The sequence below is a fragment of the Schistocerca piceifrons genome, chromosome 11 (assembly GCF_021461385.2).
Source record: "Schistocerca piceifrons isolate TAMUIC-IGC-003096 chromosome 11, iqSchPice1.1, whole genome shotgun sequence".
NCBI classification, from domain to species: domain Eukaryota; kingdom Metazoa; phylum Arthropoda; class Insecta; order Orthoptera; family Acrididae; genus Schistocerca; species Schistocerca piceifrons.
The window spans coordinates 124915600-124987688 of NC_060148.1; positions in this window are offsets into that span (position 1 = coordinate 124915600).

Here is a 72089-nt window from a genome sequence, read left to right on the forward strand (position 1 = left end):
TGGTAGAGTTTTGTCAGGACTGGCTCTCCCAAGGTTATCAGTAGTTCTAATGGAATGTTGTGTACTTCTTGTTTCGACTCTCCCTGAAACTCTGTACAACCTCTGGTTCTTTCAGTTTATCCAGGTCCCATCTCCTTAAATTCCCACCTTTTTGCAGTTTCTTCAGTTTTAATCTACAGTTCATACCCAATAGATTGTGGTCAGAGGCTACATCTGTCCCTGGAAATGTCTTACAATTTAAAACCTTGTTCCTAAATCTCTGTCTTACTATTATATAATCTATCTGATACCTTTTAGTATCTCCAGGGTTCTTCCATGTATACAACCTTCTTTCATGATTCTTGAACCAAGTGTTAGCTATGATTAAGTTATGCTCTGTGCAAAATTCTACAAGGTGGCTTCCTCTTTCATTTCTTAGCCCCAATCCATTTTCACCTACTACATTTCCTTCTCTTCCTTTTCCTATTGTCGAATTCCAGTCACCAATGACTATTCAATTTTCGTCTCCATTCACTACCTGAATAATTTCTTACATCTCATCATACATTTAATCAATTTCTTCATCATCTGCAGAGCTAGTTGGCATATATACTTGTACTACTGTAGTAGGCATGGGCTTCGTGTCTATCTTGGCCACAATAATGAGTTCATTATGCTGTTTGTAGTAGCTTACCTGCACTCCTATTTTCCTATTCATTACTGAAGCTACTCCTGCATTACCCCTATTTGATTTTGTATTTATGATCCTGTATTTGCCTGACCAAAAGTCTTGTTCCTCCTGCCACCAAAGTTCACTAATTCCCACTATATCTAACTTTAACCTATCCATTTCCCTTTTTAAATTTTCTAACCTACCTGCCCGATTAAGGGATCTGACATTCCATGCTCCGATCCGTAGAACGCCAGTTTTCTTTCTCCTGATAACGACGTCCTCCTGAGTAGTCCCCACCTGGAGATCCGAATAGTGGGCTATTTTACCTCCGGAATATTTTACCCAAAAGGACGCCATCATCATTTAATCATACAGTAAAGCTGCATGCCCTTGGGAAAAATTACTGCTGTAGTTTCCCCTTGCTTTCAGCCGTTCGCAGTACCAGAACAGCAAGGCCACTTTGGTTAGTGTTACAAGGTCAGATCTGTCAATCACGCAGACTGTTGCCCCTGCAACTATTGAAACGGCTGCTGCCCCTCTTCAGGAACCACACGTTCGTCTGGCCTCTCAACAGATACCTCTCCATTGTGGTTGCACCTACGGTACAGCTATCTGTATCGTTGAGGCATGCAAGCCTCCCCACCAACAGCAAGGTCCATGGTTTTTGGGGGGGGATTTCAGTTACTGCTCTTAAAATATCTTGGCAGGCTGTTCTACCACTTGTGTTTATTCATAAGTTTTTGTTTGTCTGAAGTAATGGTATTGTGATCAGGTATCTTATTACACATATTTGATTAATCTTAATGGTACACGGAAAATAAAAAGTAACTGTGGAAGTAAATACGTCTTTTTATGTTTTCTTGTATCATGTCCTGACATGAGGTCCTTCCTACACAAGATTATACCTACTTAACCCAGTCCTTTTTTTGTAGCTCTTTGTCTTGGGTACGCATAACAAAATATTTATACTGCATAGCACATTCGTGGACGTACATCTGGTGCAAGCGTTGCTGCTCTCATTTACAACAGCAGTGTTCTGTTACTGTGTGTACTAAACCAAAGAAATACTATTATTACAACATGCTACCATTTTGTCAAAAGGAAGGAATTATGTTTGAACCAAGAGCTCTAATGCTTATCCCCGAATTAATTAACATTTTGGTGATTAACACAACCTGAATTCAATATTATTCATCTGTGATAGATAATTTTAATCCAGAAAGTTACGCATATGCAGTGAAAGGTATCATGTACTTTTTATAATATTCTATTTAGCCTTCATCAGCATAACACTATTTAGCCAAGGTTTCCTGTACTTGGAATGTGTTAATTGTTTACGGATTCATCGCCTCAACAAATTCATTGTTTTAGTATGTAGACTACTCCATAATTTCATTGTAAGATGTGCACATTAACACTTTGACTGTACAGTATAAAATTTGGTATTGCAGTTTTGGGCAACCTGTTTTTCCAGTTGGAAAGGAAGTTGCTTACAAAATGCTTGTTTTAGTGGGCACTCCTCTCATTCTTAGTTGTATGGGTAGCCACATTTTATGTTTAGTGCATCATTAGGAAGCTTTTCATCATCATTAGGGACTCTACAGTTCCATGGTGAAAAGCTAAACACACTATGTAACATTCCTGACCTGGTTATATTGCTGGTATTCTTTTATACTGCTAAACTTTTGAAGTATCATTATCTGAAAGTGGTTGAAGATGTAGTCTAGTTCAGTGATGGGCATGATATCATTGATTTAAACTTGTCATTACTTCACATTTCTTAGTGCCAAAACACACAATGATGAAGATTAACTTTTTGTATAGCTATTTTTATAGTTCAAATAGACCAAGTCAGCTACTACAATTGATGAACTCTAAACAGTGATGGGTTCTTTCCATGGCAAAGTCGTCATCATAGTCTACAAAAAAGTAAACCTTCAGAAAATAGCATTTGAAAGAACTAAGTCACTGAAACTTTACTAACACTTTAACACAGAGAAGTTATGTGGATGACTACAGACAGATTTTTCAAACAAGTTCATTAAATAATCACACTGAGTGACTGTAACAGTAAGATCTGCTCATATTAGTGACTTTGACATTGAAATGTGGAGTACATATGGATTTTTACATTGAGATATTAAGATGAAAATAGCTAATCGTGACTCTGCCATGGAGAAGTTACTGTAACAATTACTAGAACCTAAATTCCTATTGCTATATTAAGAGAACATTTCTGAAATTAGTGGCAATGACAATATTGGGAAGCAACTAATAATTTGGTTTATCTGAAAAGTTTGGTGGATTATTTTACTCATATCATGCACACTGCCATGGGAATTTACCAAGCCTCTTGTAAATTAAACAGGATAGTAGTTTCCTCCATTTCTTAATTGTCAAATTACTCTGATAACCAAAGCTATTTTCTAGTTCAGAAAAATTACAGCAAGAAAATTATAACTACATCTATGATTTAATAAACATACTTAAAGGTCCAAATAATAATATTATTTTCTGGGTGCGGAAATTTAATTATGAATGACATTTTAGTTAATTAATTTTCATAAATAATAAAATGTTTACTGATAGATTGAAATGAGGGCTTTCAAATAATTGATGTCATTCTGGAAATAAACAATTGTTAGCTCACAATATGTTCTTGAGCATATGGCTTCTGAATAAAGCAAATTACAGATTTCTCTTAAAAGAACACATACAATGTTTACATTAGCAGAACTCAGTTAAACTGACAGATAATGAATTTTACTGAAACATCACTTAAATAGCAATTTTGGTGCTTTGTGTAAATGTGGTACATCTACAACCAGCAGAATATAAAAAAATAAATAAGAAAGTTATCTAAGGAGTAGATTTATAGCAAATGCAGTTACTCCAACTTTCCAAGTTTCAAGTTCCTCATCTCTACAATGGAAGTATGTATTATACTGTCCCAACCTAAAAAAAGTGAGTCTACAGTTCTCAAATCCAAAATGGTGCATGCATGTCAATCAGTGTTTCTGAAGTTACTGTTGATTGCTTTAGCACTGCAGATAAATCTAGCTACATTATGAAAACCTACCAAATTTGGGATAGCTTTAACCCAGCACACAGCTGCAAGCTCATGAAGGGAACATGGCATTAAAAAAATGCTGTAAAATAATAATAGAGTACTTGTGTACGTAGTACACAGAGCTACAAAAGCAAACTTAAGAGTGTGGCATACAAGGGCAGTCAAATACGAAAAAGATGGAAAAATGTAAGTAAACTACTCATTAATACTGAAGTACTTGCCATAGTTGTTAACACATTTATTCCACTGTAATTGCCTTACAATGGTCAATGCCTTTGTGGAAAAATGTTGCCAGACACACACCTCTTTATCTGAAGCAAAGGGACAGCCATGAATGCCTTTCTTCAGCACTTTAAAAATATGGAAATCACATGGAGAGAGATTGGGACTTTATTGAGAATATGTGTTTCCCAGCAAAACTTCTACAACCTACTCTATACAGTCTTGGCAGGCATTTTACTGGCAGGTTGCTTAAACTATGATGCAGAGTTTTGTCTGGGAAGCTTTCACACAACCTCCATACAGTCCCAATCTTTCCTTATGTGATTTCCATATTTTTGGAGCCCTAAATAAACATTCTTGGTCATTCGTTTCGTTCACACCAAGAGTTCATACAACACCACAAACATTTTTCCATGAAGCGATTGACCATCTAGTCTCACAGGGGCATAAATGTATTCACAGCTATGGTGATCACTTTTGAAATACTTAACAGTTAACTTACTTTTTTCTATCAATCTTGTTTTATGGAGCTTTCCCCTTCGTGTATTCTTTCTGAAGTTTTGCATCAGTGTAACCAAATACATTACAACAAAAAAAGATGAATGTGACAGGGTTCAGATCCCATACAGAGCCAATCACAAAATATTTTGATTTCATTCATCACTTTCAAATTATTGTTTAATTCTGGTATGTTAACGCAATGCTAAATCTATAGTGGCAGATCCATGATTAGGCTGGGATTTCCTAATTAACGTATAGTAAGATAGAATTTTGCATGTGGGCAGTGCAAACCTTCCCCTCTGACTCCAACCCCTCCCATCCCCCTCCCCCCCTCCACCTCACAAAAATTCATAAGACCTATTTTGTTTATCAGTTTATTTGAGTGGCAATGGCAGTGTGTGTAAACACAAACACACATACCTGACCTAAGCGTCTGGCTGCCAAGGCCAGAATGTGAGCAGCAGTGCAAGATGCTAAAAGTCTTCCCTTGGCAGCCAGAGACTGTGGCCGCGTCTGCGAATGTTGTGTTTGTGTGTTGTGTTGTGTGCTGTTTAAATCTAATGAAGACCTGTTTAGCCAAAAGCTGTGTTTGACAGTCTTTTTGTTGTGCCTATCTGCGAATCAGCAACTCCACTATATGGTGGGTAGCAACTATCCTTTTCATAAAACTGTCGAACATATATCTTCATTTTTCATTGCTGTGACAAGACGAAGCAATCCAGGTACAGTTACTGGCACCACTATACTAAACCAAAAAACTGCTTTGGTTCTTATAACCAGTGCTCGATTTGTAATGGTATGCCATACTGATACCTCCGACAAGTCACAGTACTGGTACCTCTTCTTTTTTATAAATCAAGCACTGGTCATAACTGTTACTACTTCAACTTGTTTTATTCGAGATCATGTCACATTCAGAAGGTCAAACCAAACTGAACATATCTAGAAGAAACTGTTGTAAATAAGTGTTCATTTTCATAGCCCATTATGTACTCTCACAGACTGATCAATCTGAAGTTACAAGCAGAGGAGAGGTGATTCGTGGAATGAATCAAAGAAAAAGAACTGAACACATGCCATATAAGAAGCTGTGTATCACTGGCCGAATGTGCTACAATTACCTCATTATACCTTATTTTAAACATATACACAGTGAATCTTTGATGAGGCTCAAGTTGCACTCCGGCACAAATTTTCACATGTCACTAATATACCTAATACATATGATGTCTAATAGTTCACAGTAAGCAAACAAATTTTGAATATTATAACAACATTCCATGCAGAACCAATCACAACACAGATTCATGATTCTGTAATTACTTTCTGTGGGTGGGGATGGGAGCAGGGAATGTGAACAACACATGTATAAGATGGGAGAATACAACATATGTAAAAGACATACCGGTAACTCCTTTTGCAATAAACAAATTTATTTTACTGCTGTTGTTTTTAACATGTCATACTAAAAAATCACATTCACTGCAACAGTAACTCCAACACAAGAGATACACATGTCATCCACGTCAATAAACATTTTATGACATGGGTTTTCACAGTGGAATGTAAACCATTTCATTTTCTTAAAGTGTATCTATGATACTACTACAGACAGTGATATAAAATTATTAATATATTACCACACACATTAATTTGACACAGATGGTAAAATAAAAATAATGATCTTGGGTACTGGCTGTTGCCTATCCCTAGTAGCCATCCCTGAAAATATAGGGTGGTGGCAGAGAACGTTTGGTTGTGCAATCCTGTAGTCACTCTGTTGTGGTACTGGATTTGCAATGCATTTCTGAAAATACGTAAAAGATATATTGAATGAATTATTGCATATTTTAAGATAGAACCTGGCAGTAACGGAAAGAACAAACGTACGTAGAATAACATCATTAGATGTCAAATTAGAATAACATCAATAAATGTCAAATAAGAAAAGAATTATGTATGTACTGATCAGCAATATGAATTTTGTATGTAGAATACACCACTCTGTGGCCAATTAGGTCCAAATCATTTTCATAAAACTCCCACATTTAACTACATATTAAGTTGTTAAATGGTGGCACATTTAATCAGCTAATCTGATCATGTATTGCATTCACATGGCAACTGGACAGCTGAAGATAGTGATGCTACGGATTTACCGACACTCATTATATAGGTACGTGTTCAAGGCATTAAGCATTCTAGTATCACCTTCACATTATATACATTTACTAACATTTCTTGACATAAATAAACCATCACAATTTCAAAAGAATAGAAATTTATTCTATTCATTCATCATATTCTGTACATCCCACCAAGAAGGTGAAAAAGAATAGAAATTTCTTCTACTCTACCGCCAAGGAGGTGAACCTACAGGGAGTAAGTGAAGGTAAACATTAACAAAAGACAACCAAACATTGCTTAAGCTGTACACTATATTAACAAGAAAATATCACAATACTGCTTAATGCTAGTTCTTTTTATGCCAGTTAAATGTGTTCTAGAGAATTAGAAGGAAAGCTGCTGCTACTTCAGTTACATTAGGTACCTTCAGGATGGCTTATAAGAAACTTGATATTTAGTTCATTAATCAAGTATTTTTTAGAAAAAAACAGTAACCTACATATGTAATTACGTAGGACAGTTTACAACACACTACCTGCCATCCATCTAAAGAAGGAATGAAATCCTTGCACTAAGATAATCAATGGAAGGAGTCACTACTGATGTATTTTTTAAATTTTCCTTTGAATTTCCTAAGATAACTAATTTCTTGTTGTATGTTAGATGGGAGCTTCTCAAATATCTTCATACCATAATACATAACTTTGTTAAATCTTAGTTAAGGATGCAAAGTTTACACAAAAGTTATATTTCTGTCTTGTATTGATAGTGCAGATCAAATTTCAGCATGAACTGATTTTTTCACAATCACACTATGCCTTGATTAAAGTAACTGTGATTGTGGCAGTGACTAAGAGTCAGCCAACTGCTGTTCTTTCTTGACGCCTATGTGCCCACTATAATGACTGATTTTTAGGCACCACACAGCTTTCTCAGCTGCAGTACAATGCACAGGAAGGCGAGAGCCAACTGTTGTTCTATCCACCATCCCCACTGATGTACTTCCCATTGCTGCTGACAATGACAACAATAAAAGTAATCTGAATGTAAGTTTTGCCCTATTTGCATTGCATGTGCAGCTCTTGCTCATTCCATGTGGAATGATGTAAATAAAGAATGACCCTTCACCACCATAGCTGTCTGCCAGCCATGAGGTTATTTTAATCAAAATTTAGAAGAAAACATAACAATTGTTTATCACTAAGTCTGCCAAAGATTCACAAAAGCGTTCAACAATAACCACAAAAGTTTTCTTATATAATTCACTAATATAATCTGAGAGGGAACGACAGAAGCGTCCGATCCCACGCGTCGGTTTGACCCGTGACGTACGGGTGTTGTCGTGTGTGACGTCATGACGGCGTGGAGTTTGCCGTGTGAGTGTGGCGTGTTTGTAGATGTCGTCGTGTTGTGGTTTGTTGTGCTCTCTTGTGGTGTGTTCAGGGTTTTCGTTTGTGTGGTGTAATGGGTTCAGTTTGGTTTTGCTCATTATCCAGAATTGTTCAAGTGTCGGCTGTGTTTGTAGTGGAACTCGTTTTAGTGAGTGTGAAGCTTAATTTGGTGTTGTTCATTGTAGATCGTGTGGTAATTTTAGTAAAATTAATCGGTTGTTGTTTTTTGTTCAGGAATGGATGTGAAGGATGCGACTACAACAGTAGTAAGTTGCATACAACACAGCTATGAAACTAAATCTGCCGTTTATAACGTTCACGAGTACAACACTACACGTGCAGCTTTAGTACATACAGTCCAAATAGATCCTATACATTTATAATCTATGGGAAAATACGATATTCTAGCCACAATCATTTTAACCGATCAGCCTGTTTGCATCCCAGAATCCGAATGTACATTACATTTCCTGTTTTCTCTCCAACAACTTTGTGTTCCGCTTTTCGTCTCTTAGAACTCACAATACCACAAAGCCCATTACTATCTACAATCTACTTGCCTAGATTTCCAAAGCTGAGCGCCGGCGACGAAAGAAAAGCTTACTGTCATTTCAATACTGGAGCGAGGGAAGGCGAAAGTACGCTTGGAATTTCATACAAAAAACTAAACTATCATGCAATCATTAAATCGATGAAAGTTACAGATTGGGCGGACAAGGAAGATAAACACGAAAATAAAAGTAAGGTGGGTGTTTTACTGTAAACTCGATATAGGTTTAAAACTAAGTTTCCGACTTCTTCGAAAGTCGAAGTTTGGAAATACTACCAGTCTACACGATTTGACCTTTAGCTTGAGGAGTTGCTTGTTGGGAATTACTGGGGGAAACAGGGATATATACAAATACGTCAGGCCCCATAAAGCAGTAGCAAGCCATACTTAAGTTGTTAACAGGAATATTGGAAGTAGAAGATATATTTCACGTATAGTAAGGCACTGAAGAGATACCGACACACATATTACGCTTGTTACATAGGGACGGAATATACAATCCGTACCCTGCAAAAATTGTTTTTTTGTTTTTTACTTTATTGTTATTTTGACACCTGAACAATCAGGTAGGCTGGCAGCAGCACAATACGCCGCTCTTCAGCCGAAGAGAGTACAATGAGATAGACAGAGAAGAGACATCACAGAAAAACGACGGGAAAAAACAGTACACACATGAACATAAAAACACAAGAAGCCGTTCACACTCGATGACAATCCACACGACGAACTGTTGACACGAGGCACAAACACTGAAGAAGACGATGGCACTGGTGAACGATGGAGTGTGACGGTGAAACACTGAACACTAGATATGACGGCACACACGATACACTGACGGCGGTGATTTCCGGCGCGCGAATGTCCACTGAGCGTGTGCGAGTCCGGGGACCTGCCAATAGAGGAGGAGGAGGAGGAAGGGGAGTGGGAGAGCGAGATGGGATAGCAGAGATGCCACAGGCAGGGGAGAAAGGGGGGAGGGAGGAAGGGGGAAAGGAAGCCTGGGGGAAGAGGGGTGGTGGGAGGGGACAGGGGAAAAGGAAAGAGAAGGGAAGGGAAGAGAAGAGAAGGGAGGGAGGGCGCCGAAAGGAAAGGACACCAGGAGAGGGTGGCGGAGCAGGGTCAAAGTTGATAGGAGGGGTAGATGGAGGGGACGAGGACATCATCAGGGAGAGGGAGCTGGCGGAAGCCACCTTGGGAGAGGGTAAGGAGGGTGGAGACATGGAGACCGGGTGGGACATGGGAATAAAGGCGCAGCAGCGGGCGGGGGTGGAAGAGGAGCGGGGAGACGAGCGGGTGAGGAGGGTCGAGTTTACGGGAGGTGTACAGGATCCATATCCTTTCAAGGAAAAGGAGGAGGTGGGGAAAGGGATGAGATCATACAGGATCCGCGTGGGGGAGGGGAGACGGATGCGATAGGCGAGGCGGAGAGCATGGCGTTCAAGGATTTGGAGGGATTTATAAAAGGTTGGGGGGGCGGAGATCCAGGCTGGATGGGCATAACAAAGGATAGGGCGGATGAGGGATTTATAGGTGTGGAGGATTGTGGAGGGGTCCAGACCCCATGTACGGCCGGAAAGGAGCTTGAGGAGACGGAGGCGGGAATGCGCCTTGGCTTGGATTGTCTGGAGATGGGGAGTCCAGGAGAGGCGACAGTCGAGGGTGACGCCAAGGTACTGAAGGGTGGGAGTGAGGGCGATGGGACGGCCATAGACGGTGAGATAGAAATCAAGGAGGCGGAAGGAAGGGGTGGTTTTGCCTACAATGATCGCCTGGGTTTTGGAAGGATTGACCTTGAGCAACCACTGGTTGCACCAAGCGGTGAACCGGTCAAGATGGGATTGGAGAAGGCGTTGGGAGCGCTGTAGGGTGGGGGCAAGGGCAAGGAAGGCGGTGTCATCGGCAAACTGGAGAAGGTGGACGGGGGGTGACGGCGGCGGCATGTCCGCCGTGTACAACAGGTACAGAAGGGGGGAGAGGACAGAGCCTTGGGGCACACCGGCGGAGGGGGAAAAGGTGTAGGAATCGGTGTTATGGATGGTGACATAGGAAGGACGGCGGGAGAGAAAGGAGCCGATCAGACGGACGTAGTTAATGGGAAGGTCGAAGGTTTGGAGCTTGAAGAGGAGACCGGAATGCCATACGCGGTCATATGCACGTTTGAGGTCCAGGGAGATGAAGATTGTGGAGCGATGGGAATTAAGCTGTTCAGAAAGGAGATGAGTGAGGTGAAGGAGAAGGTCGTCAGAAGAGAAGGACGGCCGAAAGCCACACTGGGTAACGGGAAGGAGGCGGTGCCGGCGGAGATGCTGGTGGATGCGTCAGGTGAGGATAGATTCCAGGACCTTGCTGAAGACCGAGATAAGGCAGATGGGACGGTAGGAGGAGACGGCGGACGGCGGTTTGCCAGGTTTAAGGAACATGAGGATACGGGAGGTTTTCCACAGGTCGGGGTCATAACCGGTGGACAGGACTACATTGTAGAGCCTGGCCAGGGTGGAGAGGAAAGAGACAGGAGCTTCACGAAGGTGATGGTAGGTGACATGATCGTGACCAGGAGCGGTGTTGCGTTTGGTGCGGAGTGTAGCAATGAGATCTTGTGTAGTGATAGGGGCATTGAGTTCCGTGTGTGCAATGTTGTCCAAGTACTGGAAACCCGGGGCGAGGGGAGGGACGGAGGTGTCAGTTCGATCGCGGACATCCGGGAAGAGGGAGTAATCGAACTGGGGATCATCGGGGATGGAAAAGACATCGGAGAGGTAGGAGGCAAAGTGATTGGCCTTACTAAGGGTGTCAGGGAAAGGGTGATCATCATGGAGAAGAGGATAATAGGGGGAGGGTCTAGTTCCGGTAAGGCGACGGAAGGCCGACCAGAACTTGGACGAGTTGATTGGCAAGGTAGCATTTAAACGGGTGCATGTCTGTCGCCAATCCCGGCGTTTCTTAGCCGCGAGCAAATTACGAATGTGTCGCTGGAGTTGCCGGTGGCGTCGTAGTGTGTTCGGGTCATGCGTGCGGAGGAAAGCACGGTAGAGACGACGGGATTCACTGAGGAGAAGAACGGCCTGTGGGGGTAGGGTAGGACGGTGGGGGTGGATGGCGACAGTAGGGACGTGGGCCACCACGGCCTCAGACAAGGTCTGCTGGAGAAAGGAGGCGGCTTGGGTGACATCGTCTGGGTGGTGGTAGGTGAAGGGGTGGCTATCGACCTGGGTGGAAAGGGTATCCGGGTAGGCATTCCAGTCGGCACGGGAATAGTCGTGGACATACTTAGGGGGAGGGTCAGTACGAGGGTCGGGGCGAGGGCGACGACCGTCTGAAACGGTGAGGTGGACAGGGAGATGGTCCCTACCAATAGGCTCCAGGACATCCACCGTTATGCGGCCAAGGAGGTTGGGGGAGGAGAGGATAACATCAGGAGTGGAGTTGGATACGGGATGGGTGTGCTGGGGGATGGGGATGAGGTCGCCTTGAAGGGAGGAGAGGAACCGATGCCACCGCTGTAACTGGGCGGCGGAACGACTATGCATGTTGAGGTCGGCGGCGATCACGTAGGAGGAGAAGGTATGGTCAATGTGGGAGAGGAAGTCGAAGGGAATAGGGGCGTTAGGGCGGACATAGATGGTGGCGCAGGTAACGGTAAGGCCGGGGAAGAAGAGACTAAGGATCAGGTGTTCGGTGGGGTCAGGAAGGAGAGGTTGGAGCCGAACAGGGATCTGGCGGTGGTGACCAATGGCCACGCCGCCACGTGCAACTGGGAGGGGATTATCGGAGCGGTGGAGGAGATAGGGGGATGTGTGGATGGAGTGGTGGGGTTGGAGGAAGGTTTCATTGAGGAGGAAGGCATCCACACGGTGGGTAGCAAGGGTGTGCAGGAAGAGGTTCTTGTTGGCGGAAGGCAGCGGATGTTGTTGAAAAGGATACAGTGCTGTCGCACCATGACAGGGATTTAGACGAGGGTGTCAAGACGGGAGAAGGTGAAATGGGCCTGGTTGTTGGAATAGGTGGCGTACATTTTGAGGTGAAAAATGGAACGGGCAGCGAGGGAGATCTGTTGGAGGGTGTGGGGGCGCTGAAAGGGATGAACATTCTGTAGGACGATGGTGAGGAACCTGATGATGTCCTCAGCTGTGGCAGGGGGACAAAGGGAATTGCCAGGAGGGGTGGGGGCGTCCAGAGGACGGACAGGTACGGTGAGTTCAGGAGTGGTTGGAGGGGGTCGGGCTTAACACTTTTGGGAGTAGGTGGGATGGGGGAGATTGCAGGTACTACAGGAGGGAGGGGATTGGAGGTTAGGGCACTGCCGGAGGAAGTGCGCTTGCCGACAATGCGGGTAGGTGGGGGCCTCGCGGCACTCAGCTGTGGGGTGCGCATTATAGCGCAGACACCACTGGCAGCCCAGGGATTGAGGAGGGGAATGGGAGGGGTCGACCTTGTACCGCTGGTGGAAGAGGAGGGCACCCTCCTTCAGGAGACGGTCAATGGTGGGGGCGTCCTCAGAGAAAACCCGCATGAGGCGGGTGGGGCCGGCCGAGTTGAAAATGCGGTGGACCGCCCGCACCTCCAGCGTGGGATGGGCCTTGAGCTCCGCCAACACCTCCTCCTCTGTGATTGACGGACTGAGCTGCGTGATCACGGCGGTGAGGGTCGGCGGGCGTCGCGGGGGTTGGGGTTGGCAGGTACGAGATGGAGAAGGAGCAGGGGTAAGGGAGGCGTTGGGACCAAAACGGGAGATGGGGAGACGGGAGAGGATGTCAGTATGGAGGGTTGGGCTGGGGGAGGAGATGAGAACAGAATCCCGTCTGGGAGTAAGGAGAGAGATGGGGGCACCAGGGAAATGTTGGCGGAGGAGGAGGGAGAGGTTCCGGGCCTCGAGAAAGGAAGGATTGGGACGGGACAGGAGATACTTGTATAGACCGGGGGGAGGAGGAGGAGGAGGAGGAGGAGGTGGGAGCAGGGCCAGGCGGGGAGACATCCATGGCACCCTGGGGGGGGGGGGGGAAGGAGGTCGGAGCGGGGCCTTTTTGGGAGCAGAGGAGGTGGGGGTGCCACTAGGGCGTTTGACGGCGGCAGAAGGGCGGGTGGTGACATGAGGGACGGGAGCGATTGGGAGGTGGCGGGAAGGGACAGGTCCCGGCGTGGACGCAGCATTCGGCGCCGGAGATGGTGACGGTGACGGTGACGGTGAAGGCGACGGTGACTGCGACAATGATGACGGTGGTGGCGGTGATGGCGAAGGCGACGGGGAGATCTGGGCGTGGACAGTGGCTCGACGGGCCACCACCCTAGCCGGAGCTGCAGTGACAGGCTGGGGGAGTGGGGGGAAAGGATCAGAACGAGATGAAGAAGGGGGAGAGGAGGCGACAAACAGCGAGGGCGAAGGGAGACTGAGGAGAGGTGGGATGGAAGGAGGGGGGTGGGATTGGGCACACCAAGTTATAGTAGTGGAAGCAGCGGAAGGGGAGGTATAGACGATGGCGGTGGTGGTAGTGGTGGCGGTGGTGGTGGGGGCGGACATGACGACAGGAAGAAAAAACGCACAGCACTAAAAGGAAAAGACACAAACTGGGAACAGGCGAAGACGCAGACGGACGAAGACCAGGGTCGGACGACCAGGGCGGACGGCGACGGCGACGGCGGCGGCGAGCACCGGCTGGCGGCGATGGCGGCGGCGAGCACCGGCTGGCGGCGACGGCGGCGGCGGCGAGCACCGGCTGGCAGCGACGGCGACGGCGGCGGGCGGCGGCGAGCACCGGCGGGCGGCGGCGGCGGCGAACAGACGGACGGACAGCAGGCGGCGGCGAACAGACGAACGGATGGACAGCAGGCAGCAGCGGAGACGGACAGCGAGCAGGCAGGTGGACGGACGGACGGACGGACGGACGAACAGCTACAACAGTAAGCGGCGGGCGGGCAGACAGACAGACAGACAGACAGACGGACGGACAGACACAACCGTCAAAGACGGAGATTACAACCTGAGAGTAGCCCAAGCGTTGCAACCTGACGTCGTCGACTGAGGGGATCCAACCCTCTGAATGCTGCAAAAATTGTGTTCAAGCTAAGTATTCATAGCAACTAGCAGCTTTTTTTTTCTTTTTTTTCTTTATTGTTATTTTCAAACCCGTACAAACAGGCAGGCTGTCAGCAGCATGGTACGCCGCTCTTGAGCCGTAGAGGAGATAAAGAAAGAACAGAAAGAATACACAAATGTGACATAACGGTGGGTAATAAAACAGTAGACACATAAAGACAAACACGGAGCCGTTCACACTCGACGATGATTCACTACAAACTGTTGTCACGACGCACTAACACTGAAGATGGCGATGGCACAGGTGTACGATGGAGTATGACGGGAACACTGAACACGAAACATGACGGCACTCACGAGACACTGATGGCGATGATCTCCGGCGCGCGAATGTCCACTCAGCGTGTACGAGTCCGGGGACCTGCCAAGAGAGGAGGTGGAGGAGGAGGAGGAGGAAGGGGAAATGGGAGACGGGAGAGCAGAGATGCCATGGGCAAAGGAGAGAGGGGGAGGGAAGCCCGGAGGGGAGAGTAGGAGGGAGGGGGGAAGGAAAGAGAAGGGAAGGGAAGGGGGGGAGGGAGGGTGCCTAAATGAAAGGACACAGGAGATGGGGGGGAGGATCAAAGTTGATAGGAGGGGTAGATGCAGGGGAGGAGGACGCAACTACCTGAACAACCAGGTAGGCTGGCAGCAGCACAATACGCCGCTCTTCAGCCGAAGAGAGTACATGGAGATAAACAAAGAAGAGACATTACATAGAAAAACGGCGGGAAAAAAGAGGAGACACAAGAATATAAAAGCACAAGAAGCCGTTCACACTTGATGACAATCCACACTATGAACTGGAGACCCGACGCACAAACACTGAAGAAGACGATGTCACTGGTGAACAATGGAGCGTGACGGCGAAACTGAACACTAAACATGACGGCACACACGATACACTGATGGCGGTGATCTCCGGCGCGCGAATGTCCACTGAGCGTGTGCGAGTCCGGGGACCTGCCAAGAGGGCAACAGGGATGAGGAGGGGGAGAGGGGAGGAAAAGAGAATGCCACGGTTTAGGAGACGGGGACAGGAGGATAGGGACAGGGGAGGGGAGGCCCAGGGGACGAGGGACGAGAAAAGGAGGAGGGAGGGAAAAGGGAGAGAAGGGAGGGACGGTGCCCAGAGGAGTAAGTACAGGAGGAGGTTGGGAGGATCAAAGTTGGTAGGAGGGGTAGATGGTGGGGAGGAGGGCATCATCAGGGAGAGGGAGCTGGCGGAAGCCACCTTGGGAGAGGGTAAGGAGGGTGGAGAGATGGAGACCGGGCGGGATGTGGGAATACAGGCACGGCAGCGGGCGGGGGTGGGAGAGGAGCGGGGAGACGAGTGGGTGAGGAGGATCAAGTTTACGGGAGGTGTACAGGATCCGTATCCTTTCAAGGAAAAGGAGGAGGTGGGGGAAGGGGATGAGATCATACAGGATCCGTGTGGGGGAGGGGAGACGGATGCGGTAGGCGAGGCGGAGAGCATGGCATTCCAGGATTTGGAGGGATTTATAAAAGGTAGGGGGAGCGGAGATCCAAGCTGGATGGGCATAACAAAGGATAGGGCGGATGAGGGATTTATAGGTATGGAGGATGGTGGAGGGGTCCAGACCCCACGTACGGCCGGAAAGGAGCTTGAGGAGACGGAGGCGGGAACGTGCCTTGGCTTGGATTGTCTGGAGATGGGGAGTCCAGGAGAGGCGATGGTCGAGGGTGACGCCAAGGTACTTAAGGGTGGGAGTGAGAGCGATGAGACGGCCATAGACGGTGAGATAGAAATCAAGGAGGCGGAAGGAAGGGGTGGTTTTGCCTACAATGATCGCCTGGGTTTTGGAAGGATTGACCTTGAGCAACCACTGGTTGCACCAAGCGGTGAACCGGTCAAGATGGGATTGGAGAAGGCGTTGAGAGCGTTGCAGGGTGGGGGCAAGGGCAAGGAAGGCGGTGTCATCGGCAAACTGGAGAAGGTGGATGGGGGGTGACGGCGGTGGCATGTCCGCCGTGTATAACAAGTACAGAAGGGGGGACAGGACGGAGCCTTGGGGCACACCGGCGGAGGGGAAAAAGGTGTAGGAATCGGTGTTATGGATGGTGACATAGGAAGGACGGCGGGAGAGAAAGGAGCCGATCAGACGGACGTAGTTAATGGGAAGGGCGAAGGTTTGGGGCTTGAAGAGGAGACCGGAATGCCATACGCGGTCATAAGCGCGTTCGAGGTCAAGAGAGAGGAAGATTGCGGAGCGACGGGAATTGAGCTGGTCGGAAAGGAGATGAGTGAGGTGAAGGAGAAGATCGTCGGAAGAGAAGGACGGGCGAAAGCCTCACTGGGTAATGGGAAGGAGACGGTGCTGGCGGAGATGCTGGTGGATGCGGCGGGTGAGGATAGATTCCAGGACCTTGCTGAAGACTGAGGTAAGGCTGATGGGACGGTAGGAGGAGACGGCGGACGGCGGTTTGCCTGGTTTAAGGAACATGAGGATATGAGAGGTTTTCCACAGGTCGGGGTAGTAACCGGTGGACAGGACTACATTGTAGAGCCTGGCCAGGGTGGAGAGAAAAGAGACAGGAGCTTCACGAAGGTGACGGTAGGTGACATGATCGTGACCAGGAGCGGTGTTGCGTTTTGTGCGGAGTGTAGCAATGAGATCCTGTGTAGTGATAGGAGTATTGAGGTCCGTGTGTGCAATGTTGTCCAAGTACTGGAAACCAGGAGCGAGGGGAGGGACAGAGGTGTCAGTTCGATCGCGGATATCTGGGAAGAGGGAGTAGTCGAACTGGGGATCATCGGGGATGGAAAACACATCGGACAGGAAGGAGGCAAAGTGGTTGGCCTTACTAAGGGCGTCAGGGAAGGGGTGATCATCATGGAGAAGAGGATAGTAGGGGGAGGGCTTAGTGCCGGTAAGGCGACGGAAGGCGGACCAGTACTTGGACGAGTTTATAGGGAGGGTAGCATTTAAACGGGTGCATGTCTGTCGCCAGTCCCGGCGTTTCTTAGCCACGAGCAAATTACGAATGTGTCGCTGGAGTTGCCGGTGGCGTCGTAGTGTGTCCGGGTCATGCGTGCGGAGGAAGGCACGGTAGAGACGACGGGATTCACGAAGGAGGAGGACGGCCTGTGGGGGTAAGGTAGGACGGTGGGGGTGGATGGCAACAGTAGGGACGTGGGCCTCCACGGCCTCAGACAAGGTCTGCTGGAGAAAGGAGGCGGCACGGGTGACATCATCGGGAAGGCGATAGGTGAGAGGGTGGCTATCGACCTGGGTGGAGAGGGCATCCCAGTAGGCATTCCAGTTGGCACGGCAATAGTCATGGATGTACTTAGGGGGAGGGTCAGTACGAGGGTCAGGGTGGGGGCGACGACCGTCTGAAATGGTGAGGAGGACAGGGAGATGGTCGCTACCAAGAGGCTCCAGGACATCCACCGTAATGCGACCAAGGAGGTTGGGGGAAGAGAGAAGAACATCGGGAGTGGAGTTGGATTTGGGTCGGGTGTGCTGGGGGATGGGGATGAGGTCGCCTTGAAGGGAGGAGAGGAACCGATGCCACCGCCGTAACTGGGCAGCGGAGCGACTATGGATGTTGAGGTCGGCGGCGATCACGTAGGAGGAGAAGGTACTGTCGATGTGGGATAGGAAGTCGAAAGGAAGAGGGTGTCAAGACGGGAGAAGGTGAAATGGGCCTGGTTGTTGGAATAGGTGGCGTACATTTTAAGGTGAAAAATGGAACGGGCGGTGAGGGAGATTTGTTGGAGGGTGTGGGGCGCTGAAAGGGATGAACATTCTGGAGGACAATGGTGTGGAACCTGATGATGTCCTCAGCGGTGGGTGGGGGACGAAGGGAATTGCCAGGAGGGGTGGGGGCGTCCAGAGGACGGACAGGGACGTTGAGTTCAGGAGTGATTGGAGGGGGTCGGGCTTTACACTTTTGGGAACAGGTGGGATGAGGGAGATTGCAGGTATTACAGGAGGGAGGGGATTGGAGGTTAGGGCACTGCCGGAGGAAGTGCCCTTGCCGACAATGCGGGCAGGTGGGGGCCTCGCGGCACTCAGCTGTGGGGTGCGCTTTATAGCGCAGACACCTCTGGCAGCGCAGGGATTGAGGAGGGGAACGGGAGGGGTCGACCTTGTACCGCTGGTGGAAGAGGAGGGCACCCTCCTTCAGGAGACGGTCAATGGAGGGGGCGTGCTCAGAAAAAACCCGCATAAGGCAGGTGGGGCCGGCAGCGTTATGTAGGCGCCGAACCGCACGCACCTCCAAATGGGGATGCGCCTTGAGCTCCGCCAACACCTCCTCCTCCGTGATCACTGGACTAAGCGGAGTGATCATGGTGGTGAGAGTTGGCGGGCGACGCGGGGGTTGGGGTTGGCGGATAGGAGATGGAGAAGGAGCAGGGGTAAGGGAGGCGTTGGGACCAAAACGGGAGATGGGGAGACGGGAGAGGATGTCAGTATGGAGGGTTGGGCTGGGGGAGGAGATGAGAACAGAATCCCGTCTGGGAGTAAGGAGAGAGATGGGGGCACCAGGGAAATGTTGGCGGAGGAGGAGGGAGAGGTTCCGGGCCTCGAGAAAGGAAGGATCGGGACGGGACAGGAGATACTTGTATAGACCGGGGGGGGGAGGAGGAGAAGGAGGAGGAGGAGGTGGGAGCAGGGCCAGGCGGGGAGACATCCATGGCTCCCTGGGGGGGGGGAAGGAGGTCGGGGCGGGGCCTTTTTGGGAGCGGAGGAGGTGGGGGTGGCACTAGGGCGTTTGACGGCGGCAGAAGGGCGGGTGGTGACATGAGGGACGGGAGCGATTGGGAGGTGGCGGGAAGGGACAGGTCCCGGCATGGACGCAGCAGTCGGCGCCGGAGACGGTGACGGTGAAGGCGACGGTGACTGCGACGATGATGACGGCGGTGGCGGTGATGGCGAAGGCGACGGGGAGATCTGGGAGTGGACAGTGGTCCGACGGGCCACCACCCTAGCCGGAGCTGCAGTAACAGGCTGGGGGAGTGGGGGGAAAGGATCAGAACGAGATGAAGAAGGGGGAGAGGAGGCGACAAACAGCGAGGGCGAAGGGAGAGTGAGGAGAGGTGGGATGGAAGGAGGGGGGTGGGATTGGGCACACCAAGTTATAGTAGTGGAAGCAGCGGAAGGGGAGGTATAGACGATGGCGGTGGTGGTAGTGGTGGCGGTGGTGGTGGGGGCGGACATGATGACAGGAAGAAAAAACGCACAGCACTAAAAGGAAAAGACACAAACTGGGAACAGGCGAAGACGCAGACGGACGAAGACCAGGGCTGGACGACCAGGGCGGACGACGACGGCGACGGCGGCGGCGAGCACCGGCTGGCGGCGACGGCGGCGGCGAGCACCGGCAGGCGGCGACGGCGGCGGCGGTGGCGAGGACCGGAAGGCGGCAGCTGCGGCGGCGGCGAGCGTCGGCAGGCACTACGGACGGCAAGCTGACGACACGGCAGGGAACCGGCGGTGATCTTCCACGTCGAAGGTGCACCCTGAGAGTAGCCCAGGCAGTGAAACTCTTCCATGACGAAGAGAGGGAATCCACCCCTGGAATGGCAACTAGCAGCTTTTTTTTTTTTTTTACTTTATTGTAATTTGGAAACCTGAAACAACCAGGTAGGCTGGCAGCAGCACAATACGCCGCTCTTCAGCCGAAGAGAGTACATGGAGATAAACAAAGAAGAGACATTACATAGTAAAACGGCGGGAAAAAAACAGGAGACACAAGAATATAAAAGCACAAGAAGCCGTTCACACTTGATGACAATTCACACTATGAACTGGAGACCCGACGCACAAACACTGAAGAAGACGATGTCACTGGTGAACAATGGAGCTTGACGGCGAAACTGAACACTAAACATGACGGCACACACGATACACTGATGGCGGTGATCTCCGGCGCGCGAATGTCCACTGAGCGTGTGCGAGTCCGGGGACCTGCCAAGAGGGCAACAGGGATGAGGAGGGGGAGAGGGAAGGAAAAGAGGATGCCACATTTTAGGAGACGGGGACAGGAGGATAGGGACAGGGGAGGGGGGGCCCGGGGGACGAGGGACGAGAAAAGGAGGAGGGAGGGAAAAGGGAGAGAAGGGAGGGAGGGTGCCCTGAGGAGCAAGCACAGGAGGAGGGCGGGAGGATCAAAGTTGGTAGGAGGGGTAGATGGAGGGGAGGAGGGCATCATCAGGGAGAGGGAGCTGGCGGAAGCCACCTTGGGAGAGGGTAAGGAGGGTGGAGAGATGGAGACCGGGTGGGACATGGGAGTACAGGCGCGGCAGCGGGTGGGGTTGGGAGAGGATTGGGGAGACGAGCGGGTGAGGTGGATCGAGTTTACGGGAGGTGTATAGGATTCGTATCCTTTCGAGGAAAATGCGGCGGACTGCCCGCACCTCCAGGGTGGGATGGGCCTTCAGCTCCGCCAGCACCTCCTCCTCCGTGATCAACGGGCTAAGCCGAGTGATCACGGCGGCGAGGGTCGGCGGGCGACGCGGGGCTTGGGGTTGGCGGGTAGGAGATGGGGAGGGAGCAGGGGTGAGGGAGGCGTGAGGACCAAAACGGGTGATGGGGAGGCGGGAGAGGATGTTGGGCTGGGGGAGGAGATAAGGACAGAATCCCGTCTGGGAGTAAGGAGAGAGATGGGGGCGCCAGGGAAATGTTGGCGGAGGAGGAGGGAGAGATTCCGGGCCTCGAGGAAGGAAGGATGGGGGCGGGACAGGAGATATTTGTAGAGACCGGGTGGGGAGGAGGAGTAGGAGGGAGCGGGGCCTGGTGGGGAGACGTCCATGGCATTTTGTGGTGGGGATGGGGGGCGGGGTAGAGCCTTTTTAGGAGCAGAGGAAGTGGAGGCGCCACTAGGGCGTTTGACAGCGGCAGATGGGCGGGTGGTGATATGAGGGACGGGAACGATGGGGAGGTGGTGGGAAGGGACAGGTCCCGGCACGGACGCAGCAGTCGGCGCCGGAGATAGTGACTGTGACGGTGCAGGCGAATGTGTCAGTGATGGTGATGGCGATGGCGACGATGATGACGGAGGTAGCGGTGGCGGTGGCGGCGGTGATGGCGATGGCGACGGGGAGAGCTGGGCGTGGGCAGTGGCCCGACGGGCCACCACCCTAGCCGGAGCTGCAGTGACAGGCTGGGGGAGTGGGGGGAAAGGATCAGAACGAGAGGAAGAAGCGGGAGAGGGGGCGACAAAGAGCGAGGGCGAAGGGATAGAGAGGAGGGGAGGGATGGAAGGAGGGGGGTGGGACTGGGCACACCAAGTGATAGTGGTGGAGGCGGCGGAAGGGGACGTATACACGATGGCGGTGGTGGTAGTAGTGACGGTGGTGGTGGGGGCGGACATGACGACAAGAAGAAGAAAGAAAAAACACAGCATTAAAAGGACAGGACACACAGTGGGAGACGGCGACGGCGACGGCGACGGCGACGGTGACGGCGAGAGGCAGGGACGCTGCTGCCGCGGACAGGGCCGGGGTGGCGGCGGCGGCTGCTGCTGCTGCTGCTGCTGCTGCTGGCTGGACTGCTGCTGGCTGGACTGCTGCTGCCACCGGAGGGCTGGCTGGCTGGCTGGCTGGCTGGCTGGCTGCGGGCCCACTGCTGCAGGCCGGGACCGGGAACTGCTGCTGCTGCTGCTGCTGCTGCTGCTGCTGGCTGGCTGGCTGGCTGGCTGGCTGGCTGGCGGGCACCTGGAACACCTAGCACTTCGATGAGCGCGAAAAGTGCACTATCGAAGGGCGGTAACCTTACGGTGTACCGCCGGAGATGTCCGGCAACTAGCAGCTTTTTTTTTTTTACTTTATTGTTATTTTAAAACCTGTACAACTCAGGTAGGCTGGCAGCGGCACACTACGCCGCTCTTCAGCCATAGCGTTTTACAAGAGTATAAAACATGGTGAATGACAATGAACAAAGTGACGGGCAAAAGAGAGAGGTCACAGAGACATAAAAAAAAAACACGGAGTCGTTCACATGTGATGATAACAACACTGAAAAGACGTTGGCACGGCGCACAAAACACTGATGAGTCCGACGGCACAAGTGAACATAGTAGAGGGACGGCGGACACCAAAAACACTATACGACGTCACACACACGAGACACAAAAGGCGACGACCTAAGGCGCGCGAATGTTCACTATACGTGTGCGAGTCCGGGGACCTGCCAAGAGAGGAGGAGGAGGAAGGGGAGTGGGAGAGCGAGAGGGGAGAGCAGAGATGCCACAGGCAGGGGAGATAGGGGGGAGGGAGGAAGGGGGAGAGGAAGCCCGGGGAAAAAGGGGGAAGGGAGGGGACAGGGAGATGGAAAAAGAAGGGAAGAGAAGAGAAGGGAGGGAGGGTGCCGAAAGGAAAGGACACGGGAAGTGGGGGGCGGGGCAGGGTCAAAGTTGATAGGAGGGGTAGATGGAGGGAACGAGTACATCATCAGGGAGAGGGAGCTGGCGGAAGCCACCTTGGGAGAGGGTATGGAGGGTGGAGAGATGGAGACCGGGTGGGACGTGGGAATAGAGGCGCGGCAGCGGGCGGGGGTGGGAGAGGATCGGGGAAATGAGCGGGTGAGGAGGATCAAGTTTACGTGAGGTGTACAGGATACGTATCCTTTCAAGGAAAAGGAGGAGGTGGGGGAAGGGGATGAGATCATACAGGATCCGCGTGGGGGAAGGGAGACGGATGCGATAGGCAAGGCGGAGAGCATGGCGTTCAAGGATTTGGAGGGATTTATAGAAGGTAGGGGGGCGGAGATCCAGGCTGGATGGGCGTAACAAAGGATAGGGCGGATGAGGAATTTATAGGTGTGGAGGATTGTGGAGGGGTCCAGACCCCACGTGCGGCCGGAAAGGAGCTTGAGGAGACGGAGTCAGGAACGTGCCTTGGCTTGGATTGTCTGGAGATGGGGAGTCCAGGAGAGGCGACGGTCGAGGGTGACGCCAAGGTACTTAAGGGTGGGAGTGAGGGCGATAGGACGGCCATAGACGGTGAGATAGAAATCAAGGAGGCTGAAGGAAGGGGTGGTTTTGCCTACAATGATCGCCTGGGTTTTGGAGGGATTGACCTTGAGCAACCACTGGTTGCACCAAGCGGTGAACCGGTCAAGATGGGATTGGAGAAGGTGTTGGGAGCGTCGCAGGGTGGGGGCAAGGGCAAGGAAGGCGGTGTCATCGGCAAACTGGAGAAGGTGGACGGGGGGTGACGGCGGCGGCATGTCCGCCGTGTACAACAAGTACAGAAGAGGGGAGAGGACGGAGCCTTGGGGCACACCGGCGGAGGGGAAAAAGGTGTAGGAATCGGTGTTATGGATGGTGACATAGGAAGGACGGCGGGAGAGAAAGGAACCGATCAGACGGACATAGTTAATGGGAAGGGCAAAGGTTTGGAGCTTGAAGAGGAGACCGGAATGCCAGACGCGGTCATAAGCGCGTTCGAGGTCAAGTGAGAGGAAGATGGCGGAGCGACGGGAATTAAGCTGTTCGGAAAGGAGATGAGTGAGGTGAAGGAGAAGATCGTCGGAAGAGAAGGATGGCCGAAAGCCACACTGGGTGACGGGAAGGAGGCGGTGCTGGCGGAGATGCTGGTGGATGCGGCGGGTGAGGATAGATTCTAGGACCTTGCTGAAGACCGAGGTAAGGCTGATGGGACGGTAGGAGTAGACGGCGGATGGCGGTTTGCCAGGTTTAAGGAACATGAGGATACGGGAGGTTTTCCACAGGTCGGGGTAGTAACCGGTGGACAGGACTACATTGTAGAGCCTGGCCAGGGTGGAGAGGAAAGAGACAGGAGCTTCACGAAGGTGACGGTAGGTGGCACGATCGTGACCAGGAGCGGTGTTGCGTTTTGTGCGGAGTGTATCAATGAGATCCTGTGTAGTGATAGGGGCATTGAGTTCCGTGTGTGTAATGTTGTCCAAGTACTGGAAGCCAGGAGCGAGGAGAGGGGAAGAGGTGTCAGTTCGATCGCGGATATCTGGGAAGAGGGAGTAATCGAACTGGGGATCATCGGGGACGGAAAATACATCGGAGAGGTAGGAGGCGAAGTGATTGGCCTTACTAAGGGTGTCAGGGAAAGGGTGATCATCATGGAGAAGAGGATAATAGGGGGAGGGTGTAGTTCCGGTAAGGCGACGGAAGGCCGACCAGAACTTGGACGAGTTGATTGGTAGGGTTGCATTTAAACGGGTGCATGTCTGTCGCCAGTCCCGGCGTTTCTTAGTCACGAGCAAGTTACGAACGTGTCGCTGGAGTTGCCGGTGGCGTCGTAGTGTGTCCGGGTCACGCGTGCGGAGGAAGGCACGGTAGAGACGACGGGATTCACGGAGGAGGAGAACGGCCTGTGGGGGTAAGGTAGGATGGTGGGGGTGGATGGCGACAGTAGGAACGTGGGCCTCCTCGGCGTCAGACAAGGTCCGCTGGAGAAAGGAGGCGGCATGGGTGACATCGTCAGGGTGGTGGTAGGTGAGAGGGTGGCTATCGACCTGGGTAGAAAGGGTATCCCGGTAGGCATTCCAGTCGGCTCGGGAATAGTCGTCGACAGACTTAGGGGGAGGGTCAGTACGAGGGTCGGGGCGAGGGCGACGACCGTCTGAAACGGTGAGGAGGACAGGGAGATGGTCCCTACCAATAGGCTCCAGGACATCCACCGTTATGCGGCCAAGGAGGTTGGGGGAGGAGAGGATAACATCAGGAGTGGAGTTGGATTCAGGACGGGTATGCCGGGGGATGGGGACGAGGTCACCTTGAAGGGTGGAGAGGAACCGATGCCATCGCCGTAACTGGGCAGCGGAACGACTATGGATGTTGAGGTCGGCGGCGATCACGTAGGAGGAAAATGTACGATCGACGTGGGAGAGGAAGTCGAAGGGAATAGGAGCGTTGGGGCGGACATAGATGGTGGCGCAGGTAACGGTAAGGCCGGGGAAGAAGAGACTAAGGATCAGGTGTTCGGTGGGGTCGGGAAGGAGAGGTTGGAGCCGAACGGGGATCCGACGGTGGTGACCAATGGCAATTCCGCCACGCGCAATCGGGAGGGGATTATCGGAGCGGTGGAGGAGGTACGGCGAAGTGTGAATGGTGTGGTGGGGTTGGAGGAAGGTTTCATTAAGGAGGAAGGCATCCACGCGGTGGGTGGCAAGGGTGTGCATGAAGAGGTTCCTGTTGGCGGGCAGGGAGCGGATGTTGTTGAGAAGGATACGTTGCTGTCGCGCCATGATAGGGATTTAGACGAGGGTGTCGAGTCGGGAGAAGGTGAAATGGGCCTGGTTGTTGGAGTAGGTGGCGTACATCTTGAGTTGGAAGATGGAACGGGCAGCGAGGGAGATCTGTTGGAGGGTGTGTGGGCGCTGAAAGGGATGAACATTCTGGAGGACGATGGTAAGGAACCTGATGATGTCCTCAGCAGTGGGGGGGGGACGAAGGGAATTGCCAGGAGGGGTGGGGGCATCCAGGGGACGGACAGGTACGGTGAGTTCAGGAGTGGTGGGAGGGGGTCGGGCTTTACACTTTTGGGAGTAGGTGGGGTGGGGGAGGCTGCAGGTATTACGGGAGGGAGGGGATTGGAGGTTGGGGCATTGCCGGAGGAAGTGTGCTTGCCGACAATGCGGGCAGGTGGGGGCCTCGCGGCACTCTGCTGTTAGATGTGCATTGTAGCGCAGACATCTCTGGCAGCGCAGGGATTGAGGGGGGGAACGGGAGGGGTCGACCTTGTACCGCTGATTGAAGAGGAGGGCACCCTCCTTCAGGAGACGGTCAATGGAGGGGGCATCCTCAGAGAAAACCCGCATAAGGCGGGTGGGGCCGGTCACGTTGAAAATGCGGCAGACTGCCCGCACCTCCAGGGTGGGATGGGCCTTCAGCTCCGCCAGCACCTCCTCCTCCGTGATCGACGGGCTAAGCCGAGTGATCACGGCGGTGAGGGTCGGCGGGCGACGCGGGGGTTGGGGTTGGCGGGTAGGAGATGGGGAGGGAGCAGGGGTGAGGGAGGCGTGAGGACCAAAACGGGTGATGGGGAGGCGGGAGAGGATGTCAGTATGGAGGGTTGGGCTGGGGGAGGAGATAAGAACAGAATCCCGTCTGGGAGTACGGAGAGAGATGGGGGCGCCAGGGAAATGTTGGCGGAGGAGGAGGGAGAGATTCCGGGCCTCGAGGAAGGAAGGATCGGGACGGGACAGGATATATTTGTAGAGACCGGTAGGGGGGGAGGAGGAGGAGGAGGGAGCGGGGCCTGGTGGGGAGACGTCCATGGCATTTTGGGATGGGGACGGGGGGCGGGGTGGAGCCTTTTTAGGAGCAGAGGAAGTGGAGGCGCCACTAGGGCGTTTGACAGCGGCAGATGGGTGGGTGGTGATATGAGGGACGGGAACGAAGCGGAGGTGGTGGGAAGGGACAGGTCCTGGCACGGACGCAGCAGTCGGCGCCGGAGATAGTGACTGTGACGGTGCAGGCGAATGTGTCAGTGATGGTGATGGCGATGGCGATGGCGACGATGATGACGGAGGTGGCGGTGGCGGTGGCGGCGGTGATGGCGATGGCGATGGCGATGGCGATGGCGACGGGGAGAGCTGGGCGTGGGCAGTGGCCCGACGGGCCACCACCCTAGCCGGAGCTGCAGTGACAGGCTGGGGGAGTGGGGGGAAAGGATCAGAACGAGAGGAAGAAGGGGGAGAGGGGGCGACAAAGAGCGAGGGCGAAGGGATAGAGAGGAGGGGAGGGATGGAAGGAGGGGGGTGGGACTGGGCACACCAAGTGATAGTGGTGGAGGCGGCGGAAGGGGACGTATACACGATGGCAGTGGTGGTAGTAGTGACGGTGGTGGTGGGGGCGGACGTGACGACAAGAAGAAGAAGATGAAGAAGAAGAAGAAGAAAGAAACAACACAGCACTAAAAGGACAGGACACACACTGGGAGACGACGACGGCGAGAGGCAGGGACGCTGCTGCCGCGTACGGGGCCGTGGCGGCGGCGGCGGCGGCGGCGGCGGCGGCTGCTGCTGCTGCTGCTGCTGCTGCTGCCGCCACCACTGGAGGGCTGGCTGGCTACAGGACCACTGCTGCAGGCCGGGACCGGGACCGGGAACTACTACTACTACTACTACTACTACTACTGCTGCTGCTACTGCTGCTACTGGAATCCCTAGCACTTCAATTAGCGCGAAAATGGCACTATCGAAGGGCGGTAACCTCGCGGTGTACCGCCGGAGATGGCAACTAGCAGCAGAAAGTTGCCATATCTAAATAATACCTTACCAAGAAATTTTGTGGGTATGAAATATATTCTTCACAGACAAACCCAGGGCGAGGGTGGTTATTGCTATTTTATTAGCAGTATAGAAATAAATACTTGATATAACTACGAAATTGTTTCTTACTCTCAATATGTTCCTGCTGAACTTGCAAAGTAAAATAAGCAGCGCTTGAATACTTCCGTGCATCTCCGGCGGTACACCGCAAGGTTACCGCCCTTCGATTGTGCCTTTTTCGCGCTAATCGAAGTGTTAGGGGTTCCAGGTGCCAGCCAGCCAGCCAGCCAGCCAGCCAGCCAGCCAGCCAGCCAGCCAGCCAGCCAGCCAGCCAGCCAGCCCGCCAGCCCGCCAGCCAGCCAGCCAGCCAGCCAGCCAGCCAGCCAGCCAGCCAGCCAGCCAGCCAGCCAGCCAGCCAGCCAGCCAGCCAGCCAGCCAGCCAGCCAGCCCTCCGGTGGCAGCAGCAGTCCAGCCAGCAGCAGTCCAGCCAGCAGCAGTCCAGCCAGCAGCAGCAGCAGCAGCAGCAGCAGCAGCCGCAGCCGCCCCGGCCCCGTCCGCGGCAGCAGCGTCCCTGCCTCTCGCCGTCGCCGTCGCCGTCGCCGTCGCCGTCGCCGTCCGTCGTCCCCCAGTGTGTGTCCTGTCCTTTTAGTGCTGTGTTTTTCTTTCTTCTTCTTGTCGTCATGTCCGCCCCCACCACCACCGTCACTACTACCACCACCGCCATCGTGTATACGTCCCCTTCCGCCGCCTCCACCACTATCACTTGGTGTGCCCAATCCCACCCCCCTCCTTCCATCCCTCCCCTCCTCTCTATCCCTTCGCCCTCGCTCTTTGTCTCCCCGTCTCCCGCCTCTTCCTCTCGTTCTGATCCTTTCCCCCCACTCCCCCAGCCTGTCACTGCAGCTCCGGCTAGGGTGGTGGCCCGTCGGGCCACTGCCCACGCCCAGCTCTCCCCATCGCCATCGCCATCGCCATCACCGCCACCACCGTCATCATCGTCACCATCACCATCACTGCCACATTCGCCTGCACCGTCACAGTCACTATCTCCGGCGCCGCCTGCTGCGTCCGTGCCGGGACCTGTCCCTTCCCACCACCTCCCCATCGTTCCCGTCCCTCCTGTCACCACCCGCCCATCTGCCGCTGTCAAACGCCCTAGTGGCGCCTCCACTTCCTCTGCTCCTAAAAAGGCTCCACCCCGCCCGCCATCCCCACCCCAAAATGCCATGGACGTCTCCCCACCAGGCCCCGCTCCCTCCTCCTCCTCCTCCTCCTCCTCCCCACCCGGTCTCTACAAATATCTCCTGTCCCGTCCCGATCCTTCCTTCCTCGAGGCCCGGAATCTCTCCCTCCTCCTCCGCCAACATTTCCCTGGCGTCCCCATCTCTCTCCTTACTCCCAGACGGGATTCTGTTCTTATCTCCTCCCCCAGCCCAACCCTCCATACTGACATCCTCTCCCGCCTCCCCATCACCCGTTTTGGTCCTCACGCCTCCCTCACCCCTGCTCCCTCCCCATCTCCTACCCGCCAACCCCAACCCCCACGTCGCCCGCCGACCCTCACCGCCGTGATCACTCGGCTTAGCCCGTCGATCACGGAGGAGGAGGTGCTGGCGGAGCTGAAGGCCCATCCCACCCTGGAGGTGCGGGCGGTCCGCCGCATTTTCAACGCGACCGGCCCCACCCGCCTTATGCGGGTTTTCTCTGAGGACGCCCCCCTCCATTGACCGTCTCCTGAAGGAGGGTGCCCTCCTCTTCAATCAGCGGTACAAGGTCGACCCCTCCCGTTCCCCCCCTCAATCCCTGCGCTGCCAGAGATGTCTGCGCTACAATGCACATCCAACAGCAGAGTGCCGCGAGGCCCCCACCTGCCCACATTGTCGGCAAGCGCACTTCCTCCGGCAGTGCCCCAACCTCCAATCCCCTCCCTCCTGTAATACCTGCAGCCTCCCCCACCCCACCTACTCCCAAAAGTGCAAAGCCCGACCCCCTCCCACCACTCCTGAACTCACCGTACCTGTCCGTCCCCTGGACGCCCCCACCCCTCCTGGCAATTCCCTTCGTCCCCCCCCCACTGCTGAGGACATCATCAGGTTCCTCACCATTGTCCTTCAAAACGTCCATCCCTTTCAGCGCCCCCACACCTTACAACAGATCTCCCTCGCCGCCCGTTCCATATTCCACCTTAAAATGTACGCCACCTTTTCCAATAACCAGGCCCATTTCACCTTCTCCCGCCTTGACACCCTCGTCTAAGTCCTTATCATGGCGCGACAGCATCGTATCCTTTTCAACAATATCCGCTCCCTTCCCGCCAACAAGAACCTCTTCCTGCACACCCTTGCTACCCACCGTGTGGATGCCTTCCTCCTCAATGAAACCTTCCTCCAACCCCACCACTCCATCCACACCTCCCCCTATCTCCTCCACCGCTCCGATAATCCCCTCCCAGTTGCACGTGGCGGAGTTGCCATTGGCCACCACCGCCAGATCCCCGTTCGGCTCCAGCCTCTCCTTCCCGACCCCACCGAACACCTGATCCTTAGTCTCTTCTTCCCCGGCCTTACCATTACCTGTGCCACCATCTATGTCCGCCCCAACGCCCCTCTTCCTTTCGACTTCCTCTCCCACATCGACCGTACCTTCTCCTCCTATGTGATCGCCGCCGACCTCAACATCCATAGTCGCTCCGCTGCCCAGTTACGGCGGTGGCATCGGTTCCTCTCCTCCCTTCAAGGCGACCTCATCCCCATCCCCCAGCATACTCGTCCCGAATCCAACTCCACTCCCGATGTTATCCTCTCCTCCCCCAACCTCCTTGGTCGCATTACGGTGGATGTCCTGGAGCCTATTGGTAGCGACCATCTCCCTGTCCTCCTCACCGTTTCAGACGGCCGTCGCCCCCGCCCCGACCCTTGTCATGACCCTCCCCCTAAGTACATCCATGACTATTCCCGTGCCAACTGGAATGCCTACCGGGATACCCTCTCCACTCAGGTCGATAGCCACCCTCTCGCCTACCGCCGTCCTGATGATGTCACCCATGCCGCCTCCTTTCTCCAGCAGACCTTGTCTGAGGCCGTGGAGGCCCACGTCCCTACTGTTGCCATCCACCCCCACCGTCCTACCTTACCACCACAGGCCGTCCTCCTCCTCCGTGAATCCCGTCGTCTCTACCGTGCCTTCCTCCGCACGCGTGACCCGGACACCCTACGACGCCACCGGCAACTACAGCGACACATTCGAAATTTGCTCGCGGCCAAGAAACGCCGGGACTGGCGACAGACATGCACCCGTTTAACTGCTACCCTCCCTATAAACTCGTCCAAGTTCTGGACCGCCTTCCGTCGCCTTACCGGAACTAAACCCTCCCCCTACTATCCTCTTCTCCACGATGATCGCCCCTTTCCTGATGCCCTTAGTAAGGCCAATCACTTTGCCTCCTACCTGTCCGATGTGTTTTCCATCCCTGATGATCCCCAGTTCGATTACTCCCTCTTCCCAGATATCCGCGATCGAACTGATACCTCTGTCCCTCCCCTCGCTCCTGGTTTCCAGTACTTGGACAACATTCCACACACGGACCTTAATGCCCCCATCACCACACAGGATCTCATCAATACACTCCGCACCAAACGCAACACCGCTCCTGGTCACGATCGTGTCACCTACCGTCACCTTCGTGAAGCTCCTGTCTCTTTTCTCTCCACCCTGGCCAGGCTCTACAATGTAGTCCTGTCCACCGGTTACTACCCCGACCTGTGGAAAACCTCCCGTATCCTCATGTTCCTCAAACCTGGCAAACCGCCGTCCGCCGTCTCCTCCTACCGTCCCATCAGCCTTACCTCGGTCTTCAGCAAGGTCCTGGAATCTATCCTCACCCGCCGCATCCACCAGCATCTCCGCCAGCACCGCCTCCTCCCCGTTACCCAGTGTGGCTTTCGGCCGTCCTTCTCTTCCGACGATCTTCTCCTTCACCTCACTCATCTCCTTTCCGAACAGCTCAATTCCCGCCGCTCCGCAATCTTCCTCTCTCTTGACCTCGAACGCGCATATGACCGCGTATGGCATTCCGGTCTCCTCTTCAAGCTCCAAACCTTCGCCCTTCCCATTAACTACGTTCGTCTGATCGGTTCCTTTCTCTCCCGCCGTCCTTCCTATGTCACCATCCATAACACCGATTCCTACACCTTTTTCCCCTCCGCCGGTGTGCCCCAAGGCTCCGTCCTCTCCCCCCTTCTGTACCTGTTGTACACGGCGGACATGCCGCCGCCGTCACCCCCCATCCACCTTCTCCAGTTTGCCGATGACACCGCCTTCCTCGCCCTTGCCCCCACCCTGCGACGCTCCCAACACCTTCTCCAATCCCATCTTGACCGGTTCACCGCTTGGTGCAACCAGTGGTTGCTCAAGGTCAATCCTTCCAAAACCCAGGCGATCATTGTAGGCAAAACCACTCCCTCCTTCCGCCTCCTTGATTTCTATCTCACCGTTTATGGCCGTCCCATCGCTCTCACCCCCACCCTTAAGTACCTTGGCGTCACCCTCGACCGTCGCCTCTCCTGGACTCCCCATCTCCAGACAATCCAAGCCAAGGCACGTTCCCGACTCCGTCTCCTCAAGCTTCTTTCCGGCCGAACGTGGGGTCTGGACCCCTCCACCATCCTCCACACCTATAAGTCCCTCATCCGCCCTATCCTCTGTTACGCCCATCCCGCCTGGATCTCCGCCCCCCCTTCCTTTTATAAATCCCTCCAAATCCTTGAACGCCATGCTCTCCGCCTTGCCTATCGCATCCGTCTCCCTTCCCCCACGCGGATCCTGTATGACCTTATCCCCTTCCCCCACCTCCTCCTCTTCCTCGAAAGGATACGAATCCTATACACCTCCCGTAAACTCGATCCTCCTCACCCGCTCGTCTCCCCGATCCTCTCCCACCCCCGCCCGCTGCCGCGCCTGTACTCCCACGTCCCACCTGGTCTCCATCTCTCCACCCTCCTTACCCTCTCCCAAGGTGGTTTCCGCCAGCTCCCCCTCCCTGATGATGTCCTCCTCCCCTGCATCTACCCCTCCTATCAACTTTGATCCTCCCCCCCCTCCTGTGTCCTTTCCTTCAGGCACCCTCCCTCCCCCCCTTTTCCCTTCCCTTCTCTTTCCTTTCCCCCCTCCCTCCTACCCTCTCCTCCGGGCTTCACTCCCCCTACCTCCCTCCCCCTCTCTCCTTTGCCCATGGCATCTCTGCTCTCCCCTCTCCCATTTCCCCTTCCTCCTCCTCCACCTCCTCTCTTGGCAGGTCCCCGGACTCGTACACGCTGAGTGGACATTCGCGCGCCGGAGATCGTCGCCATCAGTGTCTCGTGAGTGCCGTCGTGTTTCGTGTTCAGTGTTCCGTCATCCTCCATCGTTCACCTGTGCCATCGCCATCTTCAGTGTTAGTGCGTCGTGACAACAGTTTGTAGTGAATTTTCGTCAAGTGTGAACGGCTCCGTGTTTGTCTTTATGTGTCTACTGTTTTATTACCCACCGTTATGTCACATTTGTGTATTCTTTCTGTTCTATCTTTATCTCCTCTACGGCTGAAGAGCGGCGTACCATGCTGCTGACAGCCTGCCTGTTTGTACGGGTTTGAAAATAACAATAAAGAAAAAAAAAAAAAAAAAAAAAAATACTTCCGTGTTGCTGGGCGCTGCCAACAGATGTCAGTGCGAGACGCCACCTCAGAAAATATGGCTATCATTTTAGCTCCGTCTGTAATTCGTGCCTGACCGAAAAACGAGTCGCATTGGAGCAACTACACCTAAAAACAAAGCTTACGCACACAATTCTGTGGGAGCTGTGACGTTGGCGTTCTGTGGTTGAGCAGTGCTAGCTGTGGTAGAAGCGGTGTTTCATGTTTGGAAGCGTGGTCATTGCATGGGTTTGTTTTCATAGCAGTGACTGAAAGCTTGTCTTTGTTTTCGTAACATTTGTGGCGGAAATCTTGTTCTCACTGCCATATGCGATTCGGATTGTTATTGAGCATCTGCTCAAAATGCCACACAAGTGCTGTATGCCCTATTGTAGGGGAAACTGCGACAACAGTTTAAAAGTTAGCGTCTTTTCATTCCCGTCTGATGAAGCATTAAGATTGAAACGGATCGCTGCAGTTCATAGGAACGACTGGGAACCCAGTAAACAGTTCGTTGTAAGTATCTGTAATTTAACTTTATTTCTATATTGTTACTCTTTAATACTGTTATGTTACAGAACTGAAAATTCAAATCAATAGCCTATCTATAACGAAGCATTATACTTTTAAACTCACTTTATGCAGTCCTTAGTTAGATTTCATTTGTCAGTTTACATTCTGCCTTTACGTTAACAGTAAAATATATGCTTCTTTTCAGATATGTGAACTGCATTTCACTGCAGACGACATTGAGAAAATTACCAATGCTTACGACCCAAAACTGACAAACTCTTTACAGTTTACAGCACCTTTGGACCGTCCACGTTTAAAGAAACGTTCGTAAAAATTGATCGTAAAGGGTACTTGTAATCAGTTTTCAGATTAATGTGCAGGTCCCTAATTTTCTTACGATATTGTTAAATATCTAAGATCATGAAACATTGCTATACGGCTCTCATGTTTATCTCTCTCTATTTGCAGATGCCGTACCTTCAAAGTTGCCAGGATGAGCTACGTCTTTATCTTCAAAACAAGCACCAGCTCGAGAAGATCCAGAGAGTCGCGAATGTTTGGAGAACCAAGCACTTGAGAAAGTCATTGAGCACAGTGTGGAATCACACAAAAAATGATGGAGAAGAGTTCATTTGCTAGTTTAGAAGATTTTAAATCAAAATTATCTCATTGTGAAAAGCACAGTGACTGGGTCATGGTAACCAAATCAAATAATTTGTGTCTTGTGTTAAAGGATGCTCCATATCTAAGTGTTGTGTGTCATGTCGTTATAAATAGTGATTTAGTGTTATGTGCATTTGTGAAGGAAGCTGAGCTAAATTGTGCTGGTACGATTAAATTACCAAACCAAGTAAGTGATACTGGTACAGTTAGCAATATTTTGAAAGAGTTGTATGTGATGTTTCATATAAATGAGGCTCCATTTGAGGCAAGTTTGTCTTGCATTGAAGACATTTTGGAGAACTTGTAATAAAAATTACCAGAAAGTGAGCATAAAATTAAATTTTTGAAGGAACAAGTTTCATTTCCAAGATTTAATAGTCCAACAGAGATTAGGTACGGGAGTGTTTCAATGATTTTATGGTCATTAGCTTATTCTATCAGGCCACATGCATATAGGTTTTTGATGAGTGCTCGTAATTTTTCCATTCCTAGTCCCAGTACTTTGTCAAAACTTTGCAGTAAACTTCCAACTAACCCAATCATTGAGCTTCAGAGTGAGCAGTTTCTCAGTTACATACCACAAAAAGTTGGTGCTTTATCTGTGAATGATAAAACTGTCCTGTTGATGGATGAGATTTATTTAAAGTCACAACTTGACTATAAAGGTGGCAATGTTGTAGGTGGTGCTTTTAACACAGATGTGGTTTTGTGTGCAACTTGTGCTTATGTTTTTATGATCCAGAGTATGGATTCAGTGTACAAAGATGTGGTGCATATTCTCCCAGTTCACACAATTCAATTAAACTAGAAGCAGTGGGATTTCAGGTAATAGGAGTAGTAGCTGACAATAATGCTATTAATAAGAAAGCTATTTCGTACTTTTCTTCCCCCCCCCTCCCTCCTAGTGTACAGATAAAATATGTTCATCCTGAGCAGACTTCTGCAGACCGCCCACTTTACTATTTTGTGGATACTGTACACATTTTAAAATGTAAACGGAACAACTGGGGTAATGAAAAGGACCAAATTATATGCTTTCCTTCTTTTAGTGATAGCTTGAAGGTAGGTCTTGCTTCTGTTACAGCACTGAAGGGACTATATTTACTAGAAAAAGTTGAACTGTTGCAGTATGGCAGCACTTTAACACTTAAGTCACTATATCCAGATTCTTTTGAACGGCAAAAATGTGAAATTAGCATTGCGTATTTTTAATAACATGACAGTTGTTGCAATGCAACAACTAGGTGCAAGAAAGAAAGTGAAAACTGGGAGAGTACTGCCACATTTGTAAAAATAATAAGTCAGTGGTTTGATATTAAATGTTGAAACGCTGCTGAAGGGTAAAAGACTAAGAAATGTTTACCAAGAACAGATTACTCTCAATTCAAAACATATTCATGTCTTTTTGAGAAACTTTCTCTTGTGGTTGTGTTCATGGGAAGATTGCAATGGAGGAAAGAAACTGACCAGAGAAGCACACTTTGCTCTCAAACATACTACTGCAGCCTTTATTGATTTTAGTGAATACTGGCTGTGTGAGAAGAAGAGAACATATTTGCTCTTTGGGAAAATACAGACAGACAGTTTGAAGGACAGGTTTGGGAAATACCACCAACTTAATGGGGGAAGTTACCATGTATCACTAAGGCAGGTATTTGAAACAGAAGGAAAATTAAGGGCCCAGAGTATGTTTTCTCTTGTATTAAAGTCCAAAGTGTTTGGTGATGTTGTTGTTAGACCTAATAATGTTGATGCTGCTTGTTGTAGTATCCCAGGCTTTCAAGATATCGACATCCCAGAGCTGTTAAATGTAGTAGTTGATGATAGTGATGTTGATGAAATAGACGAAAACACTTGGCCATTACTCCATTATATTGCTCACACCAAGTGCATCTAAAATAAATTGTCCATATTGTGAAGGGTTTGTAACATCCGAAGAAACAAGACAAGCAGATGATTTGATAATGGCAAATGACAGGGGAGGTTTAACATACCCTAGCAGTGATGTAGTCACATGTGTTTCCTATGTACACTTAACACTACAAAAAATTCTTAAAGAAAAGGAAAAATTTGTTCCTGCAACAAGTAAATCAAAGAAATGTGCTTGTGAAAGAAGCAGCCATTAATGTGCCAAAAGACTTACTTCTTGGTTTCCAGTGTTTAAAAGGTCACACTCTTGAATCTATCATACATTGTATATTGACTTGCAGTGCAAATATTTTACTAAACAACTTTGTAAAACGAAAAAATGATGTGTGTGTGACAAAAGATGTAATTATTTACAAAAGAATGAAAAAGTCTTGACATCGGACTCCTTGTCACAAAAAATTGTGAAATAAATGTTTTCTAAACGTCTACTTATTAAAGTGAAGCTTGTTAAGTATCACATGCCCCTTTTTCATAAATTATTAAATGAAAAAACTTGTAATAAATGATTTACATTATTTGCGGTGAATTTTTAAGGTCCTAGCGTAATTTTATTAACAATCAAGGAAAATCATTATTACTTATGTAGTCTAAACTATCATGTGGAAGGTTACCTAATTATAAAATCGAATATGCAGCAAGGCAATGCTGAAAGTGCTTAAAATTATGCATCGCATAAAAAGTAGGTAGTGGTGACTGAAAAAATAGGATAAATTATTTATTTTATTTGTAGGCGAATTTTGAAGGTCCTAGTGTATTTTTTTTAATTTATTTTTTTTTATTTTTATTTATTTATTTATTTATTTATTTACTTTTTTTTTGTATTCAAGGAAAATCATTATTCCTTAGGTAGTCGAAATATTGCGTTGGTTACCTAATTGTAAGATCTAATCAGCAGCAAGGGGACGCTATAAGTGCTTAAAATTCTAAAAAGTAGGTAGTTGTGACTATATGAACTGCCTTTGAAGATATAGGATCCAATATTTATATAAATCTTTTTCACTCGATCGTGTTACGCCACAATTCATCATTTACAAACTAGGTGATACAGTATGCACTACTCTCTTAGTTGAAGGGCTCATTGTTTTCGTTACTTCTATCATTAGTTAAATAGCGAATGTGCATTTCCTTGCGCTACTTCAGTGCTAGTTTCTGAACTCAGTCGCAGAGCTGTGACGTCACAGCAGGCGTTGTGCAGCTTTGTTTCTTGGTGGTGTTGATAGGAGAAGTACGAATAGGTTTGTTGAAACAGTCGCCGGCGGGCTCACACGCATGCGCTTTGCAAACAGAAAACGTACCGTCGCCATGTTTTTTAAATTTTGCCTGTGTACTTTCTGTATGTCTTCACTAGCAACATCAACCCCATTTTTTCTCTGTTTTAACTTCTGCAACTTTTCCGCCACTTTACCGTTTTTAACAAAGTCACTGTTTTATTGCCTTTTTATATCGTTTGTTATCTTCCCATAATGTGTTTTTTTTCTCTTTTCTTATTTCGGCTTTACGCATCTATCGCCAGGGGGGATTGACATTCTGTAAGGGGAAAAAATTAACATCTCGAGGGTTGGATCCCCTCACTTCCAAATCGGAGGATTATGCCACCTGGGCTGCTCTCAAGGTGCCTTTGCCATCTGTCTGCCGGCTGCCGCCCGGTGCTCCCCACCACCACCGCCGCCGCCGGCGTCCCCCTGTCCTCATCACAGCCACCCTACATATTTGTCTATTTCCCCATTTCAGTGACTCCTATTGCCAGTGGAGAACGAATTCCATCATGGACATACCCACTAGCACCATTATTTACACCTCTACTTGCCCCGCATCCACCATTACCTCATGAAGTGCCTCCCACTACCTAAAACAATGTCCTAACCTTGGCCTCGTCCTTCCTGCAACACCTGCTACGAATTCCACCCCACCCACTCCTCCAAATGCAAATCCTGAGCTCACTGTCCCCATTCACCACATTGACCAGCCCATTCATCCCATCAATTTCCTCCACCCTCCCCCTACAGCTGAAGACATCTGGTTCCTGACCATTGTTCTGCAGAATATCCACCCACTGCAACATCCCCACACAATCCAGCAGATCTCCCTTGCTGCTGCTCCGTCTTCCATTTCAATAGCTACGCCACTTACTCTCACAACCAGGCCCACTTTATCTTCATATGCCTAGACACTTGTTTAAGTTCCTCTCTGCTCTTCCCCTCCCACTCTGCTGAGCTACTGACAGACAAAACAACGAAACTATAGTCTGAAGAACACGTGTCTGATTTCTACCAACCACATACAGGCCCATTCTGAGTGCTGCGCAGAGTGCCAAAAGACTACGTGATAGATTGGAACGGAAAGCCGGGCTTTTCTTAGTGCGAAAACACACAGCAATCACAGACAATTCTAGGTACTTAATCCATGGCAGCAAATGGATAAATGTATGTACAATGATGCTGGGAGTGGAATGACAAATCGACATGATTGGGCTGAGCGCCCTTTATTTGACAAAATAATACTAATCTGGAATCTAAATTTCTAATTTTTACGATGGCATTCAGATCCACAGGTACCATTCACCACATCAACCAGCTCTGTGCTGCATTGTGCAGCTACCTACTGCCAGGTACTCCATATCAATGACAAATGCCAAATGATGCCCCGTTCGGTGTAAGGAGAGTAAACATTGGACGATTGAACAGTGGAAAAACGTTGTGTGGAGTGACGTATCGCGGTACACAATCTGGCATCCAATGATCGGGGTGCGGGTATGGCGAATGTCTGGTGAACGTCATCTGCTAGTGTATGTAATGCCAACAGCAATCTTCGGATGTGGTGGTGTTATGGAGTGGTCGTGTTTTTCATGGAGGAGGCTTGCACCCCTTGTTGTTTTGTGTTGCACTATCACAGCACGGGCCTACATTGATGTTTTAAACACCTTCTTGCTCCCACTGTTGAAGATCAAGTCGGGGGTGGCGATTGCACCTTTCAACACGATCGAGCACCTATTCGTAATGCACGGCCTGTGGGGGAGTGGTTACACGACAATAACATCCCTCTAAAGGACTGGCCTGCACAGAGTCTTGACCTGAATCTTACAGAACACCTTTGGGATATTTTGGAATGGCAACTTCGTGCCAGGCCTCATCGACCGACATCAATACCTCTCCTGTGCAGCACGCCGTGAAGAATGGGCTGTTATTCCCGAAATAACCTTCCAGCACCTGACTGAACGTATGCCTGCAATAGTGGAAGCTGTGATCAAGGCTAAAGGTGGGCCAACACTGTACTGAATTCCAGCATTACCGATGGAGGGCGCCACGAACTTGTAAGTCATTTTCAGCCAGGTTTCCGGATACTTTTGATCACATAGTGTATGTTTCGTAGGGGGAAACTGCTGTTTATTTTCAAGCTTTTACGTGAATATACAGTGCTATTACAAATGATTGAAGCGATTCATAAATTCACTGTGGCTCCATTCATTGGCATATGGTCACGACACACTACAGATACGTAGAAAAACTCATAAAGTTTTGTTCGGCTAAAGCCGCACTTTAGGTTTCTGCCGCCAAAGCGCTCGAGAGCGCAGTGAGACAAAATAGCGACAGGTGCCGAGAAAGCGTATGTCGTGCTTGAAATGCACTCACATCAATCACTCATAACAGTGCAACGACACTTCAGGACGAAGTTCAACAAAGATCCACCGACTGCTAACTCCATTCGGCGTTAGTATGCGCAGTTTAAAGCTTCTGGATGCCTCTGTAAGGGGAAATCAACGGGTCGGCCTGCAGTGAGCGAAGAAATGGTTGAACGCGTGCGGGCAAGTTTCACGCGTAGCCCGTGGAAGTCAACGAATAAAGCAAGCAGGGAGCTAAACGTACCACAGCCGACGGTTGGAAAATCTTACGGAAAAGGCTAAACCAGAAGACATACCGTTTACAATTGCTACAAGCCCTGACACCCGATAACAAAGTCAAACGCTTTTAATTTTCGGCGCGGTTGCAACGGCTCATGGAAGAGGATGCGTTCAGTGCGAAACTCGTTTTCAGTGATGAAGCAACATTTTTTCTTAATGGTGAAGTGAACAGACACAATGCGCAAATCTGGGCGGTAGAGAATCCTCACGCATTCGTGCAGCAAATTCGCAATTTACCAAAAGTTAACGTGTTTTGTGCAGTCTCACGGTTTAAAGTTTACGGGCTCTTTTTCTTCTGCGAAAAAAACGTTACAGGACAAGTGGATCTGGACATGCTGGAAAATTGGCTCACGCCACAACTGGAGACCGACAGCGCCGACTTCATCTTTCAACAGGATGGTGCTCCACCGCACTTCCATCATGATGTTCGGCATCTCTTAAACAGGAGATTGGAAAACCGATCGATCGGTCGTGGTGGAGATCATGATTAGCAATTCGTGTCATGGCCTCCACGCTCTCCTTACTTAACCCCATGCGATTTCTTTTTGTGGGGTTATGTGAAAGATTCAGTGTTTAAACCTCCTCTACCACGAAACGTGCCAGAACTGCGAGCTCGCATCAACGGTGCTTTCTAACTCAATGATGGGGACATGCTGCGCCGAGTGTGGGAGGAACTTGATTATCGGCTTGATGTCTGCCGAATCACTAAAGGGGCACATATCGAACATTTGTGAATGCCTAAAAAAACTTATTGAGTTTTTGGATGTGTGTGCAAAGCATTGTGAAAATATCTCAAATAATAAAGTTATTGTAGAGCTGTGAAATCGCTTCAATCATTTGTAATAACCCTGTACTTCGCACATCCTTTTGCAAGCGAGAAGATATCATGAAGTACGATTGGGAAAGGCTGTAAATTAACCATCTATGTCCCTTTATTGAGTCCAGATGTGTGAGAACTGGTTGAACCGAGAGATCGTCAAATACCCTGGGAAATGTAGTAGCACCCCAGACAATAACACCTGATTGTGTTCCCGTATGCTGGGACTGTCTGTTTGATATCCCACCACTGTCTGCAGCATCTCCAGACAAGTGTTCGTTGGTATTCGGGGCTCAGTTTGAAGTGTGACTAATCACTGAAGACAATTCTACTCTACTCAATGAGATTCCAGGCTGAATGTGCCCGACACCACTGAATACGAGCTTGATTCTGTACAGGGGCGACGTGGCCACAGCTCCTTTCTGTGAGCCGCCTGTTAATAGTCCCTGCAGTAAATGAAGTACCAGTTGCACGTCAGCTCAACAATAATGATAAATCCGGCGCTCTGAGTGTCTCTCTGATGACTGCTCCGACCTCACGTTCTGTCATCTCCCGAGGTCAAGCACTTCCTTCTTGATGCTATGTTTGGCCACTGTTTACCCATTCCTGCTAACATAGGAAAATAGTGGCATCACTCCCCCTCAGATGTCGAGCGATTCGTCTATTACTCCAACTGCCTTCTTTTAGCCCAACAAGTCTCCCAAATGATGACATCTGCATATAGTGACGCACGTAGACTGAGCGATAATGTGGAACAACAGCTATACCGGAGCATCAAACTTGGACAGCACTGGCCAGCCAGCGGTCCATCTAACCTGCAATGATGTGAACAGTTGCAGTTCAGATGTAAAAAGAGACGAGGAAAGAAACAAGATAGCTTCGAATGTCATTTAATTTTTAAAGAGAATGAAACTATGTTTGGAGAAACTCCACCCCTACCGCGCGCTTCTTCAGTGACCAGACGGAAAGCATGAGAGGCAATTGTTGTCACCTGACATGGTGTTCTAATTACAAGAGTGATGAAAATTTCCAACTTAAAAATAGCCAGCTGTGTGTAATGTAAAAGCATACTGCAGGGATTTCATCGTACTGTTGAACACTGAAGCCACTAATGTATTTATTACAGTCAGTCATTTGGTGATCTCTTACCTCCCGCCTTATCGGAGTCCGAGAAATACATTTCAGTTCTGGAAGTGTCACCTGCTACGTTGATAACGACCCTACCGACATCAGAATACACGAAGCCAACCAGCCGCCCCATTTTCTCTTCTTCTTTCGTTCTGTATCCCGCTAGCGTTCGCCGTGACGTGTGAAAAAGCTGCGTGCGTTTGTACCAGTAGTCTACGTCTGGCAGTTGGCAAGTCTTGTTATTTCTTGGGCCAATTCCCTTAATTTGGCAGCAGATCAGTTCTGCTGAGTTCGTATTGTAATGGTACAGTGGCAAATGTAAAAATGCAGAATTTGTATGCCGTGCTCGATGCTGTGAAAATATTTGTTTTTCATGTTTCTACGAGGTTTATCTACATCTGCGGTATAAAGCGATGAAGATAGTTCAAATAAAAAATGTTTGATTTTTCATTTTTGTCTTAAAAATTATATTGTTATGTTTTCTTAATTTAAGCAACTTTTGTTAACAGTTATTCATAAAATATCGATAATTCAGACTTTATATACCCAATAAAAACGGGAATTTCGCATGCAATATGTAACTAGAAACAAGAATTCGTACATTATTCATAAAAAGTTATGATGAATTCTACAATTACGAGATGTAGCTATTTCAAATTGAATGAGAAAAAAAAATGACTATGGGGAAATTGTAACCAGGGAACCACCGCCCACAGCAGGCTACCGATTCAGCGAAACCTGCAGTTTAGATGTGTAACTGCACTGTGTCTAATACAGTCCCTCAGAAAAGTTCAAAGCCGATTGATTACCTCTGTAAACTTATGAAAAACATTAAGAACAATCTATTTTTCGGCCCTCTTTTTAACCCTGTTTCACTATGGAACAGTCTGCAGCCTTAGGTATTTTCATTCCGCGTATTAACAGAGCGACAATCAGAGCTCAACAATAAAGAGGCTGTGACTGTAGAGCATTTTTGAAATTAAATTAAAATACGTAGCTAAAGCGTTATTAAGAAAAAGGTTGGTGGCTCTTAATAGATTTGAACATCATAAAGTTTTATTTAATGTAGCTAATACATAAGTATGACCTACTTCCAAGAACGTAATAACACCAGTGTACGTCTGCTAGTGCTTCTGACCTATCATCGCGATTGTGTTTTTTTACACCAGGTTTATTCTTATGACGAACTCCATATCCATAACGCCATGTCTACCGCTAGTGTCTGCCACTTCCATTCCTTTTTTCTTTCCTTTATTGAATTTCGATTCCCCCCTAAGGGGGCGGGCTGGCAGCAGCTTAGTACACTGCTCTGCACCCTACAGACTTTTTAAAACGTAAGAAGAAGATAAGAAACAATAAAAGCAAGGGATAAAACGGTGACTTAAATTGTGAAACGGTGGAAAATTGTGGAAAGCTAAAACATAAAGTAAACCGTTGGAAAAGCTAATAAAATACACAGGAAGCAAACAGGTAACATAGTAGACAGACAAGAAACACGGCCACAGTCTGGTTTCTGTACGCAAGAGATATAAAAATCACATCCAGCGACAGTATGATGTCTGTTCACAACACTTCGGAAAAGACACAACACTGAACACTCACTGTAAACACTGCACTAAAATGTCGGCATAAAGTTGACACAACATAGCCGAGGGCAGATGGGGGAGGGGTCTGGACAGATGGGAGGGTAAAACAAGGAGGGAGGAGAGGAAAAACGAAAGGGGGAGGAACCAAAATAGGGAGAGGACTCATAATGGGGGGGGGGGGAGGAGCAGGGCAGACGCGATAGGGAAAGGGAAAAGGCAGAGGATGGAAATGCAAAAGGACTTGGGGGTGAGAAGGGAGGCAGAGAGATGGTAGGTGGGGAAAACAGAGGATGGAAGGGGGGAGAGGGAGCCCACGAAAAGGACAGAGGTAAGGAAGGGGTCGAGGATCAGAGTTGATAGAAGGGATAAATGGAGAGAGAGAGGGCATCATCAGGGAGGGGGAGTTGATGGAAGCCACCTTGGTAAAGGAGATGAAGGGTGTAGAGATGGAGCGTAGGGGGACACAAAAGTGAAGAGGTGGCAGGGGGCAGGGATGGGAGAGGAGAGGAGCAACCAGGGTGTGAGGGGGATCAAGGCGGTGGGAGGTGTAGAATATGCGGATGTGTTCGAGGAATAGGAGGAGATGGGGGAAAGGAATGAGATCATAGAGGATCTGCGTGGGGGACGGGAGGCGTATACAGAAGGCGAGGAAGAGTGCAAGACGCTCAAGGATCTGTAGGGACTTATAGAATTCGGGGGTAGCAGATATCCAGGTGGGACTGGCATAACAGAGGATGAGACAGATTAAGGATTTGTAGGTGTGGAGGATGGTAGAGGGGTACAACCCCCATGTCCAGCCAGAGAGGAGTTTGATGAGTGGGTGGTGGTTGTGGGCTTTGGATTGGATGGAGTGGATATGAGGGATCCAGGTTAGGTGACAGTCAATGGTGAGGCCAAGGTAGGTGAGGGTGGGGGTGAGGCGGACAGGACGTGTGCAGACGGTAAGGGAGAAATCTAGGAGCCAGAAGGAGTGAGTGGTACGACCTACGATGATTGCCTGGGTCTTGGAAGGATTGATTTTCAGGAGCCACTGGTTACACCATGCGGCAAAAAGAACAAGGTGATTCTGGAGAAGGCATTGGGACCGTTGGAGGGTATGAGCGAGGGCGAGGAATGTGGTGTCATCGTCATATTGCAAGAGGTGTACTGGAGAGGGGGGTTGGGGCGTATCTGCCATGTACAGGAGGTTGAGGAGAGAAGAGAGGACAGAACCCTGGGGCACACCGGCAGAGAGGTAGAAGGTGTGTGGATTGGGATTATGGATGGTAAGATAGGAGGGGCGGCGGGAGAGGAAGGAGGCCATCAGACGGATGTAGCTGACAGGAATGGCATAGATTTGGTTTAAACAGGAGACCGGGATGCCTGACACGGTTGTAGGCCTTTTCAAGGTCGAGGGAGACAAAAATGGCGGAGCGATGGAAGTTTAGCTGGAGGGAGAGGAAATGAGTGAGGTGGATGACTTGGTCATCGGCGGAGAAGGAAGGTCGAAAGCCACGTGGATGTCAGGAAGGAGGTGATTTGGGTGGGGGTGGTGATGAATGCGCCGGGTAAGGAGAGGTGAGAGGACAGAACCCTGGGGCACACCGGCAGAGGGGTAGAAGGTGCGTGGATTGGGATTAGGGATGGTAACATAGGAGGGGCGGTGGGAGAGTAAGGAGGCCATCAGACGGATGTAGTTGACAGGAATGGCATAATTTGGAGTTTAAACAGGAGACCGGGATGCCTGACACGGCTGTAGGCCTTTTCGAGGTCAAGGGAGACAAAAACGGCGGAGCGATGGGAGTTTAGCTGGAGGGAGAGGAAATGAGTGAGGTGGATGACTTGGTCATCGGCGGAGACAGAACGTCTAAAGCCACATTGGGTGTCAGGAAGGAGGTGATTTTGGTGGAGGTGGTGATGAATGCGCCGGGTAAGGATGGATTCCAAGAGTTTGCTGAACACTGATTTAAGACAGATAGGACGGTAGGAAGAGGCATCAGATGGAGGCTTGTTCGTTTGGAGAACATCGGGATACAGGAGGTTGCCACTTTCAGGTGACAACGCCATTTCCTCAAGCACCTGCATCACAGCAGAAAGCGTTTTTCATGCAATTGCTTTGAACTGCCTTAATGCATATGCCGGTATTCTGTAATCTTTATCTGGCGAACATGTTCACACCCTAATTATAACATTCAACTCGCTCTTTCTTCTAAACTGGAGTCAAAACTGAAGGGAGAAAGAATCGACACTGCAGCAATTGCAAGAGTGGCTACTGTTGATGATGGCAGGAGCAGGGCCGTTCTTCGATACCTGCCTAACGTAAAAGTCGGGTTTCCGGCCCCTGTTCGGATATTCGTGGGCGATTCGTTTAAGGAAAGCTTATTTATAAAAAAATATACTTATTCTTTAATGATAATCACGTGAGTGAGAATTAGACTGAATGGTTCCTGACGACAGCTTCATACTCGTTTCTACTATTTACGGCAAATGCTATATATAAATGCAATCGCAAGTAGTAGTGTCGGTCTTCAGCAAGGTCCTGGAATCTATCCTCACTCGACGCTTCCACCAGCATCTCCGCCAGCACCGCCTACTTCCCGTTACCCAGTGTGGCTTTCGGCCGTCCTTCTCTTCCGACGACCTTCTCCTTCACCTCACTCATTTCCTTTCTGAACAGCTTAATTCCCGTCGCTCCGCAATCTTCCTCTCCCTGGACCTCGAACGTGCCTATGACCGCGTATGGCATTCCGGTGGTCTCCTCCTCAAGCTCCAAACCTTCGCCCTTCCCATTAACTACGTCTGTCTGATCGACTCCTTTCCCTCCCGCCGTCCTTCCTATGTCACCATCCATAACACAGATTCCTACACCTTTTTCCCCTCCGCCGGTGTGCCCCAAGACTCCGTCCTCTTCCTCCTTCTGTGCCTTTTGTACACGGCGGACATGCCGCCGCCGTCACCCCCCATCCACCTTCTCCAGTTTGCCGATGACACCGCCTTCCTTGCCCTTGCCCCCACCCTGCAGCGCTCCCAACACCTTCTCCAATCCCATTTTGACCGGTTCACTGCTTGGTGCAACCAGTGGTTGCTCAAGGTCAATCCCTCCAAAACCCAGGCGATCATTGTAGGGAAAACCACCCCTTCCTTCCGCCTCCTTGATTTCTACATCACCATCTATGGCCGTCCTATCGCCCTCACTCCCACCCTTAAGTACCTTGGCATAATCCTCAACCGTCGCCTCTCCTGGACTCCCCACCTCCGGACAATCCAAGCCAAGGCACGCTCCCGACTCAGTCTCCTCAAGCTCCTCTCCGGCCGTACATGGGGACTGGATCCCTCCACCATCCTCCACACCTATAAATACCTCATCCGCCCTATCCTTTGTTATGCCCATCTGGCTTGGATCTCCGCCCCCCCTACCCTTTATAAATCCCTCCAAATCCTTGAACGCCATGCTCTCCGCCTCGCCTATCGCATCCGTCTCCCCTCCCCTACGCGGATCCTGTACGATCTCATCCCCTTCCCCCACCTCCTCCTTTTCCTTGAAAGGATACAAATCCTGTACACCTCCCGTAAACTCGATCCTCCTCACCCGCTCATCTCCCCGATCCTCTCTCACCCCCGCCTGCTGCCGCACCTGTATTCCCACGTCCCACTCGCTCTCCATCTCTCCACCCTCCTTACCCTCTCCCAAGGTGGCTTCTGGCAGCTCCCCCTCCCTGATGATGTCCTCCTCCCCTGCATCTACCCCTCCTATCAACTTTGACCCTGCCCCACCCCCACTTCCGGTGTCCTTTCCTTTAGGCAGCCTCCCTCCCTTCTCTTCCCTTCCCTTCTCTTTCCTTTTCCCCCGTCCCCTCCCTCCACCCCTCTTCCCCCGGGCTTCCCCTCCCCCTTCCTCCCTCCCGCCTTTCTCCCCTGCCCGTGGCATCTCTGCTCTCCCCTCTCGCTATCCCACTCCCCTTCCTCCTCCTCTCTTGGCAGGTCCCCGGACTCGCACACGCATAGTGAACATTGGCGCGCCGGAGATCATCGCCGTCAGTGTCTCGTGTGTGTGCTTCGTTTTGTGTTTCGTGCAGTTACAACTCCACTGTTCATATGTGCCGTCGCCGTCCTCCGTGTTTTGTGCGCCGTGTCAACAAGTGTTAGTGTTTTTATCGTCCAGCATGAACGGCTTCATGTTTACTGTTTTTTGTATCTCCATTTTTTGCCCGCCGTTTTTTGTATTGTCTGTATCACCTCTATGTCATGTTATTGTTCCACTTAAGGCCGAAGAGCAGCGTAATATGCTGCTGACAGCCCGCCTGTATAGGTGATTAAAATTACAACAAAGGAAAAAAAAAGTAGTAGTGTTATTTAATTGGTCATTTTTCAAACAGTAAATATTTGAGCTGCCCTGATTGCGATGTTGCGATCTGGGCCCGTTCGAGACTTGAGAGTACGTTGGAAAAAAAAACCACCATGATCCAAAACACAAACTGAAGAACATAAAGAAAAAAACACAGCATTCCGCTACACTAACAAAATCTGCCTGAATCGGACACTTCTCTTTAACAAAATAGGTCAACCATAGGTGACCATACCGAAACACCAATATCCACAACTAAAAGTACGAAAATTGGAATTAGACATTTCCCTTGACCTACATATGTTAACCACAGATGATGATACCAGAACATCATCACGTACAACTACGAAAATGGGAATTGGTCATTTCCGGTGACCAATATACGTCCACCACAGCTGCTGATGCCAAAAATCCAACAACTACAACTGTGAAAAACAAAACCAAAACCACAACCCCAAAAATCCACAAATCAAACATCCCTACATAAATTAAAACACATTCAATATTCCATAAATACAGAAAACATCACAACTAGAAAAAAATTAATTACCACCAGCTAATCCCGGCACTGCAAGCTAGATCAGCCAGCCCCCTCCTCCCCACCCCCCCACACACACACACACACAAAACAACACATAAACACCATGTCATAATGACATTCACACACCACAACATCTTTACGTCAAAGCAGACGGGGGGAAGCGGACGCTTCCATTGACCCCTCCTTCTACTCTGTAGATGAATATCTTAACAGAGAGAAATAGACCAGCTTAAGAAGAATTTTGTTATATTTCAATTTTGACAGCACTTGGTCGCAACAGCCAAGATCGGGTATTCTGTGTATGATAAATTTATTAAAAGTGCATAACTGTTTTATTCTGACAGTGTATCAATTCTGTAAATATTAGCAGTTACTCACAAGCACTGAATATTAGCAGTTATTCACATATTTTGACAATCTCTGGACAAATGATGAGGATAATAATTATTATGTTCAAATCTATTATGTTATACTTTCTGAGCTGGCCAGTGTGGCCATGCAGTTCTAGGCACTTCAGTCTGGAACCGCGTGGCCGCTGCGGTCGCAGGTTCGAACCCTGCCTCGAGCATGGATGTGTGTGATGTCCTTAGGTTAGTTAGGTTTAAGTAGTTCTAAGTCCTAGGGGGCTGATGACCACAGATGTTAAGTCCCATAGTGCTCAGAGCCATTTCAACCATTTATACTTTCTGACATGTTATTTGTCATTCACGATGGCCAGTGGCTATTTACAAAGAAGTACGAAAATATTTGTTCGCTCTAGTAACTATCCTTTCTGGAAATATCACTGGGGTCCAAGACTGGAGTCACTGTGTCAGGAACAGAGACACACAGTTATTCCATTACCAACTTCCAGGTTACCTTTAGTGATAGCCCGATGACTGCCAGAGAACGAGAACCGTGAGCCAATAACAATAACCAGAGGAAATTATTTTTCTTTCTTTATTGTTATTTCACACCTTACACAAGGTGGGCTGGCAGCGGCAACAGTACGCCGCTCTTCAGCCACAGGTATTACAAGAGGAAAAAACATTGGAGACACAGAAAAAAATGGTTCAAATGGCTCTGAGCACTATGGGACTCAACTGCTGTGGTCATAAGTCCCCTAGAACTTAGAGCTACTTAAACCTAACTAACCTAAAGACATCACACACATCCATGCCCGAGGCAGGATTCGAACCTGCGACCGTAGCAGTCGCAGGGTTCCGGACTGCGCGCCTAGAACCACGAGACCAGGAGACACAGAAAGAACATAGCATAATAGGGGGCAAAACAACAGTAGACACAGTAACGAAGAAACATGAAGCCATTCACAAGGGAAGAAAACCAAAGAAACTGTTAGCACTGTACCCTAACACTGATGATGGAGACGATATACGTGAATGATGGAGTGTGCACGGCGAAAACACTGAAGCACAAACACGATGGCACACACACAAAACCAATGGCGATGATGTCTGGCGCACTAATGTTCACTGAACGTGTTCGAGTCCAGGGACCTGCCCAAAGGGGAAAAAGGTGGGGGAGGTGGAAGGTGGAGGGCAGAGATGCCAGGGGCAGAGGAGATGGGGAAGCAGAGAAAGTATGTGGGTAGGGGACGCCTGGGGCGGGGAGGGAGGTGGGACAGAAGGGAGGGAGGATGCCCTGAGGAAAAAACGCAGGAAGTGGAAGAGGAGGATCAAAGTTGATAGGAGGGGTGGAGGGCATCATCAGGGAAGGGGAGCTGGTGGAAGCCACCTTGGGAGAGGGTAAGGTGAGTGGAGAGATGGAGAGGAGGTGGGACGTGGGAATACAGGTGCGGCAGTGGACAGGGGTGGGAGAGGATGGGAGAGACAAGTGGGTGAGGGGGATCTAGTTTACAGGAGGTGTAGTGGATCTGTATCCGTTCTTGGAAAAGGAGGAGGTGTGGGAATGGATTAATGTCGTACAGGATGCACGTGAGGGAGGGGAAACGTATGCGATAGGCGAGGCGGAGAGCATGGCGTTCGAGAATTTGAAGGGATTTGTAAACGATAGGAGGGGCGGAGATCCAGGCAGGATGGGCATAGCAGAAGATAGGGCGGATGAGGGATTTATAGGTGTGGAGGATGGTGGAGGGGTCCAGACCCCAAGTGCGACCATAAAGGATCTTGAGGAGACAGAGTCGCGGGTGTGCCTTGGCTTGGATTGTCTGGAGATGGGAGGTCCAGGAGAGGCGACAGTCAAGGGAGGCGCCAAAGTACTTAAGGGTGGGAGTGAGGGCGATAGGATGGCCATAGATGGTGACATAGAAGTCGACAAGGCGGAAGGAAGGGGTGGTTTTGCCTACATTGATCGACTGAGTCTTGGAAGGATTGACCTTGAGCAACCACCAAGTGGTGAAGATGGGATTGGAGAAGGTGTCAGGAGCGCTGCAGGGTGCGGGTGGGGGCAAGGAGGGCGGTGTCATCGGCGTAGTGGAGAAAGTGGTTGGGGGGGGGGTGAAGGTGCTGGCATGTCTGCCTTATACAACAGGTACGGAAGAGAGGAGAGGACGGAACCTTGGGGCACACCAGTGGAGGGGAAAAAGGTGTAGGAATCCGTGTTATTGGTGGTGACCTTGATAGGACGTTGGGAAGGAAAGGACCTGATCAGATGGACGTTGTAATTGCCGGTGGCGTTGTAGTGTGTCCGGGTCACACGTGTGAAGGAAGGAACAGTAGAGACGGCGGGATTCACAGAAATGAATGACGGCCTGTGGGGGTAAAGTAGGATGATGAGGGTGAATGGCGACGGAAGGGACTGGGCCTCCACGACCTCAGACAAGATCTGCAGGAGAAAGGAGGTGGCACAGGTAATATCATCAGGGTGGCGGTAGGTGAGCAGGTGGCTATCGACCTGGATAGAGAGGGTATCCCGGTAGGCATCCCAGTCGGCCAAGAGGAAATTATTACTTCTTTACTGTTATTTTTCACCTTATACAAATGCAGCATGCAGCAGGTAAATCTACTCTGCTCTTCAACCACAAGCATTACAGTAAAAGAGAAAACGAAGACAGGAAAGTAACAGATTGGTGGTTAAAAAAACAGTAGATACAAAAATTAAAAACATGAAGCCATTCACACTCGACGAAAAAACACAAAAAATGGTCGGTGCTGCGCACAAACACTGATGACTTAGATGGTACAAGTGAACGAAGGAGCGTGGCGGGAAAAAACACTAAATCACAAACACGATGGCACACACACGAGAAACTGATGGCGATAATATCTGGCGTGCGAATGTCCTCTGAACGTGTGCGAGTCCCGGGACCTGCCAAGAGGGGAAGAAGGTGGTGGGGGAGGGAGAGGGGAGAGCAAAGATGGTAATGGCAGAGGAGATGGTGGGAGGAATGAAGGTATGGGGGTAGGAGAAGCTGGGGGAGGAGGGGGGGAAAGGAGGAAGGAGGGAAGGGGGAGAGAAGGGAGATAGGGTGCCCATAGGAACAAACACAGGAAGAGGGAGAGGAGTATCAATGTTGGTAGGAGGGGTAGATTGAGGGGAGGAGGGCATCATCAGGGAGGCGGAGCTGGTGGAAGCCTCCTTGGGAGAGGGTAACGAGAGTGGAGAGATGGAGAGCTGGTGGGAAGTGGAAATACAGGCATGGCAGCGGGTGGGGTCGGGAGAGGATGGGAGAGACAAGCGGGTGAGGAGGATCCAGGTTACGGTAAGTGTAGAGGACCCGTATCCGTTGGAGGAAAAGGAGGAGGTGGGGGAACGAAATAAGGTCATGCAGCATCCACGTGGGGGAGGGGAGACGGATGTGATAGGCGAGGTGAAGAGCATGGCGTTCAAGGATCTGAAGGGATTTGGTAAAGGTAGGAGGGTCGGAGATCCAGGCAGGGTGGGCATAGCAGAAGATAGGGCAGATGAGGGATTTATAGATGTGGAGGATGGTGGACGGGGGTCCAGACCCCATGTACGGCCAGAAAGGAGCTTGAGGAGACAGAGTTGGGAGTGTGCCTTGGCTGGGAGTGTCCGGAGGTGGGGGGTCCAAGAGAGGCGACAGTCAAGGGTGACGCCTAGGTACTTAAGGGCTCGGGTGAGGGGAGTAGGGCGGCCATAGATGGTGACATAGAAGTCGAGGAGGCGAGAGGAAGGGGTGGTTTTGCCTACAATGATCGCCTAGGTTTTGGAAGGTTGGACCTTAAGCAACCACTGGTTGCACCATGTGGTGAACCGGTCAAGATGTGACTGGAGAAGGTATTGGGAGCGTTGCAGGGTGGGGGCGAGTACAAGGAAGGTGGTGTCATCGGCGCATTGGAGAAGGTGGATGGGAGGTGAAGGCGACGGCATGTCCACCGTATACAAAAGGTACAGAAGAGGGGAGAGGACGCAGCCTTGGGGCACACTCGCGCCGGGGAAAAGGTGTAGGAATCCATGTTATGGATGGTTAGGTAGGAAGGACGTTGGGAAAGAAAGGACCCAATCAGACAGACGTAGTTAATAGGAAGGGCGTAGGTTGGAGCTTGAAGAGGAAACTGGAATGCCACTACTGGTCATAGGCGCGATCGAGATCAAGGAAGGGGAAGATAGCAGATAGACGGGAATTGAGCTGTTGGGAGAGGAGATGAGTGAGGTGAAGGAGAAGGTCATCGTTAGAGAAGGGCGGCCAAAAGCCATACTCGGTAACGGGATGGAGGCGGTGCTGGTGGTGATGCTAGAGGATGTGTCAGGTAAGGATGGATTCCAGGACCTTGCTGAAGACCGAGGTAAGGCTGATGGGACTGTCGGAAGAGACAGCGGACGGCAGTTTGTCGGGTTTAAGGAACATCAGGATGCAGGAGGTTTTCCACAGGTCAGGGTACTAGCCGATGGAGAGGACTACAATGTAGAGCCTGGCCAGAGTGGAGAGGAGGGAGGCAGGAATTTCACGAGGGTGGCGATAGGTGACATGATCTTGACCAGGAGTGGTGTTACATTTCGTGCAGAGTGTAGCGATGATATCCTGAGTAGTGACGCGGTCATTGAGTTTGGTGTGTGCAATGTTGTCCAAGTACTGGAAACCATGGGCTAGGGGAGGGACAGAGGTTTCAGTTCGATCGTGGACATCTGGGAAGAGGGGGTAATCGATCTGGGGATCATCGGGGATGATAAAGACGTTGGACAGGTAGGAGGCAAAGTGATTGGCCTTACTAAGGTTGTCAGGGAAGGGTTGATCATCGTGAAGGAGAGGGTAGTAGGGAGGGTGTTTAGATCCGGTAAGGCAGCTGAAAGCTGACCAGTACTTGGACGAGTTGATAGGAAGCGTAGCACTAAGACGAGTGCATGTCTGTCGCCAGTCCCAGCGTCTCTTAGCCGCGAGCAAGTTTCAGAGGTGTTGTAGTTGGGTGTGGCCGGTGTCCGGTTCACGCATGTGAAGGAGGGCACAGTAGAGACGACGGCATACACGGAGAAGGAGGACGGCCTGTGGGGCTAAAGTAGGACGGTGGGGGTGGATGGCGACGGAAGTCATGTGGGTCTCCACGGCCTCAGACAAGGTCTGCAGGAGAAAGGAGGGGGCACGGGTAAAATCATCAGGGTGGTGGTAGGCGAGAGGGGTATCCCGGTAGCTATTCCAGTCGGCCTTGAGTAAATTATGGATCGCTGACAGATATTTCCATAGTCGCTCGAATTCCTTGTGGTAACTCTCTTCATACTACCCATCCACGCTAAATTGACATATAAGGCGGTGGCTCAAGGGAACAACCGTACTTGTTAATTCCTGTACTGCAGCTCCTATCAGCCACCGCTCGGACATTAACTTTATTTAATTGTTTGTGCTAAAAGTAACGACGGCACATGAAACAGTACCCAGTTCTTGTCAACAGATGGCGTGCAGTCTCACAGTTATTCCCATGGTCTATAGAACGCTTTCCAAATGGTCTATCCCTCTCTTTCGTTCGTAATCTGATCTCCGATGAGTTGACGGGATAGCATAGTATGATCTTCGGTCAACAGATGGCATGAGTCACTGTTGACACTAGATAGTTATTGAAATAACTGCCTGTATCAGAGGAATGGTTATAGCAGTAACCGTTACTTCTCAGTAACCGGTTATTTCTATCAGTTACGTTATTACTTGCCACCTCTAGTACTGGTACTGGGAATGGCTGGAACCAAGGGGAAACTACAGTCGTAATTTTTCCCGAGGGCGTGTGGTTTCAGTGTATGGTAAAATGATGATGGTGTCCTCTAGGGTAAAATATTCCAGAGGTAAAGTAGCCGCCATTCGGATCTCTGGGTGGGGTCTACTGAGGAGGGCGTCGTAATCACGAGAAAAAAAATTGGCGTTCTATGTATGGGAGTGTGGAATGTCAGATCCCTTAATCAGGCAGGCAGGTTAGATAAGTTATAAAGGGAAATGGATAGGTTAAAGTTACATATAGTGGGAATTAGTCAAGTTCAGTGGCAGGAGGTACAAGATTTCTGGTCAGGTGAATACAGGGTTATAAATAAAAAATCAAATAGAGTAATGCAGGAGAAGGTCTAATAATGAATTTAAAAAATAGGAGTGCGGTTGAGCTACAGTGAACAGCATAGTTAACACCTTATTGTAACCAAGATAGACACAAAGCTCACACCTGCCACAATAGAACAAGTTTATGTGCCAACTAGATCCGCACATGGACTCTGACCACAATCTATTGGTTATGAACTGTAGATCAAAAATGAAGAAAATGCAAAAAGGTGGGAAATTTAAGAACTTGGTACCTGGATATACTGGGAGAACGAGAGGTTGTAGAGTGTTTCAGGGAGACCATTAGGGAACGCTTGACAAGAATGGGGGAAATAAATGCTGTAGAAGAAGAATCAGTAGCTTTGATACATGGAATAGTGAAGGCAGGGGAGGATCAAGTAGGTAAAAAGATGAGGGCTATTAGAAATCCTTGGGTAACAGAAGAAATATTGAATTTAATTGATGAAAGAAGAAAATTTAGAAATGTAGTAAATGAAGCATGCAAAAAGGAATACAAACTTCCCAAAAATGAGATCCACAGGAAGTGCAAAATGGCTAAGCAGCAATGGCTAGAGGACAAAAGAAAGGAGGTACAGACATATATCACCAGGGGTGAAATAGATACTACCTACAGTAAAATTAAAGAGACCTTTGGAGAAAAGAGAACCATTTGTTGGAATATCAAGAGCTCAGATAGAAACCCAGTACAATGCCCTTAGTGACACTGTAGCGAGAAGGAAACGACTCTGCCTTACTTCTCTGGTATAAGTATCACTAACCTGGTGTCTTGCTGCTTCGGTAGTCCCCCATCCCAAGTATTAGCACTCAGCCACCAGGTTCAATGTAGGGGCGATCTTGCTGAAGTGGAGTGTTTCTGGATGCCAGTAGTTAAATGCCAACAACGCTTTGTACTATACTCATTTTAATAAAGAAAATACTTTGAAACACTCTTCACCGAATTTCCAATATGGCGGCTCTTGGCTACGCCGTTATTCAACCCTTTACAACACATTAACACTTTTCTAACTTTCCATAATCGTAATACACACTGCCCACGACACGTGGCGTTCACTGATAACTAACTTTCACTATCTCATGTTTAACAGCTGGAACATTTATTCGTCATCGTTCTTTTGGAGCCACCCCCAGTTACTCGAACGTGCTTTTTCAGTGGCGCCTCGCTACTAACTCGCCCTCTCTTCCCGATGGACAAGAGAAACCCCACCTCTCTCTCTCAGCCAGTGAGGACACTTCGCTCATTTCCTACACACACGCATATATATATATATATATATATATATATATATATATATATATATATATATATATATATATATATATATATATATATATGTCCAAACTTTCAGCCAATGGGCGTTCAGATTGCTGTTGCTAGGCGGATGTGACATCATGTTTGCGGAAACTATGACGGAAGTTTGTCTCGTAACACTGTCTCAGATTGGAAGATCCTACTCCGAATAGACGGATCTCGTCCCTACCAAGGTTGCACAACATTGCCTCCTATGGTTTCATCACTAATGCTCCTTGTTGACGCTTAATTGTCAAATGAACATGTAGCCTGGCTGCTGCTGAGCACTCCTCATCGCTTAAATGTGCGTAATACTTGGCTTAAACACGTGAAGGGATTGAAAGTGCATTACACATTCCTCCCTCTTCTTTTATTTTCAAAATTCAATATGCTCGAAGACCTTGTTTGATTTTGAAATATTCTCGGTTGGGTGTCTCTTGCCCTCGGTTAACTTCTTTAATCACTGGTATTACTTAATCTTACGCATACTCTACAATCATTGCTTATCGACTACTGTTCTTATTATTACACTATCCTTAACACGATATAGCTATACAGATATATGTCCCATTAAAGTGAGTATGTATTCTATCTTTAAAATTACTTCTGATCATTATCTGATGCGATCTTTATCTGATGCCTTGAGAGTGGCACCAATTTAGCTTTAAATCATTTCTGAATATACCATGAACACTATATAATACATACCTTAATTACAATTGAATACTTATTCTGATGCACTACTGTTTTATCTGAGATGGAATATTTACTCACACGCCCTTTCCTTTTAGCTCATCTAAACATTTACATATTAATTATTTCTATATCCAATACAGAACAAGCTAATCAAAAATTTATAAAACTCGCATTTGGCTAATCTTACTTTATAATGCCCATTTTCAACTACATACAAGAACATGTTCCATAATCATCGGCTATGTAATTGCCGTCCTATTAGTCACTGGTTCACTACTTTTTGTTTCTTTTTCACCAGCGAATACCGTCCTTCTCACTATTACAACTATAAAGCATTCCCTCTAACTTATCTCAATACTTCTTATCTTTACTCAAGGTAGCTCTCGGGTTACCATTACCCATTATTAGATGTGGGGACACCTTTGTATGACCCTCATCATCTTTATACTACATAACTTATAGGGATACCGTCCTCAGCCGCTCATTAACTTATACCATCATTTTATACTTCATAATGTATAGTGATGCCGTCCTCGGCCACTCATTAACTTATACCTTTTCTTTCTTTTATTCTATGGTGTTTGGACCCAGTTCCCATACTTACATAACTTCAATTCTTCATCATATTCTGCTGCACTTACCTATTTATCCTTTGGTCACGATTTACCTTGTCAGTTCGCTAAACATATGTTTCGCATTTTGTTACCATTCAGTCTCGTTACTGTTCACTTATCTAAGCACAATTGCAGAATGATACCCACTCATATCTATTTTTCCTGTTTTCGCTAAGTTGTTTGTTCACTGTCTCCACGGTGTCTTCTTAGAATTTGTTAAATTTGTTTCCAACAGGATAATATTCTTTGTCTCTATACCTTGTTTACTCTAATCATAGCTTTTTCCTTGTTGTACTGACTGTCTTTTAGGGTCGTTACATGTTATAATCATATAATTTCAGATTTTTCTAAACATTTTCCAACAGGATAACACAATTTTATAGATAGCTTTTCCTTTTTTGTACCGTCTCTTTTTCTCACTTACCAGTGTCACTTGCTATTCCCATGTTCCTATATTCTAAGATGAAGCAGGGACTGATGATACAGTATCGTTTTGACAGATAAAAGGGAATATTGCCAATATGACGAGAATTGGAATATTTCGCCAATGCCTGACCACCTGGTGTGTGTCACGCATCTTACTTTGCAAAGCAGTTGTATACTCTGAAGTTGGATAGCGAAGAATTAAAGATGATAGTAAATAGTTCTGACTGAAAGAATAGGAAGATTGACAATATGAAGGGAAACTGAAACAATATTCGCTACAGTCGCAGGTTCGAATCCTGCCTTGGGCATGGATGTGTGTGATGTCCTTAGGTTAGTCAGGTTTAAGGAGTTCTAAGTTCTAAGGGACTGATGACCACAGATGTTAAGTCCCATGGTGTTCAGAGCCATGTGAACCATTTTTTGAAATAATATTGTCAATAACTTGAGTGCCAGGTGTTTGTTAAACACCTTGTGTTGTACAGAACACAACGCCCTCTGAGGTTAAAAAAATGGCTCTAAGCACTACTGAGGTCATCAGTCCCCTAGAACATAGAACTGCTTAAATCTAACTAACCTAAGAACATCACACACATCCATGCCTGAGGCAGGATTCGCACCTGCGACCGAAGCGGTCGCTCGGTTCCAAACTGTAGCGCCTAGAACCGCTCGGCCACCACAGCCGGCTGAGGTTTTCCGTTGATCCTTTGACCAGTTGTGTGTATCCTGTCTATCATTGTCTCCTGCTGATTTATTCCATTATCTGTGTGTTGAAGATATTGTATCTGTCTGTTTGTCAGTTCTCCTTCTATCCTATTTTCATTAGGTCCGTTATTTCCCCAGGGGTTCCTTCTCCAACCTTCTAGATTCTGATTGTTCCCTGAAAATGAATCCAATTGGTCCAGCGCTTGCACAATTGCGTTTACATCTGACTTATATATTCCTATCAATTTTCCTTGTACCCTCGGAGGTAACTTGATCAAAATGATTGATATTAAATCCGTTTCTTTCAGGGGATCATCTAAATACAAGTTCTTTTCCACATACGTCTGGAAGAACTCTTTGTAACTCCTGCAACCACAATTACTTAAGTTTCGACAGTGGCATTGTAGTGAGAAGGAAGCAACTCTGCCTTACTTCTCTGGTTTAGTATCACTAACCTGGTGTCCTGCTGCTTCGGTAGTCCCTCGTTGCACAGTAGTAACGCTCAGGTACCAGGTTGCATGTAGGTGCGATCCTGGCAGTCATTTCTGAATACAGACATGTGCAAATATCTTCACTGCTCTAGGAGAACTCGTCTTTGTTGCATTTTTTCGTACCGTAATTAGTAAAATAACATAAGGCTCATTCTGCTTAAGAACTTGATGCCCGCAAATCCTTAAATAAGAATCTGCGAGCGGTAGTAATGCATGAAAGGAAACAAACTGTTCGTCAAAAGAATGGAGAGCTCCCTGCTTTTTGCGTTTCCGATAGATCGTATGACAAGAATCTGGTCTCATATTATACTTCAGAACCCTAAACTGTTTATTTTTTTACTTCATACGAAAACAAAACCTATAATAAGAGAAGAGGAAATGGCTTACGTGCCTCTCAGAAACTTCAGTTTTTTTGTGTTTATTTCCTCACTTCATACTAAAACAAGGGCGTTGATACGAGAGGAGGAAATGAAGTATACGCTTGCAAGACATAATATTTCCTTGTGTGCAACTACTGCATTCATGGGATTCAAATAGCGTGGAAATTTCATCAGTGGTTAATATTCTGATGACTAATGACATGATACCCGTTGCAATTCCTCCATGGCACCTGTGAGTAGAGTCTCACGTTGGTTACTATGAGAACACGCAGGCAGTGATATCCGCTCACTGCAGTCAGAGCCAAGGTGATTTCCTTCTGTTTATGGAGAAGCGTCTGCAGCAGCGTCCACGCTCAGCCAACATAAACAAATCGTGGCGGCATTGGGCACTGCTAATCGTTGCACTTGTCGCGGGTCACGACAACAAGAGCGCACTGTCGCTGGTATCGATATAATGGAGTTTATACATCTTACTTGCTTAACGTAATACGCAGGACATTGGTTCAGTAAAAATTCAGTTTGTAGTAACTAGCCATTGCATTACAATCGTTAACAGTTATATTTGATGCAATATTTATTGTTGCTTGCTTCTCTTATGTTGATAGTATTGATTCAGATCGGGCACGAACATGAAAACACACACACAGTCACGTACTCCAGTGAGAGTGACGACTGCTGTCTGTTGAAAAACATATGGACCAATCAATTACCCAGAGACACTGCAACCGAATGCTGTCTCAATTGTTGGCAACAAATTCCAGCTGTAGTAGTAGTGCAAAACACACTGTTGGAGCTATCAGATGGAAAATATTATGTTCACACTACTCTTTGCTTGAGTTTACGTCTTTTGGTGGGACTCAGCCTTTCATTTCTTCCTAGAAAGTTAACGATAAAAGCATCATAACACGGCACCAGTAACAGAATTGCATAGGAATGCTCAATGAGCGACCTGATGACGTAGAAGCCAAACTGTAATAATACTCATTCCATTGATTTTTGTTGTTTCGAATTAGAGCACTCAGTACTCCTACACCAGACTTCTGAACCTTGCCTGTTGAATGCAAATGTCGCATGACGGTTAAATGGTAATCCATCACTTATGTCAGTAGTCGAGACTTCCTTAACGTGGAAAATCATTAATGCCAGAACGATCTTTGTTGAACCAAGAATATCTTTTTCTGGCGTATTTTTCGCAAAAGCACTCGCTCCAGACACAGTTCAAATCTATCGAGTTGCCTCCTCTGCATTCAGCCCTCTATTAAACAAAAAGTAAATATTGTGTTGCTGATGTTATACCTTTTTCCACTTGCGACCCAATTTTACAACGCTTAACTGTAGTTCATGATTTTCAAGTATGCAAAATCCAATGCTTAACTGCAAGATATAACTAGAACTTCAAATTCGAAAATGACGGTTGATACATACACGACAGTATCGCGCCTCGTTCACCTGGGCGGCCCCGGATGTCATGCGGTGGGTGGTGTCTGGGTGCCTATTCTGTATCTTTCCGCCATTATGCCGATCGTTTCGGTACTCCAGAACACTGAACGGTCTAGTACTCGAATTAGAGTCCCTGCATTATTAAGTATGCATTTCGGTAGCGATACCGTTTGGGTATAGAGAACCGAAATGCTGTTGTCGGTTCGCGTTGCGCAAGCCAATCAAAAGCAAGTGGCCGCAGATCCGGGCATGCGCACTGCAGCGCGCACAGCACCACGACACAAAGTTGGTAGCACATGACACAGGCGCGCTATTCTTCCAAGTACCGAAATTTGCGTCTACGTTGCGATAACGCATGACGCCGCATTCCATCGAGCTGATGTGCCTGCCTTCATCGGTCTTGCCTCCTCCTAAACAATATCAGGCGCAGTATATCCATTTCCATGTTCCTCAGCTGAAATGCATAGAAATTTTTACAGTTTCCCTGTCCGCATGTTTCCATGCATGCATAATAACGATAGCGTATTTGGCTGTATTCTGCAGATTGTCGTAAAGGCCGCATTATGTCATCTTATTCTCATTGACACTGACATTGGGTTATGGTGGAGATTACGTTTCGGAAAATGAGTTAAGGAATATTGTGTAGTACCACATTGTACTAATATACCTAAAAAGGCCAGAAAAATTGATTCTGAGAGTTTCAAAGAATAAGAAGATGAACAGAATGTGGTTATAACTCACTCCTAGAGATTCAAATGATTAAGTAGCCCACTTCCCTATATGATAGGTTAACGATTTGGGCGTAAAAACAAAACTGAAAAGAAAACGTTTTGGGGAGCTCCTGCAGTTCGTCGAAGTTTATAACATGCATCTTATGAATGAAAACGTTTCGTATATGGCGCTACAGTTCAAAAATATTACGATGGAGACCATTCATCTCTGTCTACTGTTGTTGAGGATTCGATCGCAGATAAACAGTTGTGACAAGCAAGCTTATGAAGATGACTGCTGCTAGTTACATTCCCAGTAATTTAAGTTGTGCTCTTAGATTCCTGTCTAACCGAAACTAGGAAATCGCTATATATTCGGAAAAAAATGGAAAATTATTTCTGACAAGAAAAAATATAAAGGTCACTGTCGGTTGTTTCACTCACAGCAATTTCATCTCCAGCAATTTCGTATTTCATTTTTTAAACACACACAAATCACGAAATCATTAGTGAGGAAGTGCGCTCTTACATGTAAGTAATAACGAATATTGCAGAAAAATCTTAACTTACACGAATAACAATGTCTCATACATGAAGTGGAAAAAATTTTTTTTCACCCATCCATGTGCAAACCCAGGTGCTTGAATACCAACGCGCTTACCACTTGGCCACGCCAAACAACAGAAACATAGCGCTCAATTACCGTGGAAGTCATTCCCTCATGTCTTAGCAGATGTCCTATCATCCTGTCCCTTCTCCTTATCAGTGTTTTCCACATAATCCTTTCCTCTCCCATTCTGCGTAGAACCTCCTCATTCCTTACCTTACCAGTCCACCTAATTTTCAACATTCGTCTATAGCACCACATCTCAAATGCTTCGATTCTCTTCTGTTCCGGTTTTCCCACAGTCCATGTTTCACTACCATACAATGCTGTACTCCAGACGTACATCCTCAGAAATTTCTTCCTCAAATTAAGGCCGGTATTTGATATTAGTAGACTTCTCTTGGCCAGAAATGCCTTTTTTGACATAGCGAGTCTGCTTTTGATGTCCTCCTTGCTCCGTCCGTCATTGGTTATTTTACTGCCTAGGTAGCAGAATTCCTTAACTTCATTGACTTCGTGACCATCAATCCTGATGTTAAGTTTCTCACTGTTCTCATTTCTACTACTTCTCATTACCTTCGTCTTTCTCCGATTTACTCTCAAACCATACTGTGTACTCATTAGACTGTTCATTCCGTTCAGCAGATCATTCAATTCTTCTTCACTTTCACTCAGGTTAACAATGTCATCAGCGAATTGTATCATTGATATCCTTTCACCTTGTATTTTAATTCCACTCCTGGACCTTTCTTTTATTTCCATCATTGCTTCCTCGGTGTACAGATTGAAGAGTAGGGGCGAAAGGCTACAGCCTTGTCTTGCACCCTTCTTAATACGAGCACTTCGTTCTTGATCGTCCACTCTTATTATTCCCTCTTGGTTATTGTACATATTGTATATGACCCGTCTCTCCCTATAGCTTACCCCTACTTTTTTCAGAATCTCGAACAGCTTGCGCCATTTTATATTGTCGAACACTTTTTCCAGGTCGACAAATACTATGAAAGTGTCCTGATTTTTCTTTAGCCTTGCTTCCATTATTAGCCGTAATGTCAGAATTACCTCTCTCGTCCCTTTACTTTTCCTAAAGCCAAACTGATCGTCACCTAGCGCATTCTCAATTTTCTTTTCCATTCTTCTGTATATTATTCTTGTAAGCGGCTTCGATGCATGAGCTGTTAAGCTGATTGTGCGATAATTCTCGCACTTGTCAGCTCTTGCCGTCTTTGGAATTGTGTGGATGATGCTTTTCCGAAAGTCAGATGGTATGTCGCCAGACTCATATATTCTACACACCAACGTGAATAGTCGTTTTGTTGCCACTTCCCCCAATGATTTTAGAAATTCTGATGGAATGTTATCTATCCCTTCTGCCTTACTTGACCGTAAGTCCTCCAAAGCTCTTTTAAATTCCGATTCTAATACTGGATCCCCTATCTCTTCTAAATCGACTCCTGTTTCTTATTCTATCACATCAGACAAATCTTCACCCTCATAGAGGCTTTCAATGTATTCTTTCCACCTATCTGCTCTCTCCTCTGCATTTAACAGTGGAATTCCCGTTGCACTCTTAATGTTGCCACCGTTGCTTTTAATGTCACCAAAGGTTGTTTTGAGTTTCCTGTATGCTGAGTCTGTCCTTCTGACAATCATATCTTTTTCGATGTCTTCACATTTTTCTTGCAGCCATTTCGTCTTAGCTTCCCTGCACTTCCTATTTATTTCATTCCTCAGCGACTTGTATTTCTGTATTCCTGATTTTCCCGGAACATGTTTGTACTTCCTCCTTTCATCAATCAACTGAAGTATTTCTTCTGTTACCCATGGTTTCTTCGCAGCTACCTTCTTTGTACCCATGTTTTCCTTCCCAATTTCTGTGATGGCCAATTTTAGAGATGTCCATTCCTCTTCAACTGTACTGCCTACTGCGCTTTTCCTTATTGCTGTATCTATAGCGTTAGAGAACTTCAAACGTATCTCATCATTCCTTAGTACTTCCGTGTCCCTCTTCTTTGCGTATTGATTCTGTTGTGACAGTGCCACGAGATTTAAAAGTGCCGCTACGTCAGTACGCGAACACGGCGATAGAGGCGCTCCGCAGCTCGGCTGAGCGCGGGAGCGCCGCCTAGCTATGAACGGCGCCGGCCGCATGTCACGGCACGGCAGTTGAGTGACAGATGCGGAGTTGGTAGCATGAAACCCACTATTGTTTCTACGTTTGTATATCCACGCAATTTATTAGTGATTAAAGGTTATAACACTTTTTGGCGACAAGGTCGGATATTTTTTTTCCTGCGTTGTGGCATTGTGTGTTCGTGTCGGGGCAGACATGGAACAGCTTATGCAAGCGCTCATTGAACAACAAACACAGCTGACGGCTGCTATTCAGGCGTTGTTGACGTCTCTTACTCATCGCCTGTCTCCCTCTTCTCCGCCTCCGTTCCCTCCTTACGACGAGGCCGCTGAAGACTGGGAGGATAATGAGAAGCGTTTGCGTTCGGCGTTGTCGACGCTCCTATGTGTAAGTCGTTATTTCTGTCTTGGATTTCCCCACGGATCTATCAGCTGCTATCTCAGTTAGCCCCTCTGCGGGAACCTGCCTCTCTGCCCTTCCAAGAAATGTGTGACTTATTGGCTAACTATTACCGAAAAAACACCCACGTCGTGGCCGCCCGCGTGGCGTTCTACCGGTGTCGTAAACAGCCCCATCAATCTTACCGGGCTTGGGCGGCGGTACTTCACGGACTGAGTAGGAAATGTCAGTTTGTTACGGACACTCATCATGAGTCTTATGCTGATTCAATGGTTAGGGACGCTATTCTACGGCTTGCTCCTGATAAAGAAGTTCGGCAACGTGCCTTACAACTGCCAAACCCGTCGTTGTCGGAAGTTCTAAGCATCGCTCAATCTTTTGAAGTGTCTCACGCTGCTGGTGCGCAAATAGACGCGTGTTGTGATGTAGGCGCTGTACAGACCACTTTCGACACGGACAATTTGCCTGTTTCACAGGGGAACGACGATGTGGCGGCGGTTCACTCGCGTCAACAACGTCGCGTTGGGCCGCCACGCTCGCAGCGAAAACAGCAACCACCGAAGCAGGTTCGTTCCACACTTCCTTCTTGCCCACGTTGTTTCGTACAGCATGACAGGGCCGCGTGTCCAAAACGTTGGGCCACGTGTAATTCATGTAGGAAAAAAGGCCATATTGCTTCTGTGTGTCAGTCCCCTAAAGTTCCTGTCGACGAGGACGAGGCATCGGACATGGATGTTAACTGTGTGCTTTCTCAAACAAATAAGTTGTTTGTTATTGTTCGTGTTATGGATAAAGACATTCGCATGCAAGTGGACACTGCAGTAACTCTCATTAATTCTCACACGTATTTGGAGTTGGGCACCCCTCCCTTGTCTCAGTTACGCGAAATCTGCGAACTTATAATAAGCAGAAAATTCCTATCGTTGGCCAGTTGGATGCTTCCACTGCCTACAAGTCTATTGTTAGGCCCCTCACGTTTTATGTGGTGGATCATGCGGGCACTGAAAACCTGTTCGGTTATGATGCTTTCCAGTTGTTCGGGTTCTCCATTGATGATGATGTGCATCTCATATCTGAGGATATTCCGTATCAACAGCTGGATGGATTGTGCTCTGAATTCTCGTCCGTGTTCTCTGCTGGTCTGGGTCGTGCCAAGGATTTTGAAACCCACATTACTCTTAAACCTACGGCTCGCCCTAAGTTTTTCCGGGCAGGCCCTATTCCGATGGCGTTGCGTGCACCTGTCAAGGCTGAGATAGATAGGTTAACGGCTTCAGGGATTCTCCTTCCTGTTACCTCCAGCGAATGGGCATCGCCAATCGTGGTGGTTTCTAAACCAGACGGGAGTCTGCGATTGTGTGGCGATTTTAAAGCCACTGTCAACGCTCATTGACACTTATCCTCTCCCCTGTCCTGAGGAGTTATTTACCAAGCTCGCTGGGGGCCAGTTCTTTTCCAAACTTGACTTATCGGAGGCGTACTATCAGTTGCCGTTGGATGAGTCTTCCAAGGAATTTCTCGTCATCAACACTCCTTGTGGGTTGTATCAGTACCAGCGGTTACCATTTGGCGTCGCTAGCGCGCCGGCCATGTTTCAGCGGTTTTTGGAACAGCTCACGGCTTCCGTTCCCGACTGCATCAACTACCTGGATGACATTGTTGTCACGGGGGCCTCCACTGAGGAGCACCTTCGCAAAATGTGTTCACTATTTCGGCTTCTGCATTCGGCTGGGTTGAAGTGCAATCTGGACAAGTCCCAGTTCTTCCAACCCTCCATTGTGTATCTTGGTTTCCCCTTGTCCCGTGAGGGTATACGTCCTCTACGTCAGCATGTTGCGGCCATTACCGCTCTACCCTGACTGTCTACGGTCAAAGAACTTCAGGCCTTTCTAGGCAAGATTGCTTATTATCACAAATTCATTCCATCCGCGGCGGCGGTGGCTCATCCTCTGCATCAACTGTTACGCAAAAACGTTCCTTTCTGCTGGTCCGACGAGTGTGAGCAGGCTTTTGTCCGCCTGAAGGCTCATTTGCAGTCGGCGCCTTGTCTTGCCACATTCCGTCCGGCTCAGCACCTGGTTCTGGCGACTGACGCGTCACAGTATGGCCTAGGGGCTGTTCTCGCCCATCGGTATGAGGATGGGTCGGAACGACCCATCACCTATGCTTCCAAGACCCTCAACGATGCCCAACGGCGTTACTCTCACATCGAAAAGGAGGCGCTCGCTATCATTTATGCTCTAAAAAAGTTCAACGTTTTTTTGTATGGTTCTAAGTTTCACCTCATCACCGACCACAAGCCGCTGGTCTCTCTGTTCAGCCCCTCGGCGTCGCTTCCGGATAAGGCAGCTCACCGCCTGCAACGTTGGGCCTTATACTTGTCTCGTTTTCACTATGAGATTCACTATCGCCCCACGGCCCAGCACGCCAACGCTGACGCGTTGTCGCGTTTGCCGATGAGCCCCGACCCGGTTTTAGATCGAGATGAACTACTCTGTTTCCACATTGATGAGGAAGAACGTCGTGCGGTCGAGGATTTTCCACTTACAGGTTCGCAGGTCGCGTCGGCTACTGCGCGGGACCCGGTCCTGCGTCAGGTGATCAGTTTTCTTCAACAGGGTTGGCCGGACAGGACCAAGGACCGGGCATCGGATCCCCTTCGCAACTACCATGCCTTGCGCCTTCGTCTGTCTGTTTGTGAGGGTGTTGTTCTTCTGGCCACGGATGGCGCATCTCCACGGGTCGTGGTGCCAGCCTCTCTTCGCAAAGATGTTCTAAAACTATTGCATGAAGGCCATTGAGGGATTTCTCGGACTAAGTCCCTGGCCCGCAGGCATGTTTATTGGCCCGGTATCGATTCAGACATCGCCTACATGGTCGCTGCGTGTGGTCAGTGTGCTCAACAACTGGCTGCACCCCGTACAATGCCCTCTCCGTGGCCTGATCCGGCGCAGCCATGGGAACGGGTGCACGCTGATTTTGCCGGCCCCTTCCTCGGCACTTATTGACTGCTGTTGATTGACGCCTTCTCGAAGTTTCCGTTTGTTGTTCGATGTCCGTCGCCCACCACTGCGGCAACGACGCTGGCTTTGTCCAAAACCTTTGCGCTAGAAGGTCTTCCATCCACGATTGTCACGGACAATGGCCCTCAGTTCTCTTCGCAGGCCTTCCGTGATTGTTGTACTGAACAAGGGATTCATCATGTTACAGCACTGCCCTTCCATCCGCAATCGAATGGGGAGGTCGAGCGCCTTCTCCGCACTTTCAAAAGCCAGATGAAAAAATTCCTTAGCGATTTTTCCACCGATGACGCTCTGTTGCAATTTCTGAGTTCTTATCGCTTCACGCCTCTGGGTGATCACAGCCCTGCTGAACTCTTGCATGGCCGCCAACCGCGCACTCTACTGCACCTGCTTCACCCTGTCAGGCCTTGTACTGTGTCCACTAGTGCGGGAAAATACTCGGTGGGCGCCGACGTGTGGGCACGAGGTTATGGATCTCGCCCTAAATGGATTCCAGGGGTGGTCAAGAATCTTCGCGGCCGCCGGCTTTGTGAAATACGTACGGACGACGGCATGGTTGTTCGCCATTACGACCAGATGCGCCCACGAGTGGTGGCAACGCCGGTGCCACCGCCCCTTCTTTCGCCTCCACCAGCCCGAGAAGCCAGTCCTGTCGCTGCTGGCGATCTCCCGTGTGTGTTGCTGCAGCCGCCGTCGCTGCCGCTTCCGAGTACGCTGGAACCGGCCCCAGTCGCGATGCCGCCTTCTCCGGGACGCATCTCGCTGGAGCACACCCCCACGTCCACGACACCTATGGACGCTGCTCCGGAGTTTTCACTCATCATCTCGTCCAGGAGGCACGTTCCACGCACAAGCTTCCGTCCTGTACATTTTCGACCATGTTCTCGTGTTTCTCCACGGGATCTTCTCGGGGCCTCCCAAGAGGCCATGGATGTCTCCGCACTGTCCGTGTCTACAAGGAAGTGAGTGTTTTTTTTTTTCAAGGGGGGAAAAGTGTTGTGACTCTGCCACGAGATTTAAAAGTGCCGCTACATCAGTCCGCGAACACGGCGATAGAGGCGCTCCGCAGCTCGGCTGAGCGCTGGAGCGCCACCTAGCTATGTACGGCGCCGGCCACATGTCACGGCACGGCAGTTGAGTGACAGATATGGAGTTGGTAGCATGAAACGCACTATTGTTTCCACGTTTGTATATCCACGCAATTTATTAGTGATTAAAGGTTATAACAGTTCTTCCTGACTAATGTCTTGAACTTCAGCCTACTCTTCATCACTACTCTATTGTGATCTGAGTCTATATCTGCTCCTGGGTACGCCTTACAATCCAGTATCTAATTTCGGAATCTCTGTCTGACCATGATGTAATCTAATTGAAATCTTCCCGTATCTCCCGGCCTTTTCCAAGTATACCTCCTCCTCTTGTGTTTCTTGAACAGGGTATTCGCTATTACTAGCTGAAACTTGTTACAGAACTCAATTAGTCTTTCTCCTCTTTCATTCCTTGTCCCAAGCCCATATTCTCCTGTAACCTTTTCTTCTACTCCTTCCCCTACAACTGCATTCCAGTCGCCCATGACTATTACATTTTCGTCCCCCTTTACATACTGCATTACCCTTTCAATATCCTCATACACTTTCTCTATCTGTTCATCTTCAGCTTGCGACATCGGCATTTATACCCGAACTATCATTGTCGTTGTTGGTCTGCTGTCGATTCTGATTAGAACAACCCGGTCACTGAACTGTTCACAGTAACACACCCTCTGCCCTACCTTCCTATTCATAACGAATCCTACACCTGTTATACCATTTTCTGCTGCTGTTGATATTACCCGATACTCATCTGACCAGAAATACTTTTCTTCCTTCCACTTCACTTCACTGACCCCTACTATATCTAGATTGAGCCTTTGCATTTCCCTTTTCAGATTTTCTAGTTTCCCTACTACGTTCAAGCTTCTGACATTCCATGCCCCGACTCGTAGAACGTTATCCTTTCGTTGATTATTCAATCTTTTTCTCATGGTAACCTCCCCCTTGGCAGTCCCCTCCCGGAGATCCGAATAGGGGACTATTCCGGAATATTTTGCCAATGGAGAGATAATCATGACACTTCTTCAAATACAGGCCACATGTCCTGTGGATACACATTACGTGTCTTTAATGCAGTGGTTTCCATTGCCTTCTGCATCCTCATGTCGTTGATCATTGCTGATTCTTCCGCCTTTAGGGGCAATTTCCCACCCCTAGGACAAGAGAGTGCCCTGAACCTCTATCCGCTCCTCCGCCCTCTTTGACAAGGCCATTGGCAGAATGAGGCTGACTTCTTATGCCGGAAGTCTTCGGCCGCCAATGCTGATTATATATAAAAATTTAGGCAGTGGCAGGGATCGAACCCGGGACCGAAGACGTTTTTGATTATGAATCAAAGACGCTAACCCTAGACCACGGGTCATTATAATTTCATTCTAACGAGCTGCATGGTGACCGATGGTATCTGTTCTTTCGGACATGTCTGAAAGAACAGATACCATCTTAGTATATAAATAGATGTCTTGATTTGTGAGGTGATTACTTTTGAATGGAACCATTGCATGGTCCCATTGTGGTGGGCGTTCAGTTTTTATCTGTCAGCCCTTTGTAAGTCGTTGGAAATAAAATTTCTGCTGATTGCTGAAAATTTTTTACCAACTGTTTGTGCTGATGAAGTGTCTTTCTTAAACTGAAGGTCTATTTCCATCCTAACTTCTCTTAAAACTATTTCTTTCTAACTTCCCTGTCCTAAAAAAATGTGCTGCTGTGACGCCAGTAAGCACTGGTGTTTTGCCACTCATGAGAGTGACGCCGCCCCCACTCCCCCCTTTAAGTCCCCTGCTACTAGCCCAGCCAGTTTACCAGCCAGTCTACCATTGAGTTTCTATCTGAGGCGAAGGCTGTACCTAGTATAATCCCACCTGCTAACAGAATCAATTGGATCCACACCAATATGTGACAGAGCACCTGCCATAAGCAGCTGCTCAAACTCCAAGGATGTTTACTATTTACAGTATACAATCAAGATTTACTGTATAATGCCAGTTGCTCTGTGAGACTGTTTTCAGATGATGCTGTTCTCTGTAAGAAGGTCGAAATGCCAGAAAGCTGTAGTAAAGTGCAAGAAGTTTTGCGATGAATCCGTTATTGGTGTACAGACTTGCAGTTGGTCCAGAATGCAAATAACAACATGCTGTGTGTAAATAGCTAGAGAGATTCACTACTGTCCAATTACACTACTGTTGACAAACCACCGGATAAATCAACAAACTTCACATACCACAGACCAAACATTCACAATGACCTAAACTGGATTGACCATATTAAATTAAATGTAGGAAAGCCTGATGCCAGACTGAAATTCATTCAAAAAATAGTAAGGATATTTGATTGATCCATGAAAGGAGTGGCTTACAGAACATTTGTACGAGCAATTCTGGACTATTTTCTCATCAGTCCCAACAATACGAAAAAACTATTTCAAATTTTTTTCACAAAATTAACCTTTATCGTTGTCATGAGCAACAAATATGACAAGAAATCGGTAAATGCAAACAATGAATTGTTTTCAGGAGGTGGTTTGACTTTGGAATATAATTTTTAAACATTTTTCATATAATTAATCTCTATTATCATAGTAAGCAATGAGTATAAGAAGAAATGGGTAAAAAGTAAATAGTCGATTGTTTTAAGCAGGTGGTTTCACTTTGGAATCAATGGGACATATGGTTTTAATCACCCATTATTTTAAGTGATATATTGAAAGCAATATCACATTTTTCCTAGACACGTTCCGACATCCCAAAACTCCAATGAT